This window comes from Adelges cooleyi, unplaced genomic scaffold (genome assembly GCF_023614345.1).
Source record: "Adelges cooleyi isolate 19-005CV unplaced genomic scaffold, UGA_ACOO_1.1 ACOO_flye_CR_arks_rails_tigmint_CR_PRNA_247, whole genome shotgun sequence".
NCBI classification, from domain to species: domain Eukaryota; kingdom Metazoa; phylum Arthropoda; class Insecta; order Hemiptera; family Adelgidae; genus Adelges; species Adelges cooleyi.
This window is the reverse complement of record NW_026095912.1, coordinates 12,991,983-13,064,071: the sequence shown is the minus strand read 5'-3', so window position 1 is coordinate 13,064,071 and position 72,089 is coordinate 12,991,983. Positions and strand designations below refer to the sequence as shown.

The following is a 72,089-nucleotide window of genomic DNA, read 5'->3' as shown; positions in this document are numbered from 1 at the left end:
AAAAACGTCGTGTTTCAAGTACAGCAACTTTACGAAATCGGTCAATATAAAATACCACTCTTCAACGTAGTCGTTTCCGTCCTTTCCTATAACGGCGGACCTGTCAGTTTGTGCCAGCAGCCAACCGAACATTTTCAGGTTCTCTAAGTGTATTAAAGTAAACCGTAAAATAAAGATTTTCAAGTAATCGATGCAAGCGACCTGGTAGTTTATTAGCAAATCCAAACTGTCGATCTCCAAGTGCAAACGTTTAGCTTCTGTCAATCTTGAAAAAATTGTATGGCCGATGAATTTCCAGTTGAACTGGACGTCGAACGCCAATCCTAAATTGTAAATATCAGATCTCCGCCCAAATTCATTTAAAAACAGACACTCAAATGACATTCTATGGTAATATTCGTAGCTTCTGTTGCTTCTGTCGCCGCTGTTATTATTCAATATCGTAATGATGTCATACCTATTTTTACTCGCAGAAATCTGAATTTCATGAATATACTTAAATTGACTTTGCTCGTCGTTAAATTTATGTTTTTTGAAGACTTTTGACACATCACCATAGAAATTAAACTGATCGTGATTACGGCAACGGACAAACTCGTCTTTCAATTGTTGGCGAACCTTTTCGTGTAATTGCATTGCTCTGTCTTGGGCTAGCTTCCGACTTCTGTTGACCCAGATAACTGATTCTGGGTAAGCACCCATTAATTTGATATGCAAAAATAATGACAATATGGCTTTTGACTTCAAAGCTCCGATTTGGTATAAAGAGCCCAACTGAAACACCAAAAAAACACCTGCAGTTACATGACGTAAAGATATAAGCCCAACTGCTGTATCGATTTTTATTGCCTAATATATCGGATAATTTTTTTTTAACGCGATATACTGGTTTAGGATAAAATATAATACATTTTAAAAATTAAATGGTATTGAAATCAATTAAGTATTTTCTGGAGTATTATCAATATTATTTGAAACTCAAACGATGCCATTTTTCAATGTATCCAATTGAATTTTAAAATTAAGAATAGTGTACTAAAAACTAGATCGAGTCGTTGACTAGTTTCAAATAATTGTTAATAAGTTATTTAAATATAAAATTTACGACGAGGAGTGGATATTAACATTAATACGATTTATTGTATTACCATAATTTAAACAAACTTCCAAGATCTTGCAACTTCTTTAATAGCGTCATAAGTGTCAGTATATGATTCGAAAAAACACTTGTTAAAATCCATGTATCTCAAGCCACTATGCAGGTACGTGCAAATCAATTCCTTATGCTTCCTCTTACGGGTCAATCGGACAAAGTCCTCTGTGATTTCTGCGGGAGTTTCTTGTATACCCAGGTATCCGGTTTGGATATTTATGAGAGCATGATACGCTTCGGCATCGTTGACCTCCGACGAAAGATTATCATCAGCTTCAGTCTTTAAAATAACACCATAGGCAGCCTCAGACGTGATGAATTTTCCACACAACAAGACAGCTATGGCAGCTAAAGGTGTCACCTGTAAGGTGGTCGCGATCCGCATGATTTTGTTTTGTTAAAAATATCGTTGTTAGCGCCAAGCACTGCAAACTTAATATTAAACTCTCTGCAGAAACGAAAAATAACCAATACGGCCTCATTCAAATAGAATTTATGGTAAAGTCAACAAGAAAACAACGTTAGAAATAACATGTTTTTTTTCGACATTGGTGTTTTTGAAATACGAACACTAAAAACACTTGCAAGTTTTCGGAAAACATGCGTTTTCATTTTTTAAAGTGTGGTATTCAACAGAAAATAAGTCTATCAATTCTACGATTAAAATTGTTTTGTATTGTAAAGTATTTTTGTTTTTAATATCTTTATTACCTCACAATAGATAAAATATATTTTTTGTCAAAATAATTTTACTGTTTTCCTTGTTTTATTTACAAATTCTAATAATCTTAGCCTCAAAAGGTATCAGTCTATGTAATTGATTTGTTCAATGGACTTTATAGCTTATTTTTAGGTTCGACTACATACAATTTAAATATAAAGCAAAGAAGCCAATTCGCTAAAATGTATAAATGAAATATTTGTTTTATCGTTAAAATATATCATAATAAAATTATAATATTATTAAAACAAAATAAATGAATTTTTTCGGGTTACAATGATAATTGGATTACACAATAAGTAAAGAATAGAAAAGTATTAAACCAACCAAGCCATAGATATAATATAAATTATCAATACCGTTTGTTTTTTTAGTCTACAAATGTGTATTGTTTCGTTGTTGCTACATTAACAGTTTCACTTAAGGTCAATTCATGTAATACCACAAGAGATATAGTTTTTCTACATGAAAAATCAGTTTAACTGAGAGATACCGTTGATTTAAACACAAAAATAAAAAATATTTAAAAAAGACAATATTATTAAAACAAAATAATTGAATTTATTCGGGTTACAATGATAATGGGATTATCATTAACACACTAAGTATAACCCTACATCAACTATATGCTATGTATTACTACACGATTTAACAATAGAATTTTTTTAATTGGCAATCTTTATGACTTTAGTGCTTACGTTGAAATAAATGTGCTTTTTATCATAATATTATTAGAAGTTATGCGTAACAATCGCAATATTTATTAATAATCACTGTTATTTTTCAGTCCGATAATCGTTTGGATAATACGAAAATCTACGTCGAAAAGGCTTATCAGGTGTTCAACAAACTTTCGAACTTTACCGATACTGTTTTCCTCTATTTCCTGTTTCAGGGTAGACACATCTTTCGACTTGACGTTCAACACAATCGGTTCACAGACAGACACATTGAATGTGGTCGACAAAATATTTTCGAGTTCCAATTGCACATGGCTTCTTATCGTTTCGTTCCCTTCGCTGTAGTACACGTCCAATGAGTTCTCCTCAATGATCCACAACAAATTATTGAAAAATACGTCGTGTTTCAAGTACAGCAACTTTACGAAATCGGTCAATATAAAATACCACTCTTCAACGTAGTCGTTTCCGTCCTTTCCTATAACGGCGGACCTGTCAGTTTGTGCCAGCAGCCAACCGAACATTTTCAGGTACTCTAAGTGTATTAAAGTAAACCGTAAAATAAAGATTTTCAAGTAATCGATGCAAGCGACCTGGTAGTTTATTAGCAAATCCAAACCGTCGATCTCCAAGTGCAAACGTTTAGCTTCTGTCAATCTTGAAAAAATTGTATGGCCGATGAATTTCCAGTTGAACTGGACGTCGAACGCCAATCCTAAATTGTAAATATCAGATCTCCGCCCAAATTCATTTAAAAACAGACACTCAAATGACATTCTATGGTAATATTCGTAGCTTCTGTTGCTTCTGTCGCCGCTGTTATTATTCATTATCGTAATGATGTCATACCTATTTTTACTCGCAGAAATCTGAATTTCATGAATATACTTAAATTGACTTTGCTCGTCGTTAAATTTATGTTTTTTGAAGACTTTTGACACATCACCATAGAAATTAAACTGATCGTGATTACGGCAACGGACAAACTCGTCTTTCAATTGTTGGCGAACCTTTTCGTGTAATTCCATTGCTCTGTCTTGGGCTAGCTTCCGACTTCTGTTGACCCAGATAACTGATTCTGGGTAAGCACCCATTAATTTGATATGCAAAAATAATGACAATATGGCTTTTGACTTCAAAGCTCCGATTTGGTATAAAGAGCCCAACTGAAACACCAAAAAAACACCTGCGGTTACATGACGTAAAGATATAAGCCCAACTGATGTATCGATTTTTATTGCCTATTATATCGGATAATTTTTTTTTAACGCGATATACTGGTTTAGGATAAAATATAATACATTTTAAAAATTAAATGGTATTGAAATCAATTAAGTATTTTCTGGAGTATTATCAATATTATTTGAAACTCAAACGATGCCATTTTTCAATGTATCCAATTGAATTTTAAAATTAAGAATAGTGTACTAAAAACTAGATCGAGTCGTTGACTAGTTTCAAATAATTATTAATAAGTTATTTAAATATAAAATTTACGACGAGGAGTGGATATTAATATTAATACGATTTATTGTATTACCATAATTTGAACAAACTTCCAAGATCTTGCAACTTCTTTAATAGCGTCATAAGTGTCAGTATATGATTCGAAAAAACACTTGTTAAAATCCATGTATCTCAAGCCACTATGCAGGTACGTGCAAATCAATTCCTTATGCTTCCTCTTACGGGTCAATCGGACAAAGTCCTCTGTGATTTCTGCGGGAGTTTCTTGTATACCCAGGTATCCGGTTTGGATATTTATGAGAGCATGATACGCTTCGGCATCGTTGACCTCCGACGAAAGATTATCATCAGCTTCAGTCTTTAAAATAACACCATAGGCAGCCTCAGACGTGATGAATTTTCCACACAATAAGACAGCTATGGCAGCTAAAGGTGTCACCTGTAAGGTGATCGCGATCCGCATGATTTTGTTTTGTTAAAAATATCGTTGTTAGCGCCAAGCACTACAAACTTAATATTAAACTATCTGCAGAAACGAAAAATAACCAATACGGCCTCATTCAAATAGAATTTATGGTAAAGTCAACAAGAAAACAACGTTAGAAATAACATGTTTTTTTTCGACATTGGTGTTTTTGAAATACGAACACTAAAAACACTTGCAAGTTTTCGGAAAACATGCGTTTTCATTTTTTAAAGTGTGGTATTCAACAGAAAATAAGTCTATCACTTCTACGATTAAAATTGTTTTGTATTGTAAAGTATTTTTGTTTTTAATATCTTTATTACCTCACAATAGATAAAATATATTTTTTGGCAAAATAATTTTACTGTTTTCCTTGTTTTATTTACAAATTCTAATAATCTTAGCCTCAAAAGGTATCAGTCTATGTAATTGATTTGTTCAATGGACTTTATAGCTTATTTTTAGGTTCGACTACATACAATTTAAATATAAAGCAAAGAAGCCAATTCGCTAAAATGTATAAATGAAATATTTGTTTTATCGTTAAAATATATCATAATAAAATTATAATATTATTAAAACCAAATAAATGAATTTTTTCGGGTTACAATGATAATTGGATTACACAATAAGTAAAGAATAGAAAAGTATTAAACCAACCACGCCATAGATATAATTTAAATTATCAATACCGTTTGTTTTTTTAGTCTACAAATGTGTATTGTTTCGTTGTTGCTACATTAACAGTTTCACTTAAGGTCAATTCATGTAATACCACAAGAGATATAGTTTTTCTACATGAAAAATCAGTTTAACTGAGAGATACCGTTGATTTAAACACAAAAATAAAAAATATTTAAAAAAGACAATATTATTAAAACAAAATAATTGAATTTATTCGGGTTACAATGATAATGGGATTATCATTAACACACTAAGTATAACCCTACATCAACTATATGCTATGTATTACTACACGATTTAACAATAGAATTTTTTTAATTGGCAATCTTTATGACTTTAGTGCTTACGTTGAAATAAATGTGCTTTTTATCATAATATTATTAGAAGTTATGCGTAACAATCGCAATATTTATTAATAATCACTGTTATTTTTCAGTCCGATAATCGTTTGGATAATACGAAAATCTACGTCGAAAAGGCTTATCAGGTGTTCAACAAACTTTCGAACTTTACCGATACTGTTTTCCTCTATTTCCTGTTTCAGGGTAGACACATCTTTCGACTTGACGTTCAACACAATCGGTTCACAGACAGACACATTGAATGTGGTCGACAAAATATTTTCGAGTTCCAATTGCACATGGCTTCTTATCGTTTCGTTCCCTTCGCTGTAGTACACGTCCAATGAGTTCTCCTCAATGATCCACAACAAATTATTGAAAAATACGTCGTGTTTCAAGTACAGCAACTTTACGAAATCGGTCAATATAAAATACCACTCTTCAACGTAGTCGTTTCCGTCCTTTCCTATAACGGCGGACCTGTCAGTTTGTGCCAGCAGCCAACCGAACATTTTCAGGTACTCTAAGTGTATTAAAGTAAACCGTAAAATAAAGATTTTCAAGTAATCGATGCAAGCGACCTGGTAGTTTATTAGCAAATCCAAACTGTCGATCTCCAAGTGCAAACGTTTAGCTTCTGTCAATCTTGAAAAAATTGTATGGCCTATGACTTTCCAGTTGAACTGGACGTCGAACGCCAATCCTAAATTGTAAATATCAGATCTCCGCCCAAATTCATTTAAAAACAGACACTCAAATGACATTTTATGGTAATATTCGTAGTTTCTGTTGCTTCTGCCGCCGCTGTTATTACTCATTAACATAAGAATGTCTGACATATTTTTACTCGCAGAAATCTGTATTTCATGAATATACTTCGATTGACTTTTCTCGTCGTTAAATTTTTTTTTTTTGTAGACTTTTGACACATCACCATAGAAATTCAACTGATCGTGATTACGGCAACGGACAAACTCGTCTTTCAATTGTTGGCGAACCTTTTCGTGTAATTGCATTGCTCTGTCTTGGGCTAGCTTCCGACTTCTGTTGACCCAGATAACTGATTCTGGGTACGCACGCATTAATTTAATATACAAAAATAATGACAATATGGCTTTTGACTTTAAAGCTCCGATTTGGTATAAAGAGCGCAACTGAAACACCAAAACAACACCTGCGGTTACATGACGTAAACATATAAGGCCAACTGCTGTATCGATTGTTATTGCCTATTATATCGGATAATTTTTTTTTAAAGCTATATACTGGTTTAGGATAAAACATTTTCGAAAGCTATACTTTTTGAAAACCCAATTTAAAAATTAAATGGTATTAAAATCAATTAAGTATTTTCTGGAGTATTATCAATATTATTTGAAACTCAAACGATGCCATTTTCCAATGTATTCAATTGAATTTTAAAATTAAGAATAGTGTACTAAAAATTAGATCGAGTCGTTGATTAGTTTCAAATAATTATTAATAAGTTATTTAAATATAAAATTTACGACGAGGAGTGGATATTAATATTAATACGATTTATTGTATTACCATAATTTGAACAAACTCCCAAAATGTTGCAACTTCTTTAACAGCGTCATCAGTGTTAATATATGATTCGAAAAAACACTTGTTAAGATCCATGTGTCTCAAGCTACTACGCAGGTACGTGCAAATCAATTCCTTATGCTTCCTCTTACGGGTCAATCGGACAAAGTCCTCTGTGATTTCTGCGGGAGTTTCTTGTACACCCAGGTATCCGGTTTGGATATTTATGAGAGCATGATACGCTTCGGCATCGTTGACCTCCGACGAAAGATTATCATCAGCTTCAGTCTTTAAAATAACACCATAGGCAGCCTCAGACGTGATGAATTTTCCACACAATAAGACAGCTATGGCAGCTAAAGGTGTCACCTGTAAGGTGATCGCGATCCGCATGATTTTGTTTTGTTAAAAATATCGTTGTTAGCGCCAAGCACTACAAACTTAATATTAAACTATCTGCAGAAACGAAAAATAACCAATACGGCCTCATTCAAATAGAATTTATGGTAAAGTCAACAAGAAAACAACGTTAGAAATAACATGTTTTTTTTCGACATTGGTGTTTTTGAAATACGAACACTAAAAACACTTGCAAGTTTTCGGAAAACATGCGTTTTCATTTTTTAAAGTGTGGTATTCAACAGAAAATAAGTCTATCACTTCTACGATTAAAATTGTTTTGTATTGTAAAGTATTTTTGTTTTTAATATCTTTATTACCTCACAATAGATAAAATATATTTTTTGGCAAAATAATTTTACTGTTTTCCTTGTTTTATTTACAAATTCTAATAATCTTAGCCTCAAAAGGTATCAGTCTATGTAATTGATTTGTTCAATGGACTTTATAGCTTATTTTTAGGTTCGACTACATACAATTTAAATATAAAGCAAAGAAGCCAATTCGCTAAAATGTATAAATGAAATATTTGTTTTATCGTTAAAATATATCATAATAAAATTATAATATTATTAAAACCAAATAAATGAATTTTTTCGGGTTACAATGATAATTGGATTACACAATAAGTAAAGAATAGAAAAGTATTAAACCAACCACGCCATAGATATAATTTAAATTATCAATACCGTTTGTTTTTTTAGTCTACAAATGTGTATTGTTTCGTTGTTGCTACATTAACAGTTTCACTTAAGGTCAATTCATGTAATACCACAAGAGATATAGTTTTTCTACATGAAAAATCAGTTTAACTGAGAGATACCGTTGATTTAAACACAAAAATAAAAAATATTTAAAAAAGACAATATTATTAAAACAAAATAATTGAATTTATTCGGGTTACAATGATAATGGGATTATCATTAACACACTAAGTATAACCCTACATCAACTATATGCTATGTATTACTACACGATTTAACAATAGAATTTTTTTAATTGGCAATCTTTATGACTTTAGTGCTTACGTTGAAATAAATGTGCTTTTTATCATAATATTATTAGAAGTTATGCGTAACAATCGCAATATTTATTAATAATCACTGTTATTTTTCAGTCCGATAATCGTTTGGATAATACGAAAATCTACGTCGAAAAGGCTTATCAGGTGTTCAACAAACTTTCGAACTTTACCGATACTGTTTTCCTCTATTTCCTGTTTCAGGGTAGACACATCTTTCGACTTGACGTTCAACACAATCGGTTCACAGACAGACACATTGAATGTGGTCGACAAAATATTTTCGAGTTCCAATTGCACATGGCTTCTTATCGTTTCGTTCCCTTCGCTGTAGTACACGTCCAATGAGTTCTCCTCAATGATCCACAACAAATTATTGAAAAATACGTCGTGTTTCAAGTACAGCAACTTTACGAAATCGGTCAATATAAAATACCACTCTTCAACGTAGTCGTTTCCGTCCTTTCCTATAACGGCGGACCTGTCAGTTTGTGCCAGCAGCCAACCGAACATTTTCAGGTACTCTAAGTGTATTAAAGTAAACCGTAAAATAAAGATTTTCAAGTAATCGATGCAAGCGACCTGGTAGTTTATTAGCAAATCCAAACTGTCGATCTCCAAGTGCAAACGTTTAGCTTCTGTCAATCTTGACCTCCGACGAAAGTTTATCATCGGCTTCAGTCCCTAAAATAACACCATAGGCAGCCTCAGACGTGATGAATTTTCCACACAACAAGACAGCTATGGCAGCTAAAGATGTCACCTGTAAGGTGATCGCGATCCGCATGATTTTGTTTTGTTAAAAATATCGTTGTTAACACCAAGCACTGCAAACCTAATATTAAACTATCTGCAGAAACAAAAAATAACCAATACGGCCTCATTTAAATAGAATTTATGGTAAAGTCAACAAGAAAACAACGTTAGAAATAACATGTTTTTTTTCGACATTGGTGTTTTTGAAATACGAACACTAAAAACACTTGCAAGTGTGGTATTCAACAGAAAATAAGTCTATCATTTCTACGATTAAAATTGTTTTGTATTGTAAAGTATTTTTGTTTTTAATTTCTTTTATACCTGACAATAGGTAATATATATTTTTTGGCAAAATAGTTTTACTGTTTCTCTTTTTTTGTTGCTAACAAGTTCTATCAATCTAAGCCATCAATCAAAAGGTATCAGTCTATGTAATTGATTTGTTCAATGAACTTTATAGCTTATTCTTAGGTTCGACTACATACAATATAAATATAAAGCAAAGAAGCCAATTCGCTAAAATATACAAATGAAATATTTGTTTTATCGTTAAAATATATCATAATAAAATTATAATTAAATATTAAACTATAATCATTAATTCGTTTATTAAATGCCAAATGGCATTATTATATATACTATCATATTTAAATAATAAAGAGTTAATTCGATTGCTAACTGACATAAAGCAGTGCCCAGCAAACTGAGTAGAGCTGTTGTAACTAAAATGTGTATAGGAGTTTAGGTTTAATCAAAATCTAAGCAATAGCCAATAGATGTAATTTATACTATCGTTACCGTTTGTTTTTTAGTCTGCAATTAAGTATTCTACCCGTCGTTGCTACCCCACATGCTTTTGTGATAATTTATTCTCATTATCTCGTAAAAGTCATATTTTATGTACTAAATCATTCTTTCGAGAATAAATCTTTGTTTCTCCAACAATAGGCTTCCACCTTGATAAGGATGTTGATACATAGAAATTCTATGTATAGTATTATTGTTATGCAAAAAAATTGTACTAATGATTATCAAAAATTAAGCGAAGAGTGTTAATTGTCAAGTGGGAGGAATGAATATTAATTTTATTTTATTTTTTCAGCCAAATGGATGCATTTAACTCACAATAGAGTATCAGTCCGGGATAATAAAAAAAAAAAATATTCGATAAAGGTTTTTTATAATTTCCGGCCGAAGAATACTGACAGACACTTATTATTTTTTTTTTTTTTGTAACACGGTATGTACATTATAAAATCGAGCCGATTTTGTAATAACATTTGTGTAGGGTACCATTTTCTGAGCGAGACTTGTCAGAAAAGCATTTACAGAACCCTTCCAGTATTGTGGACATGTTAAAGTGCTGAAGGCAGATGTTTGACGTTAATACACAACGATTTTGTGCCCCGGGTAAGCTTTCCATATTGTCTATTATTGGGTTGCTTAATCTCTGGCGCACAACGCCCCCGGGTGCATTAGACCAAACTGTAATCTTTATTTTTCGTCGAAATCTTTCACCGCAGTCGGGTAATGAATTACACGAGTACACTGTACGCTGAAAAGACATTTAACCTCGGGGCCAAAGTTCTGCCTTGCCCAAGCCGTAATCGCATTTTGTCCGGCGGTCGTTGCCGTCGCGGAGAAAAACAACTCTGACGAGACTGAAGACTTTTAGACACCATAACAAGGGCCGGGCGGTGCAACAAGAGCATTCGGTTAAATGGGTTCGAAACCGAAAAAAAATCGCCTCGAGCGAACCGAGAGTTTTCATCAAAATTGTTTAACATTAATACATAGCTTATTCCAGAAATGGGGTATAAGTCACAACTTTCAAGAAAATAACTTTTCGGTGGCAAATCATAGTAAGGCGAATAAGTTTTTGAGTTGTATTTCAAAATTAGTTTTTTCCATTAAACATTGGATCATGAAGAATACGCCTTTATGTATTTATAACTAGGTATGTAAGAAAGAATTTTAATACAAAACAAAAACCGTATACAGACCTCTGAAATATTATGTGGTCACAAACATTTCCCACCCATACCCACTCTTTCCTTCCCCACTTTTATTCTCCTCCCTGTTTTTCCTTCTAGGTTTTCTCTTCTGTTTACCTCAATACACACAAGTGTTGGGATCACAAGTCAGACATTTGACCCATACATTTTTATATACGCTTTCTGCTGAGTAATAAAAAATGTTTGCAATATTTTAAGACATATTTGTGTTTAACAGTCCTAATAAAGGCCATTTTATGTAATATTTCAAGAGACATACATTTTCTACATGAAAAAACAGTTCAACTACTTGAGAGGTACCTTAAATATAAATATGTTATTCGGATGATTCACTAAGTATGACACTACAGCAACTATGTGCAGTGTATATGCTGAACAGGATATAACTTGTTGAATTTTTTTTTATTGACAATCTTTACAAATTAAGTGTTTACATTGAAATAAAAGTGCTTCTAAACATAATATTATTGAAAGTTTTGCGTAACAATTGCAATAGTTATTAATAATCACTGTTATTTTTCAGCCCGATAATCGTTTGGATAATACGAAAATCCATGTTAAAATATCCTTTCATGTGATCCACGAACGCTCGTGCTTTACGGATACTGTCTTTCTTTATTTTCCGTCGCATTGTAGGTATGGTCTTCGTTTGAACATCGTACACAATCGGTTGACAGACAGTCTCTTTGAATGTGGTTGACAAAATATTTTCTAGTTCCAATTCCACGAGGTTTCTTATCGTATCATTCCCTTCGCTATAGTACACGTCTGATGAAATATCCATAAGATTCGACAACAAATTATTGAAAAAATCGTCGTTTTTCAAGTACAGAAATTTTCCGAAATCTTTTAATACAGCAAGCCATTGTTGAACGTATCCGATTTCGTCCGCTTCGATACCGGCGGGCTCGTCAGCCTCATCCAGCAGCATAGCGAATTTTTTCAGGTATCCCAAGTGTATTAAAGTGAAGCGGAGTATAAAGATTTTCAAGTACTCTATGCAAGTGATCTGATAATTTATTAGCAATTCCAAACGGTCTTTCCTCGAGTGCAAATGTTTAGCTTCTGTCAAGTTTGAAAAAATGTTATCGCCTACGACTTTCCAGTTGAACTGCACGTCGTAACCTTCTTTTAAGTTACGTATATCATTTGAATTCCCGAAGTAATTCATAAAGAGACTTCGCATAGACATTTGTTCGTAATATGTGTAGGCTTTGTTGCCGTTGTTCTTGTTCATCAACATCAAGACGTCTGACATATTTTCATTGATAGGATCCCGTATTGATTGAATGTACTTCAATCGACTTTGCTCAACGCTAAATTGTTTTTTCTCTTGGAATTCCGTCATAAAACTATCGAAGTCAAACTGGTCGTATTCACGGCAACTGAAAAACTCGTCTCTCAATTGTTGGCTAACGTGTTCGTGTATTTCCACTGCCTTGTCACTGGCTACCTGCCGATCATTCTTTTCCCAGTTAACAGATTCCGGATAATTGTTGATCAAATTGATGTACAAATAAAATGACATAATAGCTTTTGACTTCAAAGCCTTGAATTCGTACAAAGTGCTCAACTGAAACACAAAATAAACACCTGCGGTTACATGATGTAAACAGATAAGCAATGCAGCTGTATCGGTATAATTTGATATTGCTTATATTGGGTGATTTTTTGAACGCCTTACATTTACCATAAACAATTGTTGAAATTTGTCAGCTATTCTGTTTGCAAAACCCTTTCAAGTTAAGGAATATTCAAATGAATTAAGACTTCTCTAGAGCATTATAAACATTAATTGGAACTCCAACGATAACATATTTGTATGTATTCAATTAAATTTAGAGAAAAAAAATAAATTAAGAATAATTTACTGAAAATTTGAACGGGTCGGTGACTAGTTTTGAATAATCATCAATAAGTTATTTAAATATACAATTTAGGGGTATTGTTAATTGCTAAATTACTTACAATTATTAATGTAATTTATATTAAATTATTTATTTAATACGACTAATATAATTACCATCTTTTGAGCGATGTCCCTGTATTCTGCAATATCTCTAGCAGCATGTTTAGTGAGCTTATACGCGTCGAAAAGAAACTTTGTAAGTTTCATGTGTATCAAACTACTGTGCAAGAACGTGCAAATCAAATCCCTTTGCTTGTTCCTACGGGTCGATCGGACAATGGCTTCGGTGATTTCTGCGGGAGTTTCTTGCGAATGATCCGGATATCCGGTTTGGATATTTATTAGAGCACGATATGCTTCGATATCGCTGACCTCGGACGAAACATTATCGTCAGATGATTCCTCTGAACTAGCACCATAAGCACTCTCAGGCATGAAAAATGCCCCACACAACAAGACAGCTACGACAGCTAACTGTTTAACCTGTAAGATAATCGCGAATCGCATGATTTCGTATTGGTTAATAATATCGTCGTGGACTCCAAGCACAGCAAACCTAATATTAAACTTTTAAAACGAATATTTATTGCAGAAACTAAAAAAACCGATTCGGCGTCCGTTCAAACAAGAATGTATGGTCGACAGGAGAACAACGTTAGCAATAACATGTGGTTTTAGGATATTGGTGTTAATAAAAATCAAACACTAAAAACACCTGCACGTTCTCGAAAAACAACCGTTTTTATTTTATAATATGTGTGGTATTCAATCCGAAATATGACCTAAAAACCACCATAATAATCAAATATTTTACCTTACATAGTGATTTTTTTCCAACGGTTCTTTTTGTACAAATTAATAAGTATAATGTTTTTATATGAAATATATTTCCACTATTTTTCTCCTTTTTTTGCAAACAAATTCTAGTAATCTAAACCTTTCGAAGTATTCGTCTGAGTAATAGACTTGTTCATTTGACATTAGTAACGTAGTCTAATGTTCAAAGACATTGATTATAAGTATTACAAATAAGTCAACTCACTAAAATATACAACTGAAACATTTGTATTATCATTGAAATAAATGATAATAAATTAGGGAATACATATTAAACTTTAGAAATTGATTTTGTTGGAGACCACTTGTTTCTCGCCAGCACCGCTTTGGGCATTGCCTGCGGTCGTACGAGGAAAGCCACCCAACTCGACATCATTGTTGTTCACTCAGGTTTTTTTTTGTTAATTATATAAACATAATTTGTGTGAATTATTAGTTATTTAGGTTATATACGTTTATGTAGACAAATTAGAACTCTGTCCAGATAGTAAGACTGTTGTGTTATTACTATTAATAGTGAAGTATTTTCATAGCATTTATACAAAACTTATCTGTTCTCTTTAATTCAGTAGCCCGTACAAGAACCTAATGTTAGTTTTAATTCAGTAGTAAATTTTTATTTTTTTAAAGAGTTAAAGCTTTGTTTTTAAATTCAAAACATATGTATTTCAAAATGTGTATTTATAAAATATTGGCAATCTTTTGATAAAACATTACATGAAGCTAAGTTTTTTTACTTGAGTGCGGTTATGGCAAACGAAATCCTATATTATTATTTTCTTAGTTTTTGTTTTTATTATTTTCTTACTCAGGTAACATAGAGGTTGACAACTAATTTCGTTTGTCAAGAATAATTCGTTGTACGTTATCGATTTTCACCAATGCAGTTGATCATAAAGACTACTTATTTAGTTTCTGGCCTGCATGAAGTCTTTTAGAAAACACGATGTAAGCTTACATTATTTTGACAAATTGTTTTCTAGTCATTTCTGTGTGAAAATAATTAAACGTATCACACAATAGATGTAATTTATATTATCAATACCGTTTTGTTTTTTTAGTCTGCAAGTAGGTATTTTATTCGTCGTTGCTACATCAACAGTTCCATGTAAGATTTCGAGAAATATAGATTTCCTACATGAAAAAACAGTTTAAAGAGTTGAGTATTCGTAGATACTGTGAATATAAACACAAGTATAAAAAATAAATACAAAAAACAATATTGTGAAAACAAAATAAAAGAATTTATTCAGGTTACAATGTTAACAGTATTGTGCACTTAGTATAACTCTACAGCAACTATGTGCTGTGTACTACTACAGGATTTAACTTATTGAATTTTTTTTAATTGGCAATCTTTACGAATTTAGTGTTTACGTTGAAATAAAAGTGCTTTTAAACATAATATTATTGAAAATTTCGCGTCACAATCGCAATAGTTCTTATTAATCACTGTTATTTTTCAGCCCGATAATCGTTTGGATGATACGAAAATCCATATTGAAACACGCTTTCATGTGATTCACGAAATATCGTGCTTTACCGATACTGTTTTTCTTTATTTTCTCATGCAGAGTTTATGACTTTAGTGCTTACGTTGAAATAAATGTGCTTTTTATCATAATATTATTAGAAGTTATGCGTAACAATCGCAAAATTTATTAATAATCACTGTTATTTTTCAGTCCGATAATCGTTTGGATAATACGAAAATCTACGTCGAAAAGGCTTATCAGGTGTTCAACAAACTTTCGAACTTTACCGATACTGTTTTCCTCTATTTCCTGTTTCAGGGTAGACACATCTTTCGACTTGACGTTCAACACAATTGGTGGACAGACAGATTGATTGAATGTGGTCGACAAAATATTTTCTAGTTTCAATTGCACAAGGGTTCTTATCGTGTCGTTTCCTTCGGTATAGTACACGTCCAATGAGTGTTCCTCAAGACTCGACAGCAAGTTGTTGAAAAATTCGTCGTGTTTCAAGTACAGCAATTTTCCGAAATTTTTTAATATAACAAGCCATTGTTGAACGTATCCGTTTTCGTCCGTTTCTATACTGGTGGGCCTGTCAGCTTGTGCCAGCAGCAATCCGAATATTTTCAGGTACTCTAGGTGTATCAAAGTGAACCGGAGTATAAAGATTTTCAAGTATTCTATGCAAGCGATCTGATAGTTTATTAGCAATTCCAAACTGTCTTTCTTCAAGTGCAAATGTTTAGCGTCTGTCAAGCTTGAACGAATTTTGTCGCTTACGACTTTCCATCTGAACTGCACGTCATACTCCAATTTTAAGCTGTAAATCTCATTTGACCTCCCAAATTCATACAAAAAGAGTCTTGTTATAGACATTTGTTCGTAATATGCGTACTCTTTGTTGCCGTTGTTCTTTTCCATTAATTTAACAACGTTCAACCCATTTTCACGGATAGACTTCCACATTGCTTTAATGTAATCTTCGCGACTCTCCATGTCGCTAAATTCCGTTTTCTCTTGAAATGTCGACACAAAACTTTCAAAGCCTAACTGACCGTATTCACGACAACTGAAAAACTCGTCTCTCAATTGTTGGTAAACGTTTTCGTGTATTTCCACTGCCATGTCATTGGATACCTGCCGATTATTCTTTTCCCAGTTAACAGATTTCGGATAATCGTTTATCAAATTGATGTACAAATAAAATGACATAATAGCTTTCGACTTCAAAGCTCCGATTTCGTATAAAGTGCTCAACTGAAACATAAAAACAACACTTGCGGTTATATGATGCAAACAGTTAAGCGCAGCAGCTTTATCGATAAATTATTATTGCTTATATTGGGTGATTTTTTTAACGCCTTACACTGGTTTACCACAAAAAATTTGTTGCCATTTTGTTGTTGTTCTGTTTGAAAACCCTTTCTCTAGAACTTTATCTCAAATGGTAACATATTTTGTGTTCAATTACATTTTTAAATTATAAATAATAGAAGGCCTTTTAACAAATGCTATTCCTGTTAATCCTCCCAGACGCTTAATGCGCAATTGGTGTAGAGATCTATAATTTAAATTTAGGAAAAAAAATTATAATAACTTTAAAGATTTTGTGTGGCTTCTTTTGTCATGTAATCATGTCAATTTATTATTTTAGCTAGTTTTGAATAATTTTTAACAAGTTATTGAAATATACAATTTAGGACTATTGGTAATCATTAAATTGCTTACAATTTTTTATGTAATTTATATTATATTATTTATTTAATACGATTTATATAATTACCATTTTTTGAGCGATGTTACTGTATTCTGCAATATCTCTAGCAGCATGTTCAGTGAGTATATACGCGTCGAAAAGAAACTTTGTATATTTCATGTGTATCAAGCAACTATGCAAGTACGTGCAAATCAAATCACTTTGCTTGTTCTTACGAGTCAACCGGACCAAATCTTCTAATTTCTTGCGAGTCTCTTGCGAAAGATCCGGATATCCGGTTTGGATATTTATTAGAGCAAGAAATGCTACGGTATCGTTGTCCTCCGACGAAAGATTACCGTCAGTTGATTTCTCTGGAAAAGGATCATAAACAGCCTCAGACGTGATGAATGTCCCACACAACAAGACGGCTATGGCTGCTAATGATTTAACCTGTAAGATAATCGCGAATCGCATGATTTTATTTTGGTTAATAATAGCGTTGTTAGCTCCAAGCACAGAAAATTCAATATTAAACTATTAAAACGAATTTTTACTGTAGGAACTTGAAAAACGAACAGGGCAGCTGTTGAAACTAGAATGTATGGCAAAGTTAACAGGAATCAACTTTAGCAATTATATATTCTTTTACGACATTGGTGTTTTTGAAAATCATCACTAAAAATGTTTGCACTTTTATGAAAAACATCCATGTTTATTTTATAACGTGTGGTATTCAATCCGAAATATGACCTAAAAAAACAACTATAATAATCAAATATTTTACTTTACATAGTGATGTTTTTATTTGCAATATAATTCCACTATATTCCTTATTGACGAACAAATTCTAGTAATCTTAACCTCGAGAAGTATTCGTCTGGGTAATATACGTGTTTATTTGACCTAATTATATTGTATGTTTAGGTGAAAAAATTATTTTCCAGCATTTAGTTCTTAATATCAAAACCTAATCAAAAGCACCGGTTATAAAATGTAATATTCGATTATTTATCGTGATTATTAGATCCACATGAACTATTTTTGGTCTCGTACAGTTTAATAGGAAATAATATACATATTTTTTTCGTATCGCTTTAGTACAATATTAATGAATGTGAACAACTATTCAAGTCAAGGCCTTTGCTGCAGCTTTTGGAAAATTGTCAGTTTCGAATAACTGTTTTCGCGTTAACCACACGATGGAAGTATTCTATACTTGTCATTACCAAATTGATTAATAATATCGTTGTTAGCTCCAAGCACAGCAAATTAATATAAAACTTTTAAAACGTATATTTATTGCATTAACTAAAAAAAACCAATTCGGTGTCCGTTCAAACTAGAATGTATGATAAAGTCGACAGAAAAACAACGTTAGCAACAACATGTTGTTTTAGGACATTGTGTTATTAAAAATTAAACACTAAAAACACTTGCACGTTTTCGAAAAACAACCGTTTTTATCTTATAACGTGTGGTATTCAATCCGCAATATGACCTAACAAACAACCATAATAATCAAATATTTTACCTTACGTAGTTTTTTTCCAACGGTTGTTTTTATACGAAACAATAGGTATAATGTTTTTACTTGCAATATAATTCCAATATATTCCTTATTGACGAAAAAATTCTAGTCATCTTAAACTTAAGAAGTATTCGTCTGGTAATAGACTTGTTCATTTGACTTAAAAATATTGTACAACAATTATTATACAGCATTTAGTTCTTAATATCAAAACCTAATCAAAAGCACCGGTTATAAAATGTAATATTCGATTATATATCGTGATTATTAGATCCACATGAACTAATTTTGGTCTCGTACAGTTTAATAGGAAATAATATACATATTTTTTTTCATATTGCTTTAGTACAATATTAATGAATGTGAACAACTATTCAAGTCAAGGCCTTTGCTGCAGCTTTTGGAAAATTATCAGTTTCGAATAACTGTTTTCGCGTTAACCACACGATGGAATTAGCGATTTGCAAGCTTAACGTTCAAATGTGCTCTGGTTATCGATGAACAGTTGGCCTGTAACATATGCAGGTGAACCGACTGGGTGTAACGCACGTTCACATGGGCGTTTGCTGTATAATTCACACGGTTTTCCGCCGAGACAGATAATGGTTTTGCCTAATTGTATTAATGCAAAGAATTTTCGAACACCACGCATTGTGCCAGTATTTGGCCGAAACCGAGTAATCGCCTTCTAAACGGTAAATCATTTTATAGTATACTCTCATCGGCTCATTTAAAAAGTCTAATACACTTAAGATTTTGATTGTTTCATAGCTGTTCGTAAATCATCGCTTGTACTGGAGCTTGATCTAAGATATTCTATCCTATCAAAACCCCCAAGCATCTTAACAGGACTTATCCAATGACCATTTAATTTAAGCCTAATTCACACTTGATGTAAAATATCTTACGACTAATATCTAAACCTAACACAACCTGACCTAAAATAAAACTGATAAAATTATGGTGATTTAAATCGTAGACGGCATTGAAAAAGTTTTCGACGTTAAAACTATATACAAAATAAAACAATATGACAATTGGAAAGTCTGATTTTAGTTTGTCGATCAAAAGTATGAAAACAAGAAAAACATATTATTCAGTTCACATAACGAGATATATTGTGTTTGTATAAAGTTTTGTGATTGATTTTGGCGGTTGCGCGGCCTTTCACGTTTGTCGATGGAAAAGTCATATTTTAAGATTGTTTCAGAAAACTAGTGGCTGGTAAAAGTCGAGAAAAACACTGTGGAGTTGTTTTAGCTGACCCAAAACTTTTCGGTTCCCATTAACTTTAACTTGGCTCACTTCGAGAGTACAATTTTTTTTTTTAGCATACTACGGTGAACGCTAGAAGGTCTTTTTCGTTTCGGTTATCAACTGCTAGTTATTTAATTATAGTTAAATTTTTTTTTTCACATTGCATTGCAACCAACGACAAACGTGTACGCACTAAAAACACATGTTGTGTCGGTTTAAAAAAAAATACAGTTTTCCAATACGGTTATTGCAAATCATTATTGTTATTATGAATTTCCCGTTTAACCTCTTTACCCTGTGTTCAAATGAGCAAGTTTAATGCATATTTTATCATAATGCCGGCAAAACGTTAAACAATTAACCGCGCAAGCATTAATAATAACTCCAATATTATTATTATCACCGATCATCAAACCAACGCCGGAATAGTAAAACACGGAAAATTACATATTTATTCAATTGAAATAATTACAAAAATAATATGTCACCGACGCGCCGTTTTTAACTACCTTTTCAATCAATTATACCATATGATATTGTTTAATTCAAGAATTAAAATTTTTCTTTACCAATTAAAAAAAAAATACAAACCACCTGCACTAGTACCGGGTGAGCCTGTAGTTGGACTTACCTAAAACGAGTTTAAGAAACAACAAAATATATCAATTGGCTTATGAAGTTTATTGTAGATTGTTCAATTTAAGTGCGTACACCGAAGTGATAATGAAAAGTACTTTTAAAGTAAAAAAATATAACATAACAGTGACGGTTATACACTGGCAATAGTTATAAATACAAATCATTTCTTAATTTTTCAATTCGATAATAGTCTGGATGATTTGGAAGATGACTCCTTCGAAAAAGCGTCCAATATGCCACAAGAACGATTTTGCTCTACCGACAATGTTCTCCTCTCTTTACTGTCGCAGAGTAGATATCTCCGCCGACATGACGTCCAACTCTATCGGTTCAGTAGCAGACACGTTTAACGGCGCTGACAAACATTGCAGTTTCAATTGTAAATGGTTTCTGAGGGTTTCGTTAGCCAAGCTATCGTACACGTCCACTGCGTTTCTCCGGAAACTCGACAGCAAATAAATAAAAAATTTGTCTCTTTTTAAATCCAGTAGCTCCACGAATCCAGTCAATATTTCGAATCATTGTTGAACATATTCGTCAGTATGTAAATCAAACTTGTTCAAACATTCGAGGTGAAACCAAGTGAACCGGAACATAAAGACTTTCAGAAAATCAACCGACAGGGTCAGATAAACGATCAGCATTTCTAAGCTGTCGTTGTCCAAGTCCAAACGTTCAGCGTCGTTCTTGCTTGTAAAGATTTCTTGGGACGTGTCTTTCCAGTTGACCTGTACGTCATAGTTGGATGTAATGAAGTTCAAGTTTTGGCGAGATCCAAAATTGTTGATAAAGACAAAGCCAAGTGACATATCGTTGTAACTATACTACGACAGGTTCTCTCATTTCAAATAACGCAGACACTCTCGATAGATACATATGAGTATATTCTGTAATTGATTCAATGTCGCTGAGCCACGACGTTAAGTTGACATGTTGGTTATCGCGGCAAAATAAGAACTCCGTTTTCATACGTTGATAAATTTGTTCGTGCAATTTGACTGCCATGTCTGGACTAACGTATCCGGGATAGGGAAATATCAAATTGATGTACAAATAAAATGATATCAACGCTTTCGACTTCAAAGCTCCAAATTCGTATAAAGTGCTTAACTGAAACATCAAAAACGTCAAACAATAAAGCACAGCTATTGAATTATCATTTTGACATGGATATGTCTTATGGCTGGGGGTCATTCTGAAAATTTATCCGTCACGTTTTGTGTCACAGTGCTGGAGAGATTATGAAGGAGTATTAAGGAATTATGTAGAAGAATGAAGATTGTAGAGTTGAATAAATAGATATAGTGGATTAGAGATAATAGATTAACTATATGGCGTTTTGTTACTTAAAAATCAAATATAAATCGTATTTACATGCACAGTCTAAAGACTTACAAATTGTAGTCCAACAAACCAGATATTTAAAACGTCTAACGGCATAAAACAAAAAAAATATATGAACGGATTAAATTTAGTAAAATTGCTGTAAGCCGCTCGTGAAAATAAGAACAGTTTTATGACATTAAATTTAAATATAAATAATATTACTCGATTTCTGCGAAGTAATCGAATATCTTTGCATTGTTTTAAAGACATATTTATGATTAACAGAATACATTGCATACAATACCTATAAAAGGTATTTCACTAATTAAAACAGTTCCAAGGGAAGGCACTTCATGTAATATTTCAAGAGATATAGATTTGCTACATGAAAAATCAGCTTGACTATTTGAGAGATATCGTTGATATAAACACAAAAATAAAAAATATTTAAAAAAGACAATATTATTAAAACAAAATAAATGAATTTATTCGGGTTATTTTTTATAATTGGCAAATTTGACGACTTTAGTGCTTACGTTGAAATAAAAGTGCTTTTAAACATACAATTTTTAGAAGATTTGCGTACAAATCGCAATAGTTATTAAAAATCACTGTTATTTTTCAGTCCGATAATCGTTTGGATAATACGAAAATCTATGTCGAAATAGCCTTTTATGTGATTCACGAATGCTCGTGCTTTACCGATACTGTTTTCCTCTATTTCCTGTTTCAGGGTAGACACATCTTTCGACTTGACGTTCAACACAATCGGTTCACAGACAGACACATTGAATGTGGTCGACAAAATATTTTCGAGTTCCAATTGCACATGGCTCCTTATCGTTTCGTTCCCTTCGCTGTAGTACACGTACAATGAGTTCTCCTCAAGACTCCACAACAAATTATTGAAAAAATCGTCGTGTTTCAAGTACAGCAATTTTATGAAATCGGTCAATATAAAATACCATTCTTCGACGTAGTCATTTCCGTCCGTTCCTGTAATGATGGACCTGTCAGTTTGTGCCAGCAACCAACCGAACATTTTCAGGTACTCTAGGTGTATTAAAGTAAACCGTAAAATAAAGATTTTCAAGTAATCGATGCAAGTAATCTGATAATTTATTAGTAATTCCAAACTGTCTTTCTTCAAGTGCAAACGTTTAGCTTCTGTCAACCTTGATAAAATTGTATCGCCTATGGCTTCCCAGTTGAACTGAACGTCAACCGCCCATCCTAAATAGTAAATATCAAATCTCCGCCCAAATTCATTTAAAAAGAGACACTGGAACGACATTCTATGAAAAATTCCAAATCTGTTGCTTTTCCTGCCATTCTCGTTTTTGTACATCACCTTCTTAACATCAAACATATTTTTAGCGATACAAAGCCGTATTTCTTGAATATACATCGATTGACTTAGTTCGTTCCCAAATTCTAGTTTATTGTAGAATTCCGACGCAACACTATCTATGTTAAACTGATCGTAATTAGGGCAACGGACAAACTCTTCTCTTAATTGTTGGTGAACCTTTTTGTGTAATTCCATTGCCTTGTTTAGGGTTGCCTGCAGAGAACTCTGGTCCCAGCCAACAGAATAAGTATACGAATTCATTAATTTGATGTACAAATAAAACGACATCAGGGCTTTTGACTTCAGAGCTCCGAATTGGTATAATGAGCCCAACTGAAACACAAAAACAACACTTGCGGTTACATGATGTTAAAAGTTAGGCGTAGTAGCTGTATCGACAAATTGTTATTGTTTATTGTATCGGGTGAATTTTTTTGGTATAGGAAAAAAAATTTTAAAGTGAATAAATTATGTGGTATTGAAATCAATTAGGTATTTTCTGGAGCATTATTAACATTATTTGAAACTCAAAAGGTACCATATGATGTTGTCAATTGAATTTAGGATGAGGCGTGGATATTAAATTATTTATTATTATTTATGTAATTGATATATTAATACGATTTATTTTATTACCATACTTTGGACGAACTCCCAAAATTTTGCAACTTCATGAACAGCGTCTACTGTGTCAACGAACGATTCGAAATAACACTCGTTAAGTTCCATGTGTCTCAAGCTACAATGCAAGTACGTGCAAATCAACTCTTTATGCTTCTTCTTACGGGCCAATCGGACAAAGTCCTCGGTGATTTCTGCAGGAGTTTCTTGTATATTCGGGTATCCGGTTTGGATGTTTATTAGAGCATGATACGCTTCGGCATCGTTGACCTCTAACGAACGATTATCATAATTTTCAGTCTCTAAAAAAACACCATAAGCCGCCTCAGACGTGATGAATGTTCCATATAACAAGATAGTTGTGGCAGCTAAAGGTGTAACCTGTAAGATAATCGCGAATTGCATGATTTTGTTTTGTTAAAATTGTCGTTTTCAGCTCCAAGCACAGCAAACTGAATATTAAAACTTATAAAAATGAATTTTTAATGCAGACACTAAAAAACGAATTTAATGGCAGTTCAAACTTGAATGTGTTGTAAAGTCGACCGGCAAACCGCTTTAGTAATAACAATTTGTTTTTGAAAACAAACAATAAAAACACTTGTACGTTTTCGAAAAACTCTAGTTTATATTTTATTACATTTGGTATTTAACAGAAAATATGACAAAAAAAGTATATTTATTGCATTAATTAAAAATAACCAATTCGGTGTCCGTTCAAACTAGAATGTATGATAAAGTCGACAGGAAAACAACGTTAGCAACAACATGTTGTTTTAGGACATTGTGTTATTAAAAATTAAACACTAAAAACACCTGCACGTTTTCGAAAAACAACCGTTTTTATTTTATAACGTGTGGTATTCAATCCGCAATATGACCTAACAAACAACCATAATAATCAAATATTTTACCTTTCGTAGTTTTTTTCCAACGGTTGTTATTATACGAAACAATAGGTATAATGTTTTTACTTGCAATATAATTCGGAATTCAATATATTCCTTATTGACGAAAAAATTTTAGTAATCTTAAACTTAAGAAGTATTCGTCTAGGTAATAGACTTGTTCATTTGACTTAAAAATATTGTATAACAATTATTATACAGCATTTAGTTCTTAATATCAAAACCTAATCAAAAGCACAGGTTATAAAATGTAATATTCGATTATATATCGTAATTATTAGATCCACATGAACTATTTTTGGTCTCGTACAGTTTAATAGGAAATAATATACATATTTTTTTTATATTGCATTAGTACAATATTAATGAATATGAACAACTATTCAAGTCAAAGCCTTTGCTGCGCTTTTGGAAAATTATCAGTTTCGAATAACTGTTTTCGCGTTAACCACACGATGGAATTAGCGATTTGCAAGCTTAACGTTCAAATGTGCTCTGGTTGTCGGTGAACAGTTGGCCTGTAATAAATGCAGGCGAACCGACTGGGTGTAACGCACGTTCACATGGGCGTTTGCTGTATAATTCACACGGTTTTGCGCCGAGACAGATAATGGTTTTAGCTAATTGTATTAATGCAAAGGATTTTCGAACGCCACGCATTGTGCCAGTATTTGGCCGAAACCGAGTAATCGCCTTCTAAACGCGAAATAATTTTATAGTATACTCTCATCGGTTCATTTATAAAGTCTAATACACTTAAGATTTTGATTGTTTCATAGCTGTTCGTAAATCATCGCTTGTACTGGAGCTTGATCTAAGATATTCTATCCTATCAAAACCCCCAAGCAATTTAACAGGACTTATCCAATGATCATTTAATTTAAGCCTAATTCTCACTTGATGTAAAATATCCTACGACTAATATATAAACCTAACACAACCTGACCTAAAATAAAACTGATCAAATTATGGTGATTTAAATCGTAGACGGTATTGAAAAAGTTTTCGACGTTAAAACTATATACAAAATAAAACAATATGACGATTGGAAAGTCTGATTTTAGTTTGTCGATCAAAAGTATGAAAACAAGAAAAACATATTATTCAGTTCACATAACGAGATATATTGTGTTTGTATAAAGTTTTGTGATTGATTTTAGCGGTTGCGCGGCCTTTCACCTTTGTCGATGGAAAAGTCATATTTTAAGATTGTTTCAGAAAACTAGTGGCTGGTAAAAGTCGGGAAAAACACTGTGGAGTTGTTTTAGCTGACCCAAAACTTTTCGGTTCCCATTAACTTTAACTTGGCTCACTTCGAGAGTACAATTTTTTTTTTAGCATACTACGGTGAACGCTAGAAGGTCTTTTTCGTTTCGGTTATCAACTGCTAGTTATTTCATTTTATAATTAAATTTTTTTTTTCACATTGCATTGCAACCAACGACAAACGTGTACGCACTAAAAACACATGTCGTGTCGGTTTAAAAAAAAAATACCGTTTTCCAATACGGTTATTGTAAATCATTATTGTTATTATGAATTTCCCGGTAAAGCTCTTTACCCTGTGTTCAAATGAGCAAGTTTAATGCATATTTTATCATAATGCCGGCAAAACGTTAAACAATAAACCACGCACGCATTAATAATAATTCCAATATTATTATTATATCACCGTTCGTCAAACCAACGCCGGAATAGTAAACACGGCAAATTACATATTTATTCAATTGAAATAATTACAATAATAATATGTCACCGACGTGCCGTTTTTAACTACCCTTTCAATCAATTATACCTTATGACATTGTTTTCCTGGTAAATAACGAATTTGTCCGTTAAACACAGTTCGCGTTCAAATGTTTTTTTTGTAAATTAACCTGTACATATTTTATTATCATTATGCAATTTATTGTTAAAAATAAAATAAAAACCCTTTAAGTTTTAGCCAAAATGCTAGCTCAGAGTATCTGGAACATAATTTTGTGATTAATTGGTTTTTCGTCTCTTACCAGTTGTTCAGAAATAACCATCGATTTTCTTTTATCACTTATCTCGTTTCAGCCGATTATCTTATCAATAATTCCTTATCAGTCATTTAAAGATTATTGACTCCCTTTCCCCTTAAAATATCATGTTAAAATCTGTAATATTAATTCGTTGATTATTTCGTAAATCAAGTGTACAATTACATACTTTTTTCATGTTTTTATTTTTATTTTGAGATAACAATAAAAAATGACGAAAAAGAGTGGTAATCTAATTGTATGGAAAAAACTGAATTTACAAAAATCTTTATTTACGCAGGACTGCTTGGCTAGAACATATTTCACTTGCTATCAACTTGTTAATGTGTAAAGTTATCAGTTAAAGCGATTAATCTATCATAGAAACAATTTGAATATTAAATATAAACAATTAAAGAGTAAAGAAGTCAATTTCAACCGACCGACCGAAATAGTGGTAATATAAACGAACAGTAATACTAACGGTAAATTGTTATTTCATGTAAAATCAACACGACTATCTTAGAATTTTCACGTTTTTTGTCATTAATATGCTTCCTATTGTATTGATGTTAATTGTTCAGGACGGCCGAAGTGAAACGATTTGCCCCATTGAGTAAAATAATTTAGAAAGATGCCTTTTTGTGTTGTTATCTTTGTGAGTACAATATTGTCCGGTCCGGTGATATTCGACCAAACCAACCGAGTCGTGGACCTTTGGTTATCCGTGCCCACTTCCGAATCCAACGGTGTGTATAACGTTATAAGTGTTAGTTTGTTTTTTAATATAAAAGTAAACAACTTGTTACACGCCGCCGTGACGAGCGGGCGTTTTTAAACAACGGCCGGGGTTATGTGTCATAACATAATAGTATTATTATTATTATTATTATAATACAGTGCGTGATAAATGATGACGATGATGGTACGGAAAACAAAAAAAAAAAAAAACAGTTTGGTCTGTTTCGTCTGAAGCGTTTCGGCGGGGCCTACCGGGGAAAACGTCTCGCCGGCAAAGGCGACACGATTTGGGGTTACCGCCGCGGCGAATGGTAACCAAGGCAGCCGGGGTATAATATATATAAATATAGGGTCACAGGTCAGGCCTCTCTATCTGTCTCTCTCTGACTACCAACGTTCACCAGCGTGTATAATATACCCTCTTCGGAAAAAAAAAAAACCTAACCCGTCATCGACTGCCCCGGCCGCCCAAATGAAGTGCGTCGCGCCGGCTCCGGTCCGGGTTAATACTCGCGGGACTCTCTCTCTCTCTATCCAAAAAAACTCACAGAGTACTGACAGGTTTATTTTCCGGGCTGTTACCGCAGCCCACCCCATTTGCCATTCCCTTTCCGCTAATACCCACCCGGCCGGCCAAAGGGGTGAGATTAACGCGGCCGGAACGATCGATACCGTGCGAATTTATTATATGTTACATACATACCTACAAAAAAAAAAAAAAACAAGCAAAACCGCCTAGTACGTGCGGTTGATACTGACGCGAAACGACCGGCACGCGATATCATTAGGGGGTCTTCTGCAAAAAAAAAAAACAAATCAAATCGGAAAACAAAAATATATATATATACACAAAAAAAAACTATACAGCCAAGCGTTTAACGACTTTATTGCCGTAGCTGTCGACGAAGAAAATATCGCCTTTTTGAAAATACATCGCAGATTAGAATACAAAACAAGCAGATATTATGGACAATTTTTAATGAAAGAAAAATATGCCGCTATTAGCAAAAAACCGGCACTGCAGAGCGCGTAGCTTTGTAGCAGAGCGTGGTCGCCGGTTTGAAGGGTATATTTTTTTAAAAACGCCTAAATGCCCCCAAGGCGGTGCGCCTAACCTGTCCCCTCTTTTATACTTAAGGGGGCTCCATACAGACCATTTTTTCAGTCAAAACACATCATTTTCATTCCATCGCACAGGCCTAAACAGTGATCCGATAAGCAATCTAAAAACAGATTTGAATTCGTCTGAAGTTCACTTAGGATCGGTCGAGGTACTTTTTTCAATTTTTAATTTTAACCCTTTCTAAATTTTATTTTAAAATGTTGAAATTTTATAAAATGTTCAAACGTGTTTTATACATAGTAGGTATAAGATATCAAAAAAGTCCGTCGACCGATCTCAAGTAAATTTCATGGCAAATTCAAATCTGTTTTTATATTACTTATCGGATTACTGGTTGAGCCTGTGCGATGGAACAAAAAATGTATGTTATATTGACTAAAATGGCTTTTACTCATAGACAAAATGATTTAAATTAAAAATAATACCTTGAAGCTTGTACAAGTTAACCGGTAAATTTATTGACATGGTCGAAATTTATTTAAGCCAATGTTTTCTTAAATATTACCTATACAAAACTCCTTAAAAATGATCTGTATGGAGCCCCCTCTTCTACACAGCAGATATACCTATTTCTACCTTCGCTATTGACAGTGCATGTCTTTACTTTGGCACACAACCGGAAAAACCTACAGCTTTTACCGATTGTATAAATGTATATTCTTTATTCAATAAAAAAAAATATATATATCATTATGAAATGTTTATGTGATTATGAGATTAGGTAGATAGTAGTAGCACATATTATATATGAAATCAGATGCAATGTACTCCCCGTTGAAGGAATGCAATTATTTAATTTCTAGAACGTGGTCACACTACGTTGAGGTGGGTTTCAGTGATAAATAAGACAATAATTTTTTTGGAAAACAATTGCAATTTTATTTTATTTTTTAAATTTAATTTATGTTATTATGCAACACTACAGCGCGAAGGATTAAGTACGAGTATGTCTACACTCATTTTCTATTTTAAAATATTTGTATTTTTGTAGTTATTCTTTTTGAACACATTTTTGTTTAATATGTCATTTTACAACATAAATAATATTCAAATGATTGTCTTTTATATTATTCCAGAGCTCTGTCAACTTTTAAAACTCGAACGATATCACCCTGTATATATGAATACAAAATACTTTTTTTTGGCATATTTCATTGCGCTATCAACTTTAATATAAATATGGTACAAGTCAAAAGTTTAGGACAGGAGGAAGAGTGGAGTGTAGTATTATTTTTCCCATCGACCAGTCAAAATATTCAGAGCATTATTCTTAATTTAAAAAGTTAGTTGAATATATATATACTAAATAAGCTTTCAAAACTGATATCCCTTTGGGAAAATCCTAAGAGAGGTAAACATTTGGTAGCTTTATAATATTGTACGACATAAATAAAATACTGTTAAAAAATACAAACTACAAACTTGTAATAATTATTTTCCGAGAAAATGAGCAGTTATGGAAAATACCTAAATAAATTTATCTAGATAAAACCTTTTAATATTTTATCTTACCTATAAAAAATGTAGTAGAATTAACCTAACTGGTTAGTACAGATTTTCGAGAAGCCTCCCTATCACCTTCGGTCCAATTTTCAGACCTTCAGTCTTTGAACTACTGTTGAAAAAGCGAAACAAGAAGAGATGCTCTACTCCTGCTGGAAAGAAGGGTTAATGAATCCAGATAATATGCCATACGCATTTTACAAGTAATTAGACTATTTTAAAAAACATTCAACAGTATTGTGTTGTAGAAATATTATCAAAATTATCAACATTTCTTCGAAGCCAATGCAGCTGTGAAGATAATAATAATATTTTTTATACGGCGCACCGGATTTATTAAATTATTATAATACCGGCAGTGTTGTTGTTTCCAGCTAAACGACTCGGGGACTGTCCTGTGAGACGTTGGCGCAATTAGCAGAGCATAATCCTGTTTACACGCCGAGCCGGGTCGGACGGACAGACGGTCTGTTATGGGTTTAATTGAATAATATACAATTTCCGCGGTCGAAAGCCGTTGTTTTAATTATCATAATGCAGTGCGAGAAGCAGCAAAACGGAGAGACAGAATATGTGCCGGTCAAGTGCCGGTTTTGTAAAATTTTTTTTTTTTCTGACTGTCTGTCCGTCCGTCAGTGTGCGTTTTTATCAGATGCAAAACGCATTAGCCCGGGCGATATTATTTTAACCGTCTATTGTTTACCCCAAAGGACCGCGGGTTCGGTTCCCCGGGGACGCCCGTATGTTTATCAAACGAGACCGGATTTACAGGGGACCGAGCACATCCGCCGACCGTACACCCGACGAGGGCTAACGCGCTTATCACGTTTAGTAGTCACATCAAATATACATAATATTAATATACCGGCCGCCGCCGTATTATGCACAAGGGCCCTTTTATTTATGCCAACGCCATTTCACGGCTTTTAATGCGTTTTCGGTTCGGTCGAAAGCCGGGCGACGACGGATGATAAAATATGCAAAGGCACGTCATGCACGATACACGATGCGCTACATCAAACACAGCTCTGTCGCCGACGAAATCGATGAATGCGTTTAGTCGGCCGTGATCGAATGACGCACTCGGAATTCAAATCTAGTGAAATCTCGGCGGGAAGTGCGACGATTTGCCGGTAAAACGGTATTCTTTCAATGTCCGTGCCATTAGCTGGCCCGTCAATTGAATCCGTCTTGTCAAGCTAATCTCCGCAGTAATTGTGTGCAAAAACCACAATTTTGTGATACTGGCAAAACTAAAATCTGAAGATGAGCCTCACGTCAAAGAAGCAGCACGAATCGCAACGACTATGGACGTAGAAGTATGCCGATATCGACAGACGGCCAAAGTAATTGTAATGAATAGCTTAACGATAGGTATGTGTGTGAAAATCGTGCATGATTGAATGAATGGGACTAAAAGGGTGCTGTTGGGGGACACAGTTTTCCACTCGAAGAAATTACAAGTATACGATTGAATGGCGTTATGCAGAAAGCAACCATGATATTCTATAATATGATGTCCGACCTGGAGTCACGAATGACAGTCTGGCTCGTTAAGTTATCGAGTGGAATTATTTTCATAGGCACAGCACATCCGGCTAGGTAGACAGTATGATAAAATTAACCATTGTAACGTTTTATACACTACAATCTGTGGTAACCAGGGGTCGTTCAGAGCCGCTCTCGTTTCTGCTGTTGTTGGACACCGGGAGTGATTCATTGTCGGCGTACGAGAACAGAAATAAAGGGCCGTCTGAAATTTGATCAGCTCCAGAACAGGATGCAGAAGTCGTATAAGTTTCAAATAGGGATAACCGCACAAAAGCATATAGAAGGGACGCATTGTACATGCATCATCATACGTCGAATGTGTATAAAATAAGATCCCAACAACGGCGGATCATTATGGGTTTTTGCCGAAATACAGTCACCTGAGAGAGATTTATAGTATGTGTGCGTGTAGGCGGAGGAAAGGTGCGGGAAACTATTATTTTTACACCACCGCGGTACTTGTCTGCTTGCCAAAGTTATTAAACGTCGAATAATTCTTTTTGAGCGTTCTATAACGTTCCAAGTCCTCGCCGAGCGTGCGAAATTTACAGAAAACCCTGGTCTTATAAAATGGAAAAGCCCCAAAGTCGGGTAAGTGTAAAAGATGATTCATTAAGGATAAGACCGTCTCTCGGCTTCTTAAAATAATTGCGATTTTGTAGATTTTCCATATTTTAAAACTCCTTAATATTTACCCTATGTAATATATTCCAGAGGTACAAGTTTCATCATTTTTTATAAATTTTTATAAATTTTTTTTATAATAATATATATTATATAGAAGTTGTGTGCCATCAATTTAAATCCGAATCTGATATGAGAACTTTAAGAAAAAATTCCAAATTACAACAAGCCACCCCATATGTTTTGGTGTTCAGTCAAACAAACAAATTTATTTTAATTTTTCGGAAAAACAGATTCTTGTAAAAGTATATTGCTTTCTTGATTTAAAAAAAAATTATATCGGTAATTTTACAAGCTTGTTGTGGATAAGAAATAAAGACAATTCTATACACTAATATAAGATATAAATTTATGGGTAGATAGGATTTCATACCCATGCGGGATACAATGATTTGAATTTGAAAAAAAACATTGATTTATGTGTTATATCTTAGTAAAGCTTAATTTAGAATGACATAAAGGATAGAAAGTTGATTATAAGCATACTAAAACTAGCTTGTCAAGAAGATACGAAATATGAACAAATAAAAATAAATTATTAAACAACTAAATTATTGGTAATAAAACAAATTGTCAATTTTAGCTAAATTTGTCTATAGCCACACAGATCTCTGAACAGATTTCGTTATTTAATTTTATATTACAATCAGCTTGGCGCTAAAAGTTTGGTGAAAAGTTTCAAAAATGTATCTGATATAGTTTTCTATTCACTATTGAGCTTTTTAGTTGTATTTCATAAGAACACAATTTCCTCTCCTGAATGTTCATTCTTTTAAAATTGATTGTTTGCAAATTAATTCGTTTTTAAGTGACAACTGATAACTGATAAGAGATAAGTGATTAGAGATAAGATATCAGACATTAGTGATAATTGATAAGAGATAAGAGTCAACATAACAATAAAAAAGTTGAAACAAACACTGTGTAGGTTTAAACCGTGTGTTTTCTCATACGGAAACAACAAAAGAGTAATTCCATTTTGCCTAGATTATAATAAAAACCCTGACTGTGCATTTTCCGCGTACCTACCTGCTCGGCGTTTGCCTTTCGGGGTGTCCGTTATTGTAAATTTATATTTATTATTAAATATTCTCGGACAGAACACATTTTAAACGCGTTTTATCCGACCGGCCAAATGTGTTTGGCCGAACAAAAACGGCTCTAAGTCTTCATAATCATCGGACTTCCCTTTATCTTTGCCCTCTCTCTCTCTCTCTCTCTTTAATACGGTCGGCACGGTCCAGCGCTTGCTCTAGTAATATATAAATATATATATTTTTGTTATTCTGGAAACTTTTTTCCCATTATACATTGCACGTTGCGTGCAACAACACAAAAACAACTATATAAAAAAAAAAAAAGGAAGAAAAAAAGGTACGTACAATAATAAAACTTTGTCCCAATTAAAGTGGCCGGCTTGAATTTTTTTTTTCTTCTTCTATAGTTTTCACCGCGACTAAAACCGTCTTATCTTTTTCCAAACGAATAAACATTGCACGCATGGTTTGTACGAGCTACACGATAATTGCTTTTTTTTTCAACATATTATGATATTTGATGGGAGTCTTTTAGTTCCCCCCCCCCCCCAAGAAAGCTGTTGTATGCCCAGATCGACCAGGACCTTTTTTTTTATAATTACATTCAACGCGAAGGAGGTGTGTTATCAGAACCAAATTCTACCGCTAACCTACAGTGAGGACTTCTGGACAAATTAAAAATTGACCGAAAAAATAAGAGTTTATCGACTTAAACATTTAACTAATAGTAAACTATAGACTTGCGAACAGAATACCAAGGCCTGATGTAGACATTTTGAACGATAAGACAAAATACCTTTGGGGGGAGGGACTTTTGCCTATAAATTAGAAATATACCTCCCCATAGTAAACTATTTTTTCCCTTTTTATTATCATTTTTAATAGGAACCACTGAAATTGTTTTCATCGGGCAGCGCCAAAAAAAATATGTATATATATTTATAATTTCTACCATCTCGGTTGACCCATAAAAGTACATAACACATTTCAAAATTCAACCCTAATTTTTTTTAAAAATCACTAAGCATATTAACACAAATCTGCGGCTTGTTATCTTTAAAGTTTATATACCATAACAATAATATTATGATTTTCTATTTTATCAAATGTTAACTATGTACATAAATAAAAAATACATACAATTTTTTTCGGTTGTACTGTGGGATTCATATTTTTCATGAAGTTTAAATACAATATTTTGTCTTTTGAAAAAACGAGCAGCTATAAAATATGTTTTTACAGAAATGCGTGAAAGGTAAAGGAGTTTTTTTTTTAAATCAACCTTAATTTTTAGCTTGGACGCGGAGCTGAAAAGGTATTGTTTCTACAATTTATTATGTGTTTTTTCTTTGGTACTTGAAACCATGATATTTTTCAAACTATGGTTGGGTAAATTTATGTAAAAAAGTTTTATACACCAACCCGACGTCCAACGTGTATATAAGACGTATATACATCTATTTGTCATTTTTTGTTCTTAAATTTTTATTTATTTGTTTTTTTTATACTCACAAAGGGTGTGGAAAATCATTTTCATTTTGTCTAGAAGTACTGACATACAAGAGTAGCCTAGGAATTAGTAAAAAATGTATTTAATAATTAATAAAATTTCATAAATTATGTATGGCAGTGTGCCTAACCTTGCATAACAGATATGTATATAATAAACTTGATTAACGTGCATGAGAACAAGTGCAAGTATGTATTCATTTAGTGTTTCTATTTTTTTTTTTTTTTTTGCATTTATTGGAGTCGCATTTTTCTTTTATAACGAAGGATATCGGTAAAATGTGACTCCATTAAGCAAGCGTAAGCTTGATAATATTCAATTGGCGTTTATTTAAATTAAAAAAACAAATCAAAATCAAGAAAGCAGCACCCATTTGGTTGTCGATTCCACACGGGGGATGGCAGTGATTTTGTTCGACATGCTAATAATGCCAAATAGGCGTTTTACATAATATCGTGGCACAAAGACATGGTATGTCAAAAGCAGCAAGCCATACTATGCAAATATGTACGGACTCCACAAACTCTAATAACTCGAATATTACAATCATCCGAAGTTTATAGAGTGTGTGGTATTATACTCTGCCGGAAACTTTTGGTCGAACGTCAATTTCAAAACTATTACGGGCACTCCAATAATTATATTACCGGGAAAGGATCGACCGGCTCGTATAATACTATATTATATTACATAAGTGTGTGGTCCTCAAAGTTGTCCAACATAAGAAGAGAACGCCAGAGAGAGAGAGATAGCGGGTAGGTCTCAGCAAAGGGATGCCGGAGAGGGTGAGAGGGACTCGACCGCTAGATTTTCTTGAATATAATTTAATGGAGATAAGTTACATTTGAAATTTGATGCAATTGCATCAACTATACTGGGTACACGGGGAAAAAATACTTAGTTATGGCTTGCAAACTGTTTATTGTCAACAATACTTAACATAAAACCCGTTCAACGGGTTACAGTCGATAAAAGTTTCAAGAGTTTTTAAAGAAATTTATTAAGAGAAATCAACCGAAAGTAATATTTTCTGAAATAATTTCATATTGTGTTTTTATTTAGTCGACTAATTTCAAAATCCGTTCTTACTGCTCGAATTTAAATTTCTATTTTCAACGACCGTTCTAGAGCATGGTTTTCAACAGCCAAATAGCACTTAACAAATTTGATTTTCCTATTAGAGGTGGCCTACATTAGCATTTATTGAGGCGCATTGTATAGGCAATTATTTTACTTATTTCAAAACAATTTTTACTTATACCTTTACATTGTAAAAGTGATTTGGCGCTAATTGTTGTTTGTTAACGTTATTAATAACTGTTTTTTTGAAAACAGATTAATATAATTACTATAAATTATTATGAACTGAACAAGAAATAATTAAGTGTCAGAATATTTTGTATTTTTGGAACCACTACCAAAACTTAACACGTTATGTATATGTTATATAATGTATACTTCCTGGCATGTTTTCTGTGAGTCCTCTATTTTTCGTTTTCATTCGATGCTCGTTAAACAGTGTGTTAATAATTCACAAAAATGTTTATCACAGACAATTTGCACATTCAATACCGAGCTTTGGGCATCCTGTTCCCTCGGGATCAATACACAGCACATACTAAACGACCGGGATAACACCACAATATGCTTACTGTCGGTCGCTTTGACGGTGTTATTCGAACCGTATACAGGTACCAAGGCACAGTAGGTGGTGTAGTCATTTGAATTTTAAGTAAAAACCAACGAAAAGGTTTTGCGTGGCTGGACATTTTTCAGGATAATTTCTTTTTCAGCGCCGGAAAACAGCAAAAAAAAATCAATAATTGTTCCTATCGCAATCGTTATTACCATTCCTACTTATTGTGCGCTTTATAGTTTATTTTTTTTTCTCGTATTGTCCACTAATGAACGTCCAGTCGGTTGATTGAATGAAAAAAAAAAAAATCAAACGAATTCATCGAACGATACAAGTAAATCAATTTCTGTAGCCAAAGTGAATTGGACCGTCTGGCTCGTGGGTACCTTTACAGGAAACGGAGTGGCAACAAGACGGGCCTCGCAATAACATAAAAGCTACAATTCAATTTGGTCACAGGAAAACTTTTGTGTTCTTTTTTTCATTTTTCATTTAACTCTCCTTTTGCAATCGGATTGAAAGCAAAACATACGTGTAATAACGATATCATCACGTTTTCATTATCTAAATTCACCGGACAACGATTGTGCTAGATATAGTATGACGGTGTACAACATAGTTTCTATACTGCTAGTACTTCCTTTTGCAAATTTATTTTAAAAATGATATAAAATAGTATAGCCAAGCACAGTGTTAACCAGCACAGCTTAAATCAGTATATTCCAAACTAGTATAGTTTAAACCTGTAGAGTATAAATCAAGTTTTGTCTATATACCAATATAGTGTAAACTAAGTACAGTATAGATCAGTATAGAAAAAATTAGCAAAGTTAGGTTGTCAATTTTTTTAAATGAATATAGAAATTTAAGTATTATTTGTTTCTATCCTGTGTTAGTTAACACTGCAGTATTGTATTAATTAATATACATTTCACGTTCAGTCTTTAAATTCTACTTTAAAATTAACTATAATTCTGACATTATTACTATTAGACCAATAGACCGTAAAAGACATTTGTAATAAAATAAAAAATAAAAATAGTAACCGATGTATGCTTATTGTTTTAACCGAGATAATTGATTGTGGAATTATTCCAGTAACTGAGCTTAGAATTTTGTTTTTTAACCGTTTACATACTTTAGATCGGTAGTTCAATACTTTACACCAAACAAAATAATATTATACTATTGTGTACCATTTTATTGTTTATACACGGAAAAAGCCATAGCGCGCGGTACATACATAATATTTACTTTTACTAACAAAAATATTATATGTATATGTTTTTCTCAGCTTACACATTCTCGATCTACATTAAAAGAAACCGACAGGGAGTTCACTCTGTTGTTTTGTATCAGTCAGACATATCCAGTGCGCGTATAATATATTAGAATTTTCTAACGGTTAATGTGCTGTCATAATGGAATCAATATGTGTGGTTTTCATTGCAATGCATACGTTGAATTTGTACGTACCATGTTTTGTAACAGCCTCGTTTGAAAATAGCATAGATAACAAGTTCAGTTTTATCAAAACCAGAGCGTCGATGCCGAATGAAATTTCAAACAATCCTCAGCTAAAGGACCAGGTAATTTCCCAAATCTTCGTTATCATAAACAAGCAATAAGTATTAACAAGTCACAATTAGTGACAAGTAATTAAGACAATTAAGTTATTTACCCATTTACATATATATATAAATACTGTTTTCTGTGAAATCCCTGCAAGCGGGCGGGGGGGGGGGCTCACAATCACATGTCCGGTTCTACATAATTATTGAGCTAATATGTTGCGTTTCCTCTGAGGGGTCGCTCCCGTATTCTCCCACGTTGGGACCACACAGCAGATTATCTAAATCTTCTAGGATTGATGGTCTTCCCAAGAGCTGGTGAACTTCTTTCTTACAATGGGCACAATGCTCGCAGTTAAACACTGTATGCTCCACAGTAGGCATCGAGTCCTGGCAATAAACACATTGTGGACTCCGGCCTATTCCCCTCCTCCACAAGTACTCCTGTAAGCACCAGGTTCGGACTCCTTGTTCATCGAACCATCCTTGATAGGTCCGTCTAATCCGGCTACCTTTGGGTGAAGCGCTCCATCTTTTCTGTCACCTCGTTAGTTGTTCTATTTCTTTCCTCCGTTTTAATGGTAGAAAGTTGGACGGTACCCTTTTTGCCTTTTAAAACTAACTGGGTTATCTTTTGCAACAGCAACAATTGTTAGACTGTCCGCGTACCTTACTTACTTGACACCTTTTAGGATAGCGGTTTTAAGAAGGTTGTTGTGAAATATATTCTACAATCTCGGGAAACGCCAATGGTTATACTCCGTCGTTGATCACTAACTTGATCACTGCCATTTCTGATCAGGGGAGACCGGTCTTTCATGTATGATCACAGTATTCTCATAAGGTACTCTGGTGCTTTGCTTTCACGAAGCTCAGTGTCGATGTGATGCCAAGGTATGGAGTTAAATGCGTTTCACCAAAACCCAGTAAAATTGTTTGTTTAGGTCACACATTTAACGGACCACATCCACGTGGGATTTTACGACCGCCAATTCATTTACCGTTTGCGAAATGTAATTACAATGAACAAGCAACCAATCGTGATAAAAGACGAACACGTTACAGCGTTGGTCGGTACACTCAGTGGTAAGATTTCGGTGTTTAAAGCCACATTGGTGCAAATCAAATATTTCCGAAAAATACAGGACGTGCTCTGCACGAACTTCGTGATCTTGGACAGCATGCTACGCCTTTGCGACAAGATGCTCAGGACGCTGAAAACACACTACGACGACGGTCGTATGGTTGGGCGTGGAAGGTGTACTTTAGATTGCTGGCCGTCGAGAATTGGGAAGAAAACCACGAGCACATCGGAGAAGATCTATTCGCCGACGTAGAGATCCGCGAAAGCCTCGGCTCGTTGATCGACCTTTGCGTGGTAAACAACTATCTGCAGGCCGGCTACGGACGGCAATTCGATATTGGCAGGGCGTCGGTGGACATTGAATACTGGATGGATGCCGTGGTGAGACCGTTGAATAGCCCGCAACTAGAGAGCTGGACAGGGGTTTGCTGTACCGCGAGCAAGTCGTCGTTGAACTTGAAGACGTTGTATCCGAAGAACGAGGAATTGATTTTCCAGTCGGTCCCTACCGTGGTCATCGACTGGTCCGGAATCCGACGACTGCTGAAAGAAGAACACAGGACTAGGAACGCCACCGACTACCGAGAATGGATAACGGATCCGTTTAAAAACGTCAAATGCCAACAACTGTTCTTGGACATAATGAAGGTGAAACTATACTGTTACATTTGGGCGTATTTGTCCGTCGTTTGCGACATTGTGGACAACAGAGAAGTAATAGGCCGTAAGGAGCACGCGAAATTTATGGAAAAATTGACGGCTACGTTGGAAAAGGATTTCTTCAGTACCGACGTTTTCTTCATTGGCTTGTTGAACGATTTGGTCGAAAACAAAACGCCGGTAAAAAACAAGTTTACCGAAATGGCGACAGCGCTGGGTACCGAAGTGAATACGATTTTGACCAAGTGGAACCAACCATCGAAACAATCTGACCGCGGCGCCTACATACGGGAAACTGTAGGGTTAGAGCTTGCCTATCTAGGCGAACTTGGCTTCAAGTTAAATGAATATTTTTCACTAATCGCCAAAACGTTGTACGTCAAAGTGAGTGATATCGCTTTTTTCCTACAAGGCATCAATAATACCGACAATAGAATTTTTCCTAATTATTAAAAACTGCAATTAAAAGATGTGTAATACGTTGATTTAAATAATTTATTAAAAAAATGTTCGTATTTGTTTAAGAGCTCTTTCTGAATTACAGTCATTATACACATATTGTAGTATCATGTAATTTTTTTACAGTTGTAAACAGGCAAACAATTTTCCCGCATTTTTCTCAAAAACCACTTTAGTAGTAAACATGTCTTCGTTTATGTAGTGCTGTCATAATATAATAACATGTTTTTTTTTCATTGTGTTACATAGATTTCTAAAACTGAGTAAATAAGTAAAAAACATATTACGCCGTTTGGCTTATACTTGTATAATATTAAATATGCATGACTGTCGTATGTTGTTATAGCCATTTATATGCCATGAATTACTTTGATAACCCTGTACTATATTTCAAAACTTAAATAATGATAAAGAAATAAATAAAAGTATATGATCATAAAATCCGCTTTTCATATTTTGTAAGAACTATAATAATATTGTTAAAAAAATGAAACTCAAAACCCAAATTCCATACTGAATGTTGAGTATAAAAATTCTCAAACAATACTTTGGGTAAGGAGTATTTAATGATATTGACAAATGTAAAAACCAATGCCATAAGAAGTTACACTATGCTCGTACTGATTTCCTACTATTTTTGTGTTGTTTATCTTTCTAAAAAAAAAAAATCACTTAATTATTTTGACATAATCAATTCAACATCGATTTAACAACATTATACAATATTCGAAAATTAAAATTAAAAGTGAATTGTTAGCAAATAAAAAATAAAATATTATATTTTCCGTGTAATATTAAGAAATAACTGAAAAATATGATTTATGTTGTGCATTTTTTTCGCGGGGGATTTATTTTAAAATATGCAAATTTCTTCAAATAGGGTATTATCCCTGAGTATGCAAAAATATGCAAAACAATCTTTTCCTATGCAGTCTCTGTTAAACAAATCGTCCACATTTCTTACTGCCACTTGACCTGTGTTGAGCCAAGACAAGGTAGGAAAGGCTTTGGGCTCTTCTCTTTGGATTTTCGCCAAAATATACAAGTTGGTCGCAATCGGGTGGCCATAACTGTAATCGTTTTGACGAACGGAGAAGTAAAACAAAAAAACAGATACTGTAATTTCGGGGGACTTAAGACGGTAGGATGCCACTGGACAAAAATGGGGATATTTTGTTATTCTCGATTGGCCACACTGTCAGTCCGTTATAAAGTGGCATTATTGATCAGCAAGCATGTGAGTATAATCGGTGCAAAAAAAATTAAATTCACGAATTACTTAAACTATATTGAACATATTTTATACAAACATTTGTTGGTTAAAATTAGGCATATGGATATGGCCTGAACTCCAATGGCGGGAACTGCTCGAGAAGGAAACGCAAAAGGCAGTCGAACCGGCAGTCGCGACCGAGGTGGAAATCTTTTATTTTCCCCCAAGAAACTGCCTTCGAATTATATTATGTCAACACGATTTCCGCGTAGGACGGTATATATAATACGCATACGGTTCGGAGGTCCTGGAGGGAAATGTGATTTGATTTTATTTGCTTACCGGTGGCGACGAGGGAAAACGCCCGCAGCCATGATATTATTATGTGCTCGCCTAACCGAAAGTTGGAATATTATATTTGTTGTATAATACACGACAACCGGAATCCCGGATTTCCGGGCAAACGTAAAAAACAAACATCCCCTTAACGTGCTCCACCTATGAACGCAATCGGATTCCAAAACGGAAACGACGCGATAACGACGATATGGTTTTCATCGACATAATATTGTTTTGTCATCGAAGTCGAAAATCAGGCCAAGTTACCTTATTAACTTGGAAAAACGAAACGAGTCAGCTAAAAAATAACAGGGCGAAAATATTAAATATCCATGAAACACTCGTTGTTTGTCTGGTTCTCTGCAGGGAGCTAAATTCAACTTGAAACAGTCTACATTTCTTTGTTCTTTTTAATTATTTTCCAGAGCTCAATCAACCATTAACTTGGCGTTGTATTTTTAAAGATACACACAATATGTTACATACAACTTTCCACAAACAACCTAAAAAGCACTATTTTTTTTTTTTTTTCGATATTTATTTAAAAATTTACCCTTGCCAAAGTTAACAGTTGATTAAACAAATACGTTACTATTTAAGTCTTAAAAATTGATAGAGCTTCGAAAAGTAATAAATGATTCCAAAAAATATAAAATAGCAATATTATTTTAAGAAAAAATTTAGGTCATTGTGTGTGGTGAGTTTAATGCGTCCATTAGTCTCAAAAAAAAAACTGAATATTGAAAACCTGAAAATTGAAATTATTGTTCATCTTAAAAACCTTTCAACTTACTCAACACTTGACGATTAACACTCTTCGCTTAACTTTACTACAACTAAACAAATATTCCATTCGGACATAACGTCTAAATGAAAAGTTTCAAAATATATGTAGTGTAACGTTCTACTGGTGACTAAAAAAAAGAAAAACCTGTTTTGGTTAAATAGGAATTCATTTACTTCAACCGTACTACAAAATAAGTAGAATAAAAAACATTTTTTCAAGATGAGAATACGGTTAAAGGGGAAAAAAGGCAACGTCGTCGAAAACGAGAAAAATCCAAAGAACCGAAAGTATAGAAAAATGTCCACCCCGTCTGGCCTGAAAGGGTTGTTTTCTGTTTTATTTATTTTTGTACTGTCCTCGTCGATGTCAAACTTAACCGACTGTTATAAACCGATTAACGTTTACTTGGGTACTTGTTAGCGAGTTCTTTGAAATCGTTCTGGAAATATATAATAAGGACACCGAGTGCCATTACTACATAACAATACACATTAAACTTTCTGCTTTATTTCGTCGAAGTTCAAAAGGGAGAAATTTATTTTTTTAAAGTGGTTTACCCTTGGTGATTTTCAAGAACGTCATGTTCTCGTCTAATTAACCGACCCGCTGAAATTAGACAATTTTTATACTAATTACATTGACATTGTTGACTGTCAAATCCGACGGGAAACACCTTTTAAAATTGTGGAAAAAAAAACCTATTCGTTATTTTATATATTTTAACCTGGTAATTCTGGTCATTTAATTGAGAGACATCATTGAAGTAGGTATTGAACATTTAATATTTCATAACGTTATATTCGACCTCGATCGATCGAATCTGTTTGAAAAACATTTGTTAATTTGAAAAAAAAACTCAAGTGTCATATAAAAAATGGGAACGATTTTTAAGTGTTTATTTCAAAGCACTCGCTGAGGGTATGTTGTTTGTGTTTTATATTATGTGGCGCCTCTTTACAAATCATTTTGCCAGACACCACGTGTTGGTCTACACGTCAACAAAAATGTAGTGTTTACTTAAAAAAAAAAAAAACTATTTTTGAACAAAAATAACCGTGCGGCCACTAAGGTCGTGTCGTCTTTGTTCCACAGAAATTCAAGATAAATTCCAACGAATAAAACTACTTCTGAATCAATATACTTAATCTTAATATTATACCAGCTCTACCTTTGTGATACTGTCGCAGCCGTGACTAACCGAAAGTCGTCATTACTTTAACGTGTCTTTGCACATAAAATTAAAAAATACCGCGTAAATAAATAAAACGTTTATGTCTAAATAATAAAAACAAATTGATTGCATTACAGTTTCGAACAATATTTAATTGCATTTTGGACACAGCAAACGTAAAATGTAATAAATAAAATATAATATGATATACAACTTTTCGTTTTTTTTTTCTTCAAAAAAACATTATTATATTATTTTTCTAACCGTAAACAACTATGACGGACGGCGTTACTGTTGTGCCATCTTCTTTTTTAGAGATTCCGGCATTTCCGGTGGTGGTGGTCTGGGCAACCTCAAAGACACTTTGACCGCGTCGTAGATGAACCACTGAGCCGACGTCAGCGTACCGACCATTATGATCCTGGGTCCCAATCCTTGCCACAATCCTGTGCGCGAGAAAAATCATTGTGTTTTCACGATTTAACTTTGTTTCCGGCTAAACCTCTTACCCATGAAGCCGATTTTCTTGACGATGTCGCCTGCGGACGCGCCCTTGGCTTGGTTCAACTTGGAGACCAACGTGTCGGCCGGATGCGATACAACAGCGCAGAAAACTCCAGCTATGTAACCGGCAGCCGAAGTGACGATCAGCTGTTCGCCCTTAGTGCATTCGGACCTAGGTTTCGGCACCACGTGTCTAAAACAAGAAACATTAGAATTATTTACGTATAGATACGTTTCAAGGTTGGGATTCAATCTTTTATTTCCGTGTCGATAATTTCCCGTCACAGTTTTCACACGACGGTGATAAGAAACAGCTGATAATGGACCAGTGATAAGAAACAGCTGATAATGGCTCCTGAACAAAGATAATGAAAGAACGGACAGCGCGTGAAGCTTACCGCCTGAGAATAAAATGATAACATTTTAAAGGTCATACGGGGTCGTTTATTTTCAAAAGTCGAAAAATGTTAAGAAATTAACGAATACAAATAATAATATAGCTGTTATTTTCTACATTGGTTGTAATAGAAACGTTTATATTATTGTGTTGATCGTATACTAATTGTTATACTCATAACCTTAAGAAAACCATCTTACCGTTTGTCTCTCTCAAATCAGTTTAACCTTTATATCTTCCTCAAAAATGACCGCGACTTCTTACAGTACTATCTTTGGCGTGTCCTATCCATCCTTATATTATCTAGTATGTTCTTGATAATAAACAGATCAGTAAAAAGAGAAATCTGATAACGGCTCCTGATAAAAGAATAATGATAAGAGACGGCTGATAATGGCTGCCTATTTTAAATCTCCTGCGCTAGATGTAAAATTTCCCATTTGATTAGAAATCAAGAACACTCCCTTATAAGCTTTCCGTTTTATTATTGATATTAACATTAATAATATAAATATGTTTATAATATAAACATTCTGTTAAGACTGTGAAACTTTTGTATAGTGTACAAAAGATTATACGACTGTTGTTGTACTACACAAAAGATAAAAAGGAAAATAATTATATTTAATAATTTAAAATTTTCCTCGGTTGTAAAAAGAAAAAATTATATTCATGTTTTTTCATTATAATGCATGTATTAAATAAAGAAAAAGAAAATATTTTAAAAAAACGTGGCACAGACTGCAGTTTTTTCTCTTTTTTTAAACTCCTATTTGCTTTGATCTTTTTGTATATTTTAATTGGCAATTTTTCCCCCAAATCAGATTATGCAAAACGAGCTCGTTTTGTTATAAAATATTTCAATCTCATCGTAGAGGTATACATATATATTATATAAATTATTTTCAGTAGATAAGCGACGGTTGCGAGCCGTTGTTTGCCCGGCTAACCTTTTCTTTACACTACTGTTGATGAATATCTTATCGTATAATATATAATAAGACAATTATGTTGTTACAGTAAGGCATTTGTTCTACTGAAACTTTTCGAAGATAAACATTTAATTTACCAACAAATCATTTGCTATCGTTTCGATCTAAGTCCAATCAATCAACTCCCGAACTCGATATTATAAAACAAATACAGTGTGTAAGATTTTATAAAATATATAAGTTAATCGATGAGTAGTATATTTTTTTAATGTTATTATAAGTTATAGAATAAGTTCAATTGAGTCAGTTTTGTCATTTGAAATAATTAAATTACAAAGCCAAAAAAAACATGATGTATCGTATTATTCGATATTTTTCTAATGAATAATAAATAGAAACTTTAATATATTCCACTATTTTTTTTTTTATGTTTTACGTTCAAGTATAGAATCGCATTGTATGTTCATTAAAACAAACATGTAAAAGTATGATAATTTATAAAAATATAAATCAACCTAAGTGCATTTTTTCTTGTGCAAATTGAATTAATATAAATTGGTATAATTTACATAATATACAAACGGCTACCGGGAAGCAAATACTCGAAACATGCTGGCCTTATTATTAATTTATAACATGCATTTCGTGGTGAACCATCATCAACAAATGCTAGTTCAGTAATTAAAATTCAATTGGAATATTTGTTTTTTTGTTTCTATGAAGTTACTTTGGTAAACGTGTAATGAAACAATTATTATTCTGGAATTTTTTGTTTTGTCAAAAGTCAAACAATAATATTATTATATTAGATTATAGTATGTATTCCGACAAAGTCTTACATATAAAGCAATCGTCAAGTATATTAAAACGTAATAATTACAGTTTATTATCAATGAGCAAAAGAAATTTGGTCAAACCGATACACCTAGCATAATAAATAATTGAGTTATAAGAAAATAAAAACAAAATGTTTTATGTTATGTGTGCCAGCGACTAAAACTAAAGTATCAAAATAAATATACTAAATTTGATAAGTTCTTATCACTTTTCAGTTCATTGTCCCCTATCAGTTCTTATCACATCATATCTCTTATCAACTCACGTTCTTTTATCAATAAACATTCTTATCACTACATTTTATTTTCTATCGGATTTCCTCTGAATGTTTGCGATTTTTTTCAAAAGGTGTTAAATGTATTTTTTTTTTTAATTCATAGATTGAGTTAAATGATTTAATATTCTATTACTCTTCTGTAAGTGTAGCGACAACCTAATAGGATTGCTGTCTTACATCCAACTGAATTTGTTTCATAAACGACTGCCTTAGTATTTTCCCTTCCATTGTGGTTGAGAATTAAACCTACCATTGTTATTAATTCAAGTAGATAATTAGGAACTTGGATGTTTTTTATGTTAAATCATAACCGCAGTACGAAATGTTATAGCTCACGTCTTAACGTGTTTTTACTCAATTATTAAAATCATAAGAATAAAAAAATTATATTCATTTAAAACATTGATAAGATAGAGAGATAAGACAAAGTTGTTAATTATTGTAGTAACATTATTTACATTTATGAAAACTACTCGTTTAAAAAATTATACTTAAAGGGTTGGAATATGCAAATAGTAGTTGCCCAACGTGACAAGTAAGCCATTTAATTTAGGTTAGGTCTTAAGTGTCTGACTTGGTCATTGAAGCCGATATAAAATTTTTAAAAATAAAGGGATTTAACCGCAAAAAAAATGTAGAAATTCTTCGTACACTCGTTTACAACTTTCGTGAAGAGATCGGTTCAGGTGTTAAGACCCAACCTCGGGTAAACAATAAGGAAAAACTAATATTGCACCTTAAAACCAACACTATTCCGCTGTGTATCGAAGCCGAAAATAAGAACACTTGTAGCTGACGTAATGGGAAAAACAAACTGCTTTATAAAACACAACAATATTTGACTCGGTTAAACGTTAAGACTCGGAGTGTGATTTATTCGAATCTATCCATCGCAGAAAAACATTGGTACACTCCTTAGTACTTTAACGTTGCTCGTTCATCATATTTTTGGATCTGCTACCAACAAATCGGAGCGGGCACTACGAATGCTAAACATAAATCAATTTGAAACGAAAGGCGTTGCGAAAATGATTTTCACAAAATGTTGTGTACCTAGTATAACTATTTTGATAGTCACCATTGTACAAGGACAATGTGATAAAAGGTCTCGACAATTTTACCGGCACAAAGATCACTGAAACATATTTAAGAAACACATTCCAAGAAAAAACGTATTAAGTTACGAGACCAATTTAAAACATATTTGCCATGTTTTAAATCTTGTTTTTTAATTATACAACTTAAACGGTCCTCCATATGGTAACTTTTATAATGATGATAAAATTAATAACCTGCCTCGACGTATATCTTTATTTAAATTTCACATTGAATCTACTGTACTCATAAAAAAACCCAACTGTACCATCAAGTTTCCTAGTGAAATATTATGTTTGAATTTCCCCGTGTTCATTTTATATCTTAAACGAAATGTAATCTTCACCAACACAATAATTTTATTCTTAGTGATAGACGACGTAGTGTATATATTTTTAAAGTCAGTCCAAATCTAACTTAAACTTTAACCTGACCAATTCGAATCTAACCAACCTGAGTACTGAGACATAGCATGGGTATCGATTCAATATCTAATAGTATTGTTTGCCAAACATGTTTTCGAAAATTATGATGGCCGTATAAAGGTTAGGATATAACCACAAGGTTATACAAGGTGATCATTTTATCGTGAACCACTCAATATCTCATTGGGTTTGATTAGTAATTAAACTTTTTTTGTTCCATAGTGTTTTCGTGTGATCTCAATTTTCCACGAATTCTTATTACTCTGGATGTCACCGGATGTCTTATGTCCAGCTGATTGTCTGTATCTTTTTGGGGCTGATTGGGGCTTGTCAGTCATCCAGGAACCGTCGATTTATGGCACCCCCCCCCCTACCTAGAAGTAACCGAAAGGTATTGCTACTCACTGGTACAGCAACTCGATGGTCTTTTCGAAGCAGGCGAACTTCATCATGGTGTACGGCATTTGTCTCATCCACAACGGCACCAGACTCTTGTAGAACCCGTTGAACCCTTCGGATTGGTAAATTTTCGGCAACGCTTCCCGCAACGTGTTGGCGAATCCCGGTTGCGTCTGGATGCGGACCTGGGGGCGTAGGGAAAGCAAATGTAAAAAAAAAAAAATATATATATTCATATTATACCAAACGTTTGCCAACATAAATATTTATTGAATTGCCGAACCGGTGGGCCGTGTGTAACGCGGTGCACATGTCCCGTTTTCTCACGGGTAGAAATTTCAACAAAAAAAACCAACAAAGAACAGGGGGGGGGGGTGCGTTGGGGTCCGCGCTTAACGATACTATATTTTAATAAGAAAAAAACATGAAATAAATACTTTGTTGGATGACGGGAGAGGCAATATAGAGCTCCCAAAGCGTTTGGACGGAGAGATGAAGAACCGCAAGCAAGCGTGTTTGTCGGCCGCCGCCAAGGTGAAAATATATTTTGCGCTTAAGTATAACAATAATGTGTTTGTACGGCTTTTGAACAACCGCCGGAACGCACAACGAAAAATAAAAAAACACTTTGTTAAAGAGCCCGCACTCTTGAATAATTGTATGCTTTTCCAACGCATAAAAAAGTTCAACGCGTTATCAGACTTTTTATCTCTTCTGCCAGCTGATAAACGCGTTATTTATCGCAGCAAGAAAAACCGCAAGAATTTTGTTCCAACCGGTAAAACGCAACTTTTTTTATTTTTTTCAAAAATTCAACATGTCATTTTGTTGAGAATGATTTGCTGAGAATTTTGACTGGTCCATAACCGGTTTTGGATTATTACTTTTCCAGTTATTAAATGGTAGGTGGAGTGCGGTAGATAGTTATTTTTATCTGCATCTACCGTATTCCATCTCCCATCCTGCCCTGTAATTTTTAAGTAACTTTAAAAGTAATTATCCAAAACTAGTTGCCGACCAGTCAAAATGTCCAGCAAATTATTCTTAATAAAATGGATGTCTTGAATTTTTTTAAATAAGTGTAACAAAATAACGTAGTGCTTATAGCGCAAATGAGTATAAAAAGTAATTTTAAAAAAAATTACTAGAACAAAAGTTCATTTGTCTTATCTTTGTGGGACGCTCTGTATGTATTATATTAATATAATATAATATGCAAAAAATAATATCAAATATGTTTGGAAAAACCCAGGTAAACCTATTTTTTGATATCTTTTGCATTGTAAAAAATGAAAAAATATATGTGTAGAATGTAAAATAATCAAGTAATAATTCCAAACTTGTCACCAATTATGTCTCATTTCTCAGTCAAATCTAATAAGACAATATTATACTTTGAACCACAAAGTACAATATTGTCTCATTTCGAATAAAAACAATTATTTCCCAAAACTTCTTTTATACATTTTTTTTTTTGGTAAGAAACAATATTATTCCTATCAATTCATAAATGTACATCAATTCCCTTTTAACCGACGTGTTAATGCGTTGTTGACGGACAGCTACGCTCTTAACTGTAAATAATATTAACTTTAAACCAAAGCTCCTAAACGATAATATTAGGTTAGGTGAATCGAAAAATGTGATTGGTCTCTTATCGTTATGATACATATTATTATATATATATTTTTTTTGTTCCTCGATTTCTACTTGTGATTGGAATAAACCACACAGACAACAAAGGTAAAGCACAATTAATAGCGAAAATATTATACAATAATATACTGATGAAAACCAAGGCTTATTTCACCGGGCTCACTCGCTTGTACTGCTTCGTCTCGATTTTCTTGCGATTTCATTCCATTGAAATATTGTACAGCTCGTAAATAATTGTGAAACAAACCTCGAAAGGTCTTTATACTTTTTTTTGTACGGCGTTTATAAAATATTATGTTTTATTATTCGATTTCGATCGACCGAAAGTAATAATAATTCGCTGTTCGCTTCTTTCGATCAAACCATTTTTCGTTTTAATTTAAAGGCATTCCGCGAAAAAAAACCACCTTTGTCAGCCTAAACAATATTAATGGACGTCATTAATTAACTTTCGCGTTACTTTATGGCCAGATTGATTAGTTTTCACACATTAGTAATTACCTAGGTACTCGTTTCCTGTGAATAATAATCAATGACTTAACGTGCCTCGTACGACCGACGAACACAAAGAAAATACACGAACGTTCTTTTTTCGAATAGAGAAAAATAAGGTCGGTTTCCGTTTTTTTTTTTTTCATTTATGCCCAGTGGTCCTAACGGGACAATAGGCAAAGCCGCGATATTGGCCAGAAAAGGTTGCAGTTGACAATGGAAAATCACGGACAAAAGTTTGCCATTGAGGCAGGTCCTCCGGCTGATTTTATCAAGGAAAAATAAAAATAAACAAAGAGGGTTAAGTTTCAGGTTGGCCGCCGGGGAACGATTAGGATTCATTCTGTACCTACCTATAATTTTTTCTTTCTTGGACACTATCAAATTTCACAAGCTATTTTTGGATACCTCGTGGGCCGACCAAACACTACCGTTAACATGGCCGTTACACCATTGCCTTGTATTATATTAGATGATAAAATAGTTTATAAGTTTTTAGGTCTTGACTTGTTTAATTATTAGTTTCAGTAAAAAAATTATTAAATAATTGTAAAATAAAAAAATACTGGACACAATTACTGCAATACAATATGTACAACCGCATGTGTTTGTATTTAATGACAACAAACATTAGTGCCAGCATGGTGTTCTAATAAATATGTAAATTATTTTAAGTCGAACACCTATTCTTACACGACTTGCTCGTAGAAGTATTTCATGTGACAACTTTAATAGTGTTGTTTGTCGTTAAAAACATGATAAAAGACATATTTTTAAGTTGGCAGCAATGGGCGGTACGTTTACATTAACGTAATATGGTAACTCATGGAAAAATGCAATTCTTTGGTATCACCAGTTCAGTAGTAGTTTTGGCGGGAAATGCAATCTCTTTGAAATTATTAACCAATATTAAAATGTTGATTTTGTATAGTGTACCTAGTGTACAAATTACTAGAAAACGCTCGTCTTTTGATGAGAACTCTATTTTTTTTCTTTTACTGAAACTTTTACTCGCCTCCTCGTAAAGCAATTTTTTATTATTATTATTGCATATACCGACCGAGAATCACAGCTGGGAGGCAGGGGAGAGGGGGGCTGAAGCCGATGCTATTCTTTTTTTTTTGGCACCGATTTTTTATTTCCCGGACGATTCCATAAAAAAATATTATTTCCGCAGCCTCTTCCTGAAACGTGACGTTTAAAATATATACTTTTACCCTGCCCTGGCGGGCTGTACAAGTTGTGCTCTGCTCCTATGCTGATTTCATTTCCATGATATTGTTAACAGCTATCGTTTTCTTGAACTGCCGAGTGTGTCTGAGCGTAACAACGGCGAGGGTGATCGTTTCCGCCAAACCGGGCTATTGTTGTTATTCTTTTTACTCGCAAAACCTAAGATCTTCGCCAATAAAATTATGTTTTATTCATTGCCGACTAAAATAAATATAAAACACCCACTTAAAATAATAATACCGTTTTAACGAGTGCGTTCGGTTCATGTGATCTCCACAACTTCTCATTTCCCACCAAACTAATCATTTTTGTATAAACTTACCTAGTTATTGATGTTTCAAGTTTAGGGCAGGAGGAAAGGTGGACAGTAGTATTATTTTTATCTCCCCCCCCCCCGTCTTAACTTTTAAAACTCTTACAACTTAGAAAATAGTTACTTCCTTCGCAACATTTTACTTATGCGACTCCCTGACAAATCTCGAGGAGCCCAACAGGATGGGTGGTTTAAATAAAAGAGTCCCGAGAATCCGCGAAACGGGTCAATTACCAGTGGCGGCAGAGTATTATACTGTAAAGGGTCATTATTGACTATTAAATCAAATCCATTGTCACCGTTGAATATTGTATGTGCGTACAAAGTAGTTTTAGGGGATTTCAACTGGACTGCTAACTGCGGTTTCGAACTACTTCCAACAAATATGTTAATTTAACCTGATCTCGAGTACTTGAATTTCATCCGCGATTCTTGCGACCTCGAAGCGGTGAATATCTAAAACCTAATTACTATTTACCGAATACTTGTTTTCAATCGACTCATGCCCGGTTACACCAAACTTGTTGTTATTTATTGATAAATTATTTACCAGCCTAATAAACTAACTTTTGTTAAACTAACATGTGTTAAACTTACGAGTGTTGCTCAATCGTTGTTCTATATTCAGGTTATTACCAGTAAACTGGTTATCGAATAAATGGTATCAGCAGTAGGATGTAATACTATTATCATACAGGGCCAAATCAATGATAAACTGATAACGCACATTTCCATTATCACCACTTTAACGCAAATCATTGATAACGAAATTTAACTATACATACATTTTTACACCGCGATAAACGACCCTGTAATTATTTAACTCGTGATAAAGTAGGTACATTTTTGACAACAGATACAATTTAAAACATGGTTTATGCAACAGAATTTATTTCATTTCCAGTTAAACGAGTTTGTCTCTGTGTAAATATTTGGTGCAACCCGCCATCGGAATCCAAAAAATCATCGTCGAAATCAGCAGTTTCTTTTTCTTGTGTTCACCAACGGACACTTGAAATATTCAACGACTCTGTTTTGATTAAGCAATCTTACGTCGAATTTAAAAATGTATAAGGGAGTTTTTTATTTTTTTTTTTTAGTATTCGCAGTGGTTCATTCATGAATACAGTGCAACACGATGGTAAACGCGAAAACCCACTTGAATAATAGATACAGTATTACGTTGTTAACTCGCAACACCGTCCCTCGAGGATACAGATCTGCTGTTCGGTTTACTGTGAGAAGTGTTCAATATTTATTTATATACAAAAAACAAATTGTATCATTCAAACTCGCGTAAACCGCGTCTCCGCTTTTTGTTTATTTTATTTTTCCTGTCGGACAAATTTACACAATGTTCAGAATTTCCCCATGTCCTACGGGCTGTGAGTTCACTTGCCTAACGACTAATGGACTTTGTATCTTCAATGCGTTCCAAGACGAAATGAAGATGGTTAATTTTAAGGCTCGTTCTAGATTTACTTTTGGTCTAATTTTCAGACCTTAAACCCTAAAATCTCACCTTAAAAAGCTTAATATAGAAAAAATTCCTACCCCTTTTTGGGAAGAGTATTTTTGATACAGTTTTGGTTTGTCAACGTTTATCGGTAGTACTGTGCCTAAAGAATAGTCCATACAAATTTGGAACTAATTGGAATATTTTTTTTTTGAAGATTTGTTCCTGACACAAAAAAAATAAACTTAAAAAAAACACATAGGGTACCGCACCAGTGATTAACACTGAACTTAACTTATTGTTAATTATATTTAACAACTAGTTAGTGAAAATTGGTTTTCATCGAGATTTGTTGGCGTTAACACATTGTTAAAACAATTGATAAATTAATCACCCGAAATCGGCTTGTTAAAAAGTTAATCGGCATGTTAAAATGTATCGTAGTACTTATATATAATATTATTTATATTATTATAATTCAGAAATTGTTTTATAATTTTTGTGACTCAATATACTAGTAATATATAATAATAAATTACACATTTAATGAGGAACTTCTTTATATTGAGTATTTAAAGAACAATAAAAAAGTAACTTTGATATCCCTTTATTAGGTAAGCAGAAGTTATTTTATGTAAGTAGATTAGGTAAAAAGAAATTGAACAGACTTATATTATAGGTTCAAATATCATAATTTATTGTATTTTGTAATTTCGATAGTATTAATTATGTCTTCTTGCCTGTCCTGAGTATAAGAATAGAAATAATTCTTATCACTATCTACTTTTTTTTATGCCTTTAAAATAGAAAAAAATATTTTAATGACCTTGATGACAAATTATTTTTAAAAAAGAATAAACTATCTAAACAATGTGTTAGCAAAATTATATATGAAGTATAAACCGAAACGTTAAAAGAAAGTAAAACAAAATGCCAAATAATAACAAACTGACAAATTAAATAATACAATCACTTATCAGTTATCACATATATCTTAATAACCAATGAGAACGTTGGAATCGAGGTAACCGCTTTAGTAACCCAACTGACGTTTTGTTTAACTTAACAAATAGAATTTAACAATAATAATGTCATGGTGAAACTTATTTCATTTAACTAACCAGATGTTAAATTTAAACGAATTGTGAACTAACATTGTGTTAAGAGTGTATTTAACAATAGTTGGTGAAACTGGCTGTCTGAATGATAATATAATAGCGTTGATACCATTTATTCGATAACCAGTATACTGGTAATAACCTTAATATAAAACAACGATTGGGCAACACTTGTAAACTAAACACATGTTAATTAAACAAAATATAATGTTTAACAAAAGGTAGTTTATTACGGTGGTCAATAATTTACAAATAGATGACGACAAGTGTTCGTTTGATTTTGAGTAGTATTAAAATGCAATACAATTTGTTTATTTAGCCGAGAACACTGTTAGAATCTATTTTTTATTCGTAAAACCAACCAATTGCCCCACTTATAGGTAGTCTGGTTGTAAAGACATTAAAAAAATTTAAAAAAGTATTTTTAAACCGCTCAAGTCCGTCGAAATACCGTTAATAAAATAGCGATAAATATCAAAACATAAATTAACTATACATACTATTTTATAATATACGTTAGCACAATACGATTATATCAACTCGCAATCTACTTACTTAAGTATATATACATATATGTATTGTACAAAAATAAATACTTAAGTATTTTTAGGCACGATTTAGTGTACGCGCGGTCGTTATTTATCGGCACAACCATTTTTTGGGTAAATAAGCAAAAAAATATTTTATGTAAATTTTATTTTGCCACGAGACATTGTTTTCTTCTAATTTTAACGGGGGTATTTTTTTTTTTTTAATTTCTTTCTTTCTTAAACCCACACGATAATTTTACCGCTTATTAGAACCCCCCCCCCCCCCCCACCAAAAAAAAAAAAACCAAGTAGGTATTTAAAACGAACGACAATGTTTTTGTTGAATAAATACAATAATTATTATTAAGGGTCTTTTAATTTCGGGGTACGGCGAATGTATAATTAAACGTCTGAATAATTTAATATGCACCCCGACGGCAGGGGCCTAAGTACTTAATTATTTCCCTATTCTCCGCCTAGCTATTGATTATTTAATACCTTCGTGCATAACAAATGTGCTCGGCCGGCCAATCGAAAACGCATTACACTTGGCCGTTTGGCATTTCAATATTGAAAAGGTCAACAACGGATCGAACCATGAATAATACATTTGTTATCCAGAGCCCAGATACTTTTGCCAAACGACATTTGACACCTGAACGATTGTCAGCTGCCTTAAGTCTGTGATAATACATAATATCGGATACTGTTTAATTGAATTTCTATACTGAACATTAAGAAATTATAATCAAAAAACAGTAAACAATACTTTGATCGATCGACTAAATAAACTCTCTGTAGCTGTGTTACTTTACTCGCTTCAAAACGCTATCTTTCTTTAGGCTATAGAAAATGGATTTTTTTCTTCTTTAAACTACCGGCTAATTATTTAGTTTAATATTAGTTTTCCACTAAACTGACAAACTTTGTTGGGCTGTACCTACGTTTACTAAACCTTATTTAGAGCAACTTGCTGTAAATATTTAATAACATTTAGAAATCCATGTTTGACTTAACAGACGTCTAACTTGAGTTTACTTTCAAAAAATGCCGACAACTGAATTCTGGAAAATAAATAATAATGTTCACTACGGTAAAAACAAATAAAACACTAAATAGTGAAATATTGAGTACCTATCTTAAGTGCGTTTAACGTTTTGGAATAGTATGAAAAACAAAAATTTAATTTCAATCCCTAATCGCGCTCTACTACAAAATACTCTGTTTAAGCATAAAACAAGGGATGCAATCTTAAATGTAATTTAAAAATACTTATAGATGAATAAAACCGATTAAAATAATAATTTTGTCATGCAAATTGAATTCTAAAAATGAAAAATTTACATATATTCGTTTATTTTATAGTTGACTTGTAAATAGTAAAAAAAAAAACATTCTCTATGGTGTCGTTATTTCCCTAAAGGCAAAGTACTATTATAAGCTTTAATTTATGATGTTGACACGAAAAATATTAAATATTTGTTTCTTTATATAATTTATCTATTAAATGTTATACATAAATAACGGATCTATATTTTATATACCACTGCACGATAAAATAATTTCTAAGGGAGTAGTTTTTTTTAATATATTATATATATCTTTTTTAATTTACAATTATTTTTTATGTAGTACAAGTTTACTCATTTGGAATATTTCAAAATAAAGTATTCAACGCTCAAACGCTTGCTGAAAATACAAATTTTTTAATTGCCCGAGAATAAAAAATATTTAGTTTTGTATTTTGATCGGTATTTAATGCATATTTACAAGTGATAATTACTATGGTTTTGTATTTATCAACTTTTGAGTGTGTAAAATATTATTTTAATCATTAACTTGACCATAACTCAAATTTCCGGCGTCCGGTTGAGATTTTAATAGGTAACTTTAAAAAAAAAAATAATTGGTATCTAAAGTGCCACGATATTTCTTATACTACTGGACCGATTCAATACATAATATTATATTGTACCCAAAAGGTATTTTTTATATTGAAATATGCTCTAATCTCTTATCTCTTATCTCTTATCTCCTATCTCTTATCTCTAACTCAAAAGTATTGAAAGTATAAAATAGTTGCAAAGTATTAAATGTTAAAGCTTAAAATCTATACTAAAATTGAATTGAAAGTTATCGAATGGATTAGTTATAGGTCTGATTTGAGTTCTGTAAAATGTACAGCAAGGTTTATCCGGTCTCTTTATCAATGAAATATTTAATTAATATTTTTTGCTATCACGAAAAATCAATTGACTTGTACTAGTGGGATTATGCATTTTTCTTTTATTATTAATATTTTTATAACAATACTTATTACTTAATTTGGTACTTTTTGTAATAAAATGTCATTGTCATCTTCGTATTCGTCTGACGATTCAGATAACTGAACTTTTAATTCATCTTCCAAGACCAAGACGACTAAAAGATACTGAAGGAATCCTACTGAAGACTATGATGATATAGACTTCAAGTAATAGGTAATTATAAATTTGTTCGTGTATGACATGAAGGCATAAATTAGCTGCCAATAACCTAAGTATGCTTTTTCATTATGATATTCTTTATTAATAGATTGTCCAAAGAAACATTCATGGTAATAATTGTGCGTACGATTGGTGAAAATATTAAACATAAAACCCTCAGAAGTTCATCTCTATCGCCTGAACTATAAATTTTAATAGCTTTGCGTTATTATGCAACTGGAGCATTACGAGTAATTTTTTTTTAGAAGCACAACGAGATCAATTAATAGACATTTTTCACTCTCAGAGAAGTTTTTGCCCAATTTTTCGGCATTTTCCATAATTGTAAAAAGTTTAACGTTTGGAATCAATCGGCGAAAACAAGTCCGTAGGCGGACAACCTATAAAAAGTACGCCTGTGGAATTAATCGAACGATTCCGCAGCGCACGATTGTATCCGGATTTAGGAATTATACACAGCGTTATGATTTTTTTTATTATTATTTATTAAAAAATGTAGCTCAGCATGCATTATTCATTGGAGGCGCTGAATTAAAAACTTTTCAAAATACAACCGACCGTTAAAAAACCATATAACGGCGGGTTCGGATCACCCTTTTTTTATTTTTTTGTTAAAGCGAAATACCGAATCGAATATATAATATGCGAACGTGTACGGTATTTTACAGGAATTCAAAATTGCTACGTGTACGGGTTTTTTTTTGTTATAATCCTCCGCCGACTACGCCGGTGACGACCTGACTAAAACTTTTGCGACGGTATAATTTTGCACCTAACAATACCGTTTTTTTTTTCACCCTCCCCCAATAATAATTGATTAATATTATTATTATTAAACATTCGTCGGTCACAGTGCACATTGAAAACCGTATAAACCACACCAGCCCGTCGACAGAACTGTATATTGGAGAACTCCAATATAAAAATAATAGCAACCCACTCGTTGTTCGTACCGATCATCATTTTGTAGACAAAAATCAATCGAAATATCCTAATAATTAGCATTAAGAGCCCAAATCTTCCCAAAGTGATCCCAAACGACCGCCGAATTGTAACTTTCCAAAGACAACCTAAAAATGTGTTATAATGACCCACACGCGGAGCTGGGCAAAACTTAATCAATTAACTGCTAAACCGATTCGAATAAGGTACTAGTTAAAGTAAAAAGATCTTTATGTATTTGATGATTTTTAAGCAAATAGTGGTTGCAATAAAAACTATTTGAATATCAGATTATTAAAAATACTATTAGCTATCCAACTCAAGACTGTAAAATTTTGAAATAACGTTATTCGAATAATGTATTATTTTTTTTTCCAATCGACGAATACCCGGACTCGACAACTCTATTCAGACTAAACTCAAACGAAACAATTAACTTTAGTATGACTTTAGTCAATTGACTTTAGTCGCACTTCCGTCTTTGCCTTAAAACTTTATACTAAATAAGTGTGTTTGACTTTCAAACGTTACCATCCATCCGAATCTTCTCTTTGTGTTGCAATTTTGAAAAGGGGGGATTCAATTAGAGCTTTTAAGTATAATTTTGTCTACCACTCACCTTAGCGGCTTCCATCGGGCTGAGGGCGACGTCGGCGAAAAACTCAGCCGATGCGGACGCTGCCAAGTACAACGGTGTCCTGTACAAATAGGAGTTCTCCTCGCCGATTATGTCCGAGTAGTACACTTTGAACACTTCATACAAACCGAACTTGAACGAACCCTGTTTGGACGTAAGTGTCGGTTAATTTTAACGTCGTGCACGTGTGTTGAATTAGCATTTGCATTTGCACGAGCGGAGTTTTCGACGGGTTTCGTTTAAACGATCAAAACGTCGAGTCCGTCACGGTACTGGCGCGAAGGACCAAGCCCTTTTGGTCGTATCCAAAATACAGTATAAAAACGAAAACCCCTCGACAGAGCAACGATTGACCGGGACGACCAAATCCGTCAAAAACTCCACTTGCCGTATGTACATGCCAGCAAATTGTGTGCGAACGTACTTGAGCGGCGTATCCCAAAAACGTCGGAGCCCATCCTTTGGCCAGACCTCTGAGTCCGTCTTCGGCCATTGTCACCTGGAGTAAAACAAGATTTGTCTAAGACCCGTACTACGGACCGCGGCGAGCTTACTTACTTTGAAACCGTTGACGACGTTTTTGTACTTGGCCTGGTCGACTTGCAAACGGCACTTGACCAAGTCCAAAGGAGTGACCATGGTGTGAGTAATACCGCACGACAGGAATCCACCGAGACCGCAAAGCAAAAAATACTTGTTGGAACCAAAAGCACAGCTGTCTGTCAACAATATATGTAAAACATGGAACGTGATTATTATTACTTCAAGATGAAAAAGGGGTTTCTTTTTATGAATAAAAGCTCGAATTCGCACCGACTAGTAGTGTTTTTTATTTGCGCTTAATGAAATTTAAAAAACCCATTTAACAGTTTTATTACTCAGTTCAAAAGTACCAAAGTAGCTGCAGACACTAATGACCGTTCTAGCCATTAAAGGCAACAATTAGGAAATATTATTATCCATAAATTGACGTATTAGACTTGAATAAGGTTTAATTAACAATTTACTACTTTGAATAAAATATTTAAAAAAAACAAAAAAGAGCATAATAGTTTACAACAAAAAAATGTTACCAAATATAAAAATGGATAAATTGTATAAAAATATAATATCAGGAATGTTGTTCTTAATAAATCCGAGGCTTTTGCTTGTGCATATTAGAATTTTTTTTTTCTATTTGAGCTACTGATTTTTTTTTTTAACGATTCAACATTGAAAGTTCATACGAGGATATCTATTTGTGTCGACTGAAACTCTAATGGATTAAGCTCGGTATAAATAATCGTAGCCCCATAAACCCGTCATCGGTGGATCAATGTTGATTTAACGCTGAAATACTTATGAAAATAGTGCGGCCAAAGCGTTTCATCATTGCAGTTGTTGTAAAAGCAGTTCAAAGGTTTTCCTTAAATATAAACTTGGAAGACTGACATATAGATGTTTACCGAATATTATATCAATATATTTTCAATTTTCAGTGATCCGTTAATCAATAGCAACTGGTGTATGAGCAAATAAGTTTTGTATAAGCAATAATAATTCTGGAAATTGTGTTTAATACCTGCACGTTGCTATCATAATAAGTTTGACAAAAACAAAGACAGCGGAGCGACATCAAAGCCTTTTGTAATTAATTGTCAAAATACATAACATTACACGGTATTCATTTTATCATACCATCGTCGACTTTGAGTAATTATTTTAGTCAATATAATGATATATTTTCATCGAGTTTCCTTTTAAATTAAATTTTAATTCGACTTTGAGTTTGTCCAAGTAAAAAAAAAGATAAACTAATCAAAGAGGTTTTAATACCAATGCCGTAGCTTATTTAAAATATATTTAAAAAAAAAAGAGAAAACATTTAGTAGTTTTTTTTTTTAAAGAATCACATTTTTGAAAACCTGAAAGAGTTGGAAATAAAATTTAGTGCCCGACCCAACATTGAGAATTATTTTAATATTATATTCATATAATATAGAAGTAAAAATGATTTTTATAAAGTAGATACAATTTGTATTGAAAACTGATGAAGTAGTTTTTAATCATATTTAAAATCTGTATTATTGCTTTTTTTCTTGCTACTGTATATAGGCCAAAATATAAATATATCAAATATAGAGTGGCAATATTGTGTAAGTACAAGAGTTTTCATACTCTTGCTACACATTTTACTACTATAAGAGTAGGTATATTGTATTATTAATAATTATACTCAAAGGTTAAACGCGCTCATTAATAGGGCAATTGCTTAAGCACAGATTGGTTGCCAACAAAAGTAAATTAGAACCTTTATAATGTTGTTCTGCAGCTTGTCAAGTATATGTATATTATGATACACTTATTAGTATTGATAATTGAATTAATAAATATATTACAATATTAGCAAGCAGCAATTTTTTTCAGATTAGATTATGAAAAAAAAAGTCACTCACAATTCGAAATAGCTAACACAGTAAAATAGTAAAACTCACAGTAAAACCCACAAAATCGAAAAATTAATTAATTTACCTGCACCCCTTTTTATTTTTAATATAATTCAAATCCAATTGAAATGTATTCAACCAAAGGCCAAAACATTTAAATGTTTTGTATTTTCCAGAGCTGTAGCAACCATTGAAACTTAAATTACAACATATAGATATATTAAATTACAAATAATTAGCTGAATATTTTGCATTGGTCGATAACCAGCTATGGATAATTACATTTAAAGTCTAAAGTTCAAAATTTAGGACGTCAAGAAGGGTGGATTTTGGTATTAATTTTCAACTTAAATTTTGAACTTAAGCAGTCAACATTTTCAGTAAATTGTTCTCAATTTTTAGTTAAGTTTATCAAGTATAGACGCTAGCGGTGGAACAAAGAACGTTAGAAGAAAAGCGGTTTCTTGTGTGAGAATAATGCAATTCGGTCATTGTGGTCATAATGCTCATTGGGTTTCAATAATAATCGAATTATTTTTAATAATGTTTTTTTTTATACAATTCTCATTGCCTCGTAAAATTTATTATTTTTATACCAACTTTTGAAACCAGAAAACGGTTTTGGATAACAAAGTTATTGAAGTTTCTGGCAGGAAGAAAGGTTTGAGTGCAGTAATTTTTTTGGCACCCTCGGCCGGAGTGAAGTTTAAGAAGTATATGCGCTTCCCGCGGGCAACACACTTACCTTCGGGGACGGCCGCGGCCATCATGGCCGACTCGAAGTTCGGCGAGGAAAACGGCGAGACTTCGGAAGCGGCGCCGACGATGGCTTGACGTGAAGACGGTGGATTCATGGCGACAGCGAGAAGCGACTAACCGGACGGGCGTGTGTTGATGTAAGACGTTTGGGTGTCACACTGCGGTGGCACACTGAAGGAAGATTAACCGTGGCCGGATTGCCGAGATCTTACCGATCCGAAAAAGTTTTCTGCTTTTTTTTTTTTTTTTTTTATTGACCTAAATAAATTACACGAATGTCAATGCCGCCGGTTTAGTGAGAAATAGACCTGTCGATACGGTTGGCCGTTTGTTGTGTCTTATGCTTTATTTTTAACTCCGCCGTTTGTATCACCACAATACCTGTGCCAATTATTAATGTCATCTCCACCGCCGGAAGTACATTCGAGTGCAGACGATTGCGCGATATCAATCTATTAAAAAAAAAAAAAAAAAACACATAAACGATTCTGATTGTGAAAATTCAAAATCTTACAGCTCCTAGTGAAAAAACGACTCCATTACAAAACTTTTACCAAATGTTCTGCATACATATAAGTAAGTGCTGTACAAATTTCAGAATTTGTGGTTCGTGTGATAAAAAGTTATAGGCTCTTAAATATATCACATTTTAGTAAAGTGCCCAACTTTAAGGTTACATAAAAAAAAAAATTGTTTAAAAAAAAGTTATGAATCGAACAAGTATAGTATGATGTTCAGAATAAAACAAAAAAAAATGTTTTTTAATTTCGACCTCAAGTCAGTAAAAAAAACTGAATGAAATTCATACCGTTTTGAATTTGTTTATTCAGTTTTTATGTACTTAAATATTTGAAAAAAAATGTTTCAAGAATATTATGAAAAAGAACACTTAAATTAAAATTGTTTAGTAAAAGTTCCGTTACAATATCATAATTAGTTATTAAACACAACGTGATCGTGAACTCAAGGTGCTTTCACAACAAATTTTCGGAATATAGCATCGCCCAAGTCCAAAAAAAATATAAAAAAAATTTTTTCTTCCGTTTTTTTTGTTTAAAACTATGTTTTTAATGTTTTGAACTATTTTTAATATAGTTAAAAAATTATGTTTTACACATGTTAAAAACATTGTTTTTTTTATTTAAAACGTTCTACAAACAAACTCTACAGGCTACAGAGCAAACCCTTGGGCACATATTTAGTGTTATGTATACTTAAAAATAATACGTATTTTATATTTATTGTTATATTATACCTTAAAAATTAAAATCTGAATTCTGTATGTTTCAACAAATACAAATGAATTAATTAAAATAACATATATATACATATATATATATATGTACAGGGTGATTCTTTTAACATGAACCAGTCAATATCTCACTGGGTTTAATTAATAATTGAATTTTTTTTCTTCGTATAGTTTTTATACAATGTGATCATAATTTTTCACATTTTTTTTTTTTGTTTTCATCCCCCTCCCAACTTAATTTTTTCGATAGTAACTTTTGAGACTTAAATGGTAACGTATATATTTTATTACCTTTTTAAATAGAGACTAATGTACATATGTAATCATAATACATACAATGTATTACACATTTTGACTGGTCGATAACCAGTTTCGGATAACTATTTTTGAAGTTATAAGAGTTTAAAAGTTATGATGGGAGGGGAAGTGCGGTTGTGAAATGCAAGCAGATAAAAATAATACTACACTCCACTAGTATTGTGAAAATTATAAAATTAATGTAATTATATAGTAAACTTAAAACGTTTAAAACAATACCGTTTGCTTAAAACGTTTGAAACATATGTTTAAAACATTTTATTTAAAACACTTTGCCACTCTGAATTGTACAGTAAGATATAGGAAATATTTGATGTTTGATGTTCATCGCCAATAAGTTATTTCTTTATAAACATGTATAAAAAATAGAGCTTATAAACTATGACCAAGATAGAATTTGTTTTAGGAAAATTTGTATCTGATGATAAAGTGCATATTAATTTTTTATTAAGAGGAAAAAAAATAATATTCAAACATTCTCACTAATAACTTATACTTTATAACCTAATTAGGAACAAAAAACATGTATAATTACTGATGTTAATTTAGATGACAATTTTTAGAATAATTTTTTTCGTCAAGACCAAACCGATTTATCTTTATAATGTTATGTCGCCCAAATAAAAAAAAAAATAAGAAATTATCTTTATCTTATTTAGTTAATTCTTTTTTTTTTTTTGTTATCCGAGCTCGGCACTGTGTTAAACATTAATTAGTTAACTAAGGCAAAGAACTGAGTACCTAATTGAATTTTTATTGTCAAGGCAAAATGGTTTATCCGGTGAAAAGAATTTCTTTTTACTATGACTTTACTAATATTTTGAAAAAGGCGAAAAGTGAAGTATTGAATATTAATTTCAACATCCGGAAAAACTATAAGGGAAATTTTCCACAACAACGGCGGTGGTTAAATTCGCATAACGGGACAATCTTTAAGACATCCGATACACATAACGTTATCGAGCCAAGTTGGTATGGAAACGGTTATTTTTACTTAGATTGTGCATAACGACTTGCGGTGGCATAACTTGTGTCATAAAAAGATAACATAATAATAATAATATCATTTAATAGCACTACAACAAATAGCCAATAACAAAACTTTCAAGATATGATAATTTTTATAAACACTATATTATATAACATGTACCGAAGACAATATTCTTTTTTAAATATTTTCAACCGTTTAGATTGGACAAAATAAAAAAAATACCGAGTGACAGATCAGGCGAGACTGTTTTGCGGATTTTAGTATTCGAAGTTGTGTAAGTTTTTAAACCAATAATTGGCTCTTTTTCAAGGGTTTCTGCTGAACTTTGGCTTTCTGAAAGTATATATATATATATATCAATTTTTTTTTTCGCTTTTTGTCCTTAGGTACAAATATATGGTAATTCGGGGACCGCACACATCAAGCGACGAGGGTTGCTGCTCGAACGGAAGCCCCGAACATTTTTCAAGTGTACACTTTAGCCGTTGTAAACGCCAAGTGCCCACCACGTACCTAAGTAGTACACACCCGGTTAGTGCTTAATCGTCCGAATTTGTTAACATTTACTTTGGCCGAAACTCATTGGTGAACAATAGTAGACCGCGGTTAACTTCTTCAAGAATAACGGTCCGTCCGCCCTTTGTGTACACACTTTAAACTGTCTTCGCGCGATGATGAAATCGACCAAAAACGAGGCGTTTTGGAAGTCAGTCGACTTGTGTTTTCATGTACAGGGTGATTCACTGGCTACGAAACATGTTTCAAAGTTATAACGGGCACTCGTAGGAATAGACACGCATATTGCATTTAGATGTATTTAAAACTTGCACACAAAGCATGTTGTGCCTAATTGTAATTATACCGTTACACTTGACCTTACCCGTTCAAACGAAATACTTGACAACCCATTGTAACTCGGTAAGAACATGGTTTTCCTCTTCAAACACTCCATCACGTGTAGTACGATGCGTTACAATGTTTGTACGGATTGTAAACTTTTTATAAAAAAAAAAAAAAATTACACATTTTTAAAAAAACTCTCATTTTTTTTTTTTCATGACAGTGTGGTTTTTGTGCAAGCAATACAAAATTATATATTCTAGTAGCTGAAAACTTGCTATAGAAAATTTTTACATTGGGTAAAGTGTAAAATTGAGCAATTTTTTACTTAAGTCTTTAAAAAAAAAAAAAACACCAAAACGCTCGACTTCTTTTATGTTTCATACCCGCTAGGTACTTGAATTATTTTTTTAATTTTAATATGTTGTGACCTAACAGCAAACCCTTTTCTTTTTTTGAATTCATACTCAAATGGCGGAAAATTAATCAAGTTTTGCCCTTTTGAAACCTAACCATAACACCAAATGTTATATAATTGTAATCAAGCGGATTGCATGGGATCTGATCTAAGTAGAATTTTGTAAAGAGATTCTAGTTCTTTAGAAATTTTTCTAGGTTATGTAGGAAACGGAGTTTTGTTATTTTTATGTAAAAAAATCTGGTTTTAATATTGAAAAATAGCAAATTTAATTTATTTAATTACAATAAACCGAAATTTTTAAATGAAAATCGGCATCCCACATTATATAGTAAAGAAGCCGAACAACTCGAATCTCTTAGCATAATTGACACTGGACCATCCTAAGTAGTCGAAATTTTGACTGACTTTTTGATGTAAAAATAAACCAAAATGGCTTTTACACATAGAAAAAAATTATTTAAATTAATAAATAATACTGCACAAATTAACCGGTAAATTAACATAATCTTGAGGCATAAAATATGTTGACTTAAACTAGTTGACAGTATACAATTCCAGTTACCAGTCTGGTGTCCTACTTAACCATCAGCGTCTCCTAAGTTGAAATTCTATACTTGTATATATATATATATATATATACTTGTAAACATATACTAAATGAGATGTTGAAAAAAAAACTAAATTTTTGAACATTTCCTAATAGCCAGAGCTTTTGCCATCTAAATTCCATTCTCGGGCGGAGGACGAACGGAGAATACAATACGGAAAGTTTGGTCGGAAATAAATAATAATTAAACGTCCGCCACAGCTGCGGTAGACAAGAGCTATAGTGTAAGTATACTATAGTGAAGCAATTGTTGTGCAAGTATGTGTGTGTGTGTGTGGTGTGAGTGAAAAAGATAAAATATCCCGTGTACAAAAGGGCCGGTGTGGCGACAACGCACGTCAATCCGGGACAAAAGAAAGCGTTGTTAGCTGCTGGACAAAAGGGTTCCGGGGGAAAAAAAGGCAAAAGACTTCCCGCGGTGGACCTTTGCCGGGACGGGATGAACCGACGAGAAACGGGATCCGTCCGCCCGTTCCCTGTCGTCATCCAGGAGGAATGACCTGTAGCAGCACGCACGTCCAGATTGGAATTAACCGACGACTCGGATGGGGGGGGGGGGTAGTAAAGATGGCTCTGGTGTTGAGTGTATTATAATACATAATCATAAATCACTATAATATGGTCTACACAGTAGATTGTAGTGAGTACATTGAATATAAATACATGTAAAAAAATTACCTCAAGTCCTTATTATTTACTGTCCGAGGTTGTCTAAGTTGCCTAAGGTTTTGCTCTGTAGTCGGTAGAAACTAGAACTATAGTTATAACCGCTTGTCATCATCACAATCATCTTAAGACATTCTATTGCGAATAAAAACAAGAATTTTGTAGACTACCGGATTTTGGAGAACCGACCACATAGTTACAAGGGGGAAATATAGCATATTATTTTGTGTGAAAGTAATAATTACTATTTATGCAAACGACCGGATTGGTGGAAATTAAAAATTCAAACGCTACTATTTTTTTTTAATAGTTACCTTTCGTCTACCTATTTATGAAATTTAAAACATATAAGGTACCGTTTGAAATAAAAAAAAGTCCATAGCCACCTGTTTTTCGTATAAGGGATGATGATATGGGGTGAAAATCCGCCCCAGGTCTTTTTCTGGGACATTTCCCGCCGCGACCTTTCGGGGAATAGGTCGTCTAATTTTTTTTTGCCCTCCCCTTTGCACGCGCGGATAAAAAAACTACATCCACACAATATTCTATATATTAACAACAGTGTGTCATACTGTGGTGCGGTTCTTTGATCGTCTAGTTACGGGGTGTCTTTGAAACGCGAATAAGTCACGTTAATTATGCTTATTTGTGTGTGTGTATATTATAATACACGTGATTTGTACAAGGGTCCAATCAGTGTAGCGTTTATAAATGCGTGCAATTACCAACAGTAACAAATGTACAACAAACTAAAAATTACTTTTCCCGCTTTACGACCAACCGAAAAAGGGTGTAGCACAATACACAGGTTGATTCGTTTTGTCGGAAGACACTAAATTTCACGTAAAACAGTACAGAAAATTTGTAGATTTTTCTTTGAATTAGTCTTCTTTTAAACTGTGTTCTTGTCCGAATAATAATTTGCACAACTCTGCCTGTACCCTATTCACATGGTTTAAAAGAAGATTAATTCAAAGAAAAATTATTCGAAAATTTTCGTTTACAATTTATTTGAATAATAAATTGTCTAATTAAATATATATATATATATATATATATATACTAGTTTCATATATATTTTCTAAATGTGGTATATTATATTCGATTTATAGGAAATATTACTTTTGAAATATAACTACTAGAAAAAAAAACACTTAATGCACTTAAAGCACTGTTTTTAATAATATTCGAATGACTTTTACTTGAATAATATGTTGTCTAGATGATTGTTTAGATAACGTTTTATTCGAATGATGCACAACCAGAAAATAAGACTTTTTACCATAATCACCTAACCGAATCTAACTTTACTTGGTCTTGATGGTAGTTTATCATAGAAGAATATTCGTTTTCCAAAAATAAGACTGGTAAGGGGATGGAGATGAAAAAGCCTTCCCCCCTCAATTCGCTTTAGCTGTACAGACTATAATGTTTATTTTTTTTATTTAACAAATACAAATGTTTGAAACTACAAACGTTTCTGTCGAAATCATATAAACATCTTCTTTGGTTCATGCGATTTACTTGTATATACTTTTTTGTTTAATCAGATAAAATTCTATTTTGAGAACATTTTCAAAGGTTGGTCTTATGTATGTTATTTTACTCGAGGACAATAAAGTCATTATATTTTTTCAAAATAATATTCACCAAATGTATCTGTACCACGCACCTATAAGTAATAATATAATAACCTAAAAGCATAATAGAGTTGCTGATTGACAAATGAATGTTTTAGGTCCAGTCGTTTGAAAAGAGCATCGTTAAGTTAATGGTTTTTTTGCAATTTTAAAAAATAGGTATGGTATATTATTTTGTTTTATTAAATCATAGACTCTTAACAATATAATATAATATACAGGTCAATCATATTGCTGGTATGAGATTATTTCTTATTTTAATTTAATTCGAACGTAATCGGTTGAATAAGAATATTTTATTGTACTCGTTTGCTTCCTTAAAAATCGAAGTACCTACCCATTTATTCGAAATTGTCCTTGTTTTATTTTTACTATGCACGTTTAAACCAGCCACCCTCACTAAAACTCACACTAGTTGGTTTGGTTTGGTTTGAGAAATGGGTAGATGCAACGCACGTGCAAACATAATGGCCTCGGTGGTTGCAAAAAGCACATTATTATTTTTGTCGTTATAACGTGCTGACGCTTTGGAAATTCTCAACAGTCGGTATCGCGTGACACGTTTATAATATTATTCATCTTACTTGTCGACCGATTTCGATAAATAAAAATATAATAATAATATCGTATGACTTACCTGTGGAACGACATTTCTACGTTTTCAAAATAATAAAAAGTGCGGTAACCACCGCAGTCAAAGGGATTTTCGGAAAAAAACAAATTGGTTCGCAAACGAGATGTCTAAAAAAAAAAACACCCCAGTTTAATAATAATAAAGTGTGTCGTCTCGAGGTTAAAGGTGTTCTCGTTAATATTCTTTTGCGACTGCTCGACTCACACTTAGAATGTGACTATTGTTCGTTATAATAATAATTTGTCAAAAAAAAAAGGTGCTAAAAAATGGTTTGGGAGGTTTTTTTTTTACACAAAGCTAATACCGAAAAACAATATTCACCTTTGCGGTATTTTCAAAGCTTGCGCCGTAGTTAAGGGGTTGGTTTTTGTTTTGTTTAAAAGGTTCTCGCCATTAAAATGTAAAACTGAGATGGAAAAAAACCCTCGTGTTTAGCGACTTGGAACTTTCGTGAATGTGTCTGGTGTAGGACTTCAGGCCGATGTTATTCGGTTGTTTTGTTTAATAAAAAAAGAAAAATGAAAACGCTGTATTTATATATATTTTAAAATATAAACGTCAGACGGCCTTCAGGCCAGGAGCAAACTTAAAGTAACCAAACTAAACGTCCATTATATAATAGTTTGTTGATCGCAAAGTTTACTTTAAACAAAACAAAACAAAAAATAATAATAAACGAAAAACGATTTGAATAATATTACATTATTAGGTCTTATTATTCAGAAATAATAAGACAGAGCCTCCCGAGGAGGTGGTTTAGGTGGTGCAACTTTTTGACGTTTTTATGTCTTTGCTTTGGCAAACACACGGAAAAATCGACAGTTTTTTTTCATTTCTTATCATTACGAAAATATCAGCTGGTTTATCTGATAAGATAAGAAAGATAAGAGATTAGAGATAAGGGATAAGAGTTTAAAGATTAGAGATATGTCTTTACTTTGGCATACATTTTTTTTGGGGGGGGAACACAAAAGAATAGATAAAAGCAGAAGAGTCACTTTTAAAGTAAACAAACACCGTGACGGTCATGTTGAAAGAGCCCATACAATGACCGTAACCTTACCTTTTCTTATCTATTTAGTACTATCAGTTTAAAATATTGATAATACTGTTTATATTTTATAAAATATATTTGTTTAAATTAGCTATAACTTAAATTGTTTAATATTGCCAATACATATTAAAACCTCTTGAAGCAATTATTTATCTAGTCACTAAATCAATTATAGTTTTGACTTTCGTATAAAAATTATACTCTATTTTTAGTTTTACGAAAACGGTCACACTGCGACGCTCTAAGACGTTGGCCGTCGCGTTTTTATGTGATAAGTATCTTCTAAAGGAACGAGGTGGGTTTTTTCCCCCTTACACCCTCCCCTTTGCAAAATATTATATTTTCGCCGTTTGTTTGGAAACAGTACAACAAATGTGTACTTTATACTCATATAAAATGCATGATTATTTCGTTTTTGTGATTTCCCTGGAGCTAACGTGCCGTTGATGGCTCTTGGCGCACATCACCGCAGGTATATCGCCGCATTTCCTTACACCGTTTGTGTATAATTTATTCCACGGGGTTAATATGTTGGTTAATACCTACACAACAAACGTCTCTGCCCACAGCCTCCAAAGTGTACCATCTCGTTTTATTATTATGTACCAAAAAAAAAACGAATATTAATAATAATAAATAATTATTACTATTATTATTATTGTAAACCGTCGACGTTTACTCGCGCAATTAGTTTTTCGTCCACTCCGTCCGCGTTGCTTCTATTATTTCCAACCGGTAATAATAATTTATCGTTTTTAATTAATTGTGTACTTAATTAAACAGCTGGCTTTTAAGCAGAAGAATTTACCGGGGCCGCGACGACGGTAGCTACAGGTACTCGAAATAATAACAATAATAATAATAATATAAACT

At 33.0% G+C, this 72,089-nt stretch overlaps 2 protein-coding genes across 2 annotated transcripts; both read right to left on the bottom strand.

The window, feature by feature from the left end:
- Nucleotides 1-22,528: 22,528 nt before the first annotated feature.
- LOC126837205 (uncharacterized) lies at nt 22,529-43,934 on the bottom strand. Its single transcript, XM_050571027.1, has 3 exons — nt 43,877-43,934; nt 23,915-24,201; nt 22,529-23,611 (listed from the first exon to the last, which is right to left on the bottom strand). Exons 2-3 carry the CDS (start codon nt 24,005-24,007, stop codon nt 22,529-22,531), a joined length of 1,176 nt encoding a protein of 391 aa, XP_050426984.1. The 5' UTR covers nt 24,008-24,201; nt 43,877-43,934.
- Nucleotides 43,935-43,961: 27 nt separating this feature from the next.
- On the bottom strand, nt 43,962-63,004 carry LOC126836400 (phosphate carrier protein, mitochondrial-like). The gene is made up of 7 exons (XM_050569749.1): nt 62,780-63,004; nt 60,167-60,327; nt 60,033-60,107; nt 59,591-59,752; nt 48,752-48,930; nt 44,389-44,576; nt 43,962-44,325 (listed from the first exon to the last, which is right to left on the bottom strand). Exons 1-7 carry the CDS (start codon nt 62,886-62,888, stop codon nt 44,168-44,170), a joined length of 1,032 nt encoding a protein of 343 aa, XP_050425706.1. The 5' UTR covers nt 62,889-63,004; the 3' UTR covers nt 43,962-44,167.
- Between the last annotated feature and the right edge of the window lie 9,085 nt (nt 63,005-72,089).

What these genes read in the sequence shown, in the direction of transcription:
- LOC126836400 (XM_050569749.1), bottom strand. Translation starts at nt 62,888, where the DNA reads ATGAATCCACCGTCTTCACGTCAAGCCATCGTCGGCGCCGCTTCCGAA. An exon ending in ACGTCGTCAACGGTTTCAAA is followed by an intron (nt 60,108 to 60,166) that starts GTAAGTAAGCTC and finishes GTTTTACTCCAG; the next exon opens with GTGACAATGGCCGAAGACGG. An exon ending in GCCCGATGGAAGCCGCTAAG is followed by an intron (nt 48,931 to 59,590) that starts GTGAGTGGTAGA and finishes CTACGCCCCCAG; the next exon opens with GTCCGCATCCAGACGCAACC.
- LOC126837205 (XM_050571027.1), bottom strand. Translation starts at nt 24,007, where the DNA reads ATGGAACTTAACGAGTGTTATTTCGAATCGTTCGTTGACACAGTAGAC. An exon ending in GGGAGTTCGTCCAAAGTATG is followed by an intron (nt 23,612 to 23,914) that starts GTAATAAAATAA and finishes TTTGTGTTTCAG; the next exon opens with TTGGGCTCATTATACCAATT.